At 35.8% G+C, this 72,089-nt stretch overlaps 1 protein-coding gene across 1 annotated transcript; it reads left to right on the top strand.

The window, feature by feature from the left end:
* The first annotated feature begins 33,210 nt into the window (after positions 1-33,210).
* Positions 33,211-64,880, top strand: LOC134666797 (serine protease inhibitor 3/4-like). The gene is made up of 9 exons (XM_063524094.1): positions 33,211-33,337; positions 34,139-34,227; positions 34,650-34,793; positions 35,686-35,886; positions 36,855-36,953; positions 37,158-37,295; positions 41,528-41,740; positions 49,360-49,507; positions 64,689-64,880. The coding sequence occupies exons 1-9, from the start codon at positions 33,319-33,321 to the stop codon at positions 64,874-64,876; spliced, it is 1,239 nt and encodes a 412-aa protein (XP_063380164.1). The 5' UTR covers positions 33,211-33,318; the 3' UTR covers positions 64,877-64,880.
* Positions 64,881-72,089: the final 7,209 nt, after the last annotated feature.

Genomic DNA, 72,089 nt, shown 5'->3' with positions numbered 1-72,089 from the left:
CTGTGTTAAACACTAGAAATATTTATGTTTAGATTACGATTACTTTACTTTTAATCCGAACCAACAAACCACCTTCAAATCAAGAGTGAACAGGCACCTTCTGGGCGAGCTCGCTCCATCGTAGGCCACGTCTACGCCTCGGCTAGTCTGTGGCCATGAGTAAGCCCATTCATAATAAAAATAATGGACATAAACTTTTGACCCTTTCTAGAGTTCCGTTCCCAAAGTGTAACCACGGGACCCTATTACTAAGACTCCACTGTCCGTCTGTCCTTCTGTCTGTCACCAGGCTGTACCTCATGAACCGATAGCTAGACAGTTGACAATTTTCACAGATGATGTATTTCTGTTGCCGCTATAACAAAATACAAATAAGTAAGAACCCTCGGTGGGTGATTCCGGCTCGCACTTGTCCGGTTTTTGTGCATTTTTATAGCCAGAATCATAGCAACCTTAACGATATAAGGCAAGACCTTAACGACGCTTAACTACGCATTTTTTTTTCAATTCACCCGAATTTAATTGAATATTGAAAGGTAATTGAATTGAATTGAATTGAATTGAATTGAATTGAATTGAATCATCACAAAAAACTTCATTCGTCTTAGCAAGTCGGTACGCCAGACCGAACAGCACAGAAATGATGTAATTACTCTAAAAGCCGGGCAAATATTTTTATACGGAGGAGGTTTAATAAGAACCGTTGGTAATATTTTAAACAAATCCATTACGGGATGTCTTCAGCCGTTTGCTTAGCTCTGTTTGGCTTTGCATTGACAGCTCTTAAGCTACTTAAGTGGTTGAAACATCGGTTTATTGAAAGGGTGGAAGATGAATAAAAGAACAATTTTATTCATCTTTAGGTAGTTATACACGGTGTAACATGAGGAAACCGAATAATTTTAAGAGCGTATTCCTGATCATATTTAGAGACAAAAATGTCCTATAAACTTTTTTGAAATTGGCCTAGTTTCAGAGATAATATTAAGTAAATAAAAAACAATTTTTTACTGTTACAAAGTGCTATAGGCCTTTTTGGTGGTGATGTTGCTGCAATGGGACGTAGTCTAAATATCCTTATTGATAGATGTCAAAAAGTGACGAGTAACACTTTGCAAAAAGTTGGTTTTACGAAAAAAAAATGTAAAAATAAATTTTAAGTGACATGTTTACCAATAACATTTATTTTTTATGTACAAATACCTTCAGAAAATTTAAAAAAACAAAACAAAAATTTTTTTTTGGAGAAATTTACCTAAACTCATATTACATTTTTTCCGTTTTTTGACCTCAGAAATGCGTCGTTAAAATTATTCGGTTTCCTCATGTTACACCGTGTATTGAATATCTTAAGAACGGGTCACTCACGTATTTTAAGTTCCGTCCAAGTACGTAGTTTAAGTTTTAAGTCCGTTCTTAAGATATTTAATATGTCTGTGTCTCACGGAAGTTTTGTTATTAAAATTGCTAATCTTTAGGTAGTTAGTTCAAATAATTAGTTAATTGGGTTTATTTGATTACGCATAGCAATTATTCTATTATTTATTCAGTAGGGTAACGTTACGATAGGTCGTGATGCCCGTGATTTATCTATGTTTGTGTACTATTTGTAAATATGTCCGTGGTGTCACTGAGATAGATTTTAAGGGTGTCAAATGTTGTAGGTAATATCTAGAGCCATTTACAAAATGAAAGATTTTTTGTATAAATTTTCATCTAAAGTGTAGTTAGTTTAGTATAAGGCACGAAATTTTAGCTACTTAAGTTGATAGTGACTCTGAGAGATCGGGTTTAAGTATATACTGCTGTGCTGTAGGTACTACTAACTAGCAACTCCAGCAAGATTCAGCAATAAGGTGGGACGAGTATTTAGGCCAGTCATATCGAACATTAAATTCGCAAGCTAACGGCTAGTTCTGATTTTTTAATATGTTGTTAGGATCACTACCAGCATTGCAAATCCAAGTTTGCAGCTTCGAAAGACCTGTGCTAATTTTTCACCACTCAAAAAACCGCGAAATTTTCGTACTTTTTTTGGTATTCTCAATATAAGTCCTAAACTATGCATTTTTTATCAAAAAGGTCTATGAACTAACTAAAGTTAACTAAAATTGCTACAATTTGAGACTAAAATCAATTTTGTAAGTTCAATACTTACCGAGATACCGCTCTACAAAAATGGGCAATTTTATCCAGTATAGTGAAATTTTAACATACGGGCAGTTTTCGACCCCGAAATCAGAAAAAAAAAACTTATTTTACGGGTAATTTAATAAAACGATGTTGTAGCAAATGTAATTATCTTTAATATTAAGCAAACAATGATATCTCTTGATTGTACCGTTTACTCACTAATCTTAAAATCCAAAAAGTGGGAAAACTGCGTTTTTCGCAAATTTGCTCTGTTTAGTTCTCACAATGGTTTGAGTTGAGGGTAATCTGAATTATAATTTTTGATAACTTTTAAATATTTATTAAACATATTTAAAAGTTATCAAAAATAACATTAAGTTACAGCTGTTCATTTTGAAATAATTCAGTCTGAAAAATAGGCATATCGACGTCGTCTTCAATTTCGTCTGCGATTTCAAGCATGGCGACGTTGTGACAAGAGACACCGGAGCAAAGTTTGCATAACTCTGAGCATTTAAGGCCTGCTGCTTTTATGCAGATATAGCCGCCTCCGCTACAGCCTTTCTTGTACCCGCAAAATTTCAGAAGGAAGGGAGGTGCCACTACTTCACTCGTTATTTTTATTGGAACGAGCCCCTGTTTGGTCTTTTCCCATCCCCGTTGAGTTGCATCGTTTTCCACCCCCAACCACTTCTGAATTTGGTGGTAAGTTCGGTAAGCATGGAATGTTGCACCATCTTCCGTTGGAAGCAAACGGGCCAAGTCAACCTTAGCGAAGGCGGCTGTTTTTATATTTTTTTTTTGTAGCATAAGCTAAGGAGCATGTATCTTTTGTGTAGTCCCCTCCATATAAAGCTACTAGGCATTTTGCTCCGGCATCTGCGATGGCTGGGTAGGCTGCATTAGGTTGCAGGAATACTTCAGCTATGATGATAAGCTCAACGTTCTTCTTAATGACGCTCCACAGTTTGTTCCCCACATGACAGAACAGGGCAGAGGTAGTATCACACCCAGTGAAGGCGGGGAGAAACAACTCGAATCCTGGGGGAACTTCCAAATCTCCGCGATTAAATGAGGTTGAGGAATATTGTATGGGGCCAGGGCCACCACTGCCACTTTTCTGGAAATAAACATTCTTTCACAACCGAACCCATGTAGAAGGACAACACATCCTGGCCAATGATTAGCACTGATTTAAAAGAGGTGCTCTTGTCAAGGGCCGCCTTGACGATGCCGCAGTCAGTATCCTCGACTGCCTGCTTTGTCTCAATTCCCTGGCTTTGGAGAGCAGAGCATATCAGGGCAATCAGTCGCCGCTTGTTGCTGTCGTTAGTCAATTACTTCTCCTGGGCTATTTTTATTATGCTTGACTCTTGAAAGACGATTTCGTTACACTGCAGAGAACCATAGCGCCTTGCGCGTTCGGCAGTTTTTGTGTTATTCTCTGCTCCATCCTCAGGATATCTGTCAAAGACCAGAGCAACGTTCCGTCTGAAATGATTGTAGGTGAAGCTGACGTACCCTGCAACGATATTCCTCACGGAGTTGTTACGATGCCATATCACCTTGTGCAGTAAGAAACACCCATCTACCACAACAAACATGTCGGCTCCTACTGAGATGCTTTGAGGTAGTGGAGTGAAAGCTGAGTAGAACAATGAACCCTCTTCTGTGAACAATGCCGTGGGGGGTGGAGCTAACTAAACATAGCAAATATGCGAAAAAAGCAGTTTTCCCATTTTTATGATTTGTGAGTATTAAACGGTATCTGGAACCAAAGGACTTTAAAATCCGACACATGGATATGGTGGGAAAAGCTATTGAGTAGTTGACGGATCTTCTCTAGGGGGTAATAAGGCAAGGGCCCCCGAAAACAATAAGATAAGATAAACGGTATGGTCTAGAGATGTCGTTCTTTGCTTAAATTAAAGGTAATTACATTTTCTAGAACATCGTTTTATTATTTTACCCGTAAAATGAAAATTTTCCCTGATTTCGGGGTCGAAAATTGAACAGATCTTAAAATTTGGCTATACTGAATAAAATTTCCCATTTTTGCAGAGCAGTATCTCGGTAAATATTGAACTTACAGATTTGATTCTGGTCTTAAATTGTAGCAATTTTAGTTAACTTTAGTTTCTTAATAGACGTTTTTGATAAAAAATTAATAGTTTAGGAGCTATATTGAGAATACAAAAAAAAAAAGAAAATTTCGCTGTTTTTTGAGTGGTGCAAAGTTAGCACAGGTCTTTCGAAGCTGCAAACTTGGATTTACAATGCTGGTAGTGATCCTAACAAAATATTAAAAAATCAGAACTAGCCGTTAGCTTGCGAATTTAGCAATTTTTTGTGTCAAATATGACCGGCCTAATTGCTAAAAAACGAATTTTACTTCTGGGGTTTTGCACTTATATATCAAATGACATTTCTAAGCAAATCAATATTTTTCCTATTACTATCTCATGTTCCCATAGACGTTTAGCTATCCGGTAGGCGTGTTGCTTTTCGCTACAAAGCGGAAAAATAGGTAATCCGCTACTAGCGTAACGCGTAGCTCGCGCTGGTCGTTATGCGTTAATTTATTACGTATTCTGAAAATCAGACAACTAGACGCACTTCAATTTAATCTACATTATCCTGATTCCTGAATCCGTTACCTGCACAAAAAATGCACTTGAAAACGCACCCTACGCACGGCGCGTTTGCATTTCAATCAAAGTCAATATTCATTAGCGCGGGTGTAAACACGGCTTTATAACGAATCTTAATGCCGCGTACACACCGAGCTGTCTAGGGAACGCCCAACATTTTTTAATTTGGTTAAATAATGTTTGCCTTTGGCGGTGGCAGGCTGGTGCTTATTGGTGCTTATTTACGTATACCTAGCGAACGTAGATCGGCAATGATTGAATTACTAAGTAAACTCTGGTTTTACATCCTTGAACTCCTGGAAAATATCGACCTGGATCGAATTATACGAGCAACGTTTTGAGATTTTAATAACTGATCTTAGGTACAAGATCTGTAACACCATATATTGTAACATCCCCATACTGTATCAATGCAAATTAATAATTTCTGATTTCTGATTTCTGACTGCGCGCTTCCGTGTAAGTATCTATAATTAAAAACGTACCTAATGTATCAAATTTCTGAGTGTAACAAAATAAGCATTAAATTTTTAGTAAGCTTCTTTTCTCTAATGTATGTAGCACAGATATATATTTCAATATATATCTTCAACCCCTTTTTAGGGATAAAGTGGGTGTCATGTTATATGAGGTGCTTACAAAAAAGTATATATTCGATTGTACACACTTATTTTGATACGGGATCGTCGGGATCGGGACCTAAAGAAAAATTTTATTTTATTAGAATAAGTAAGATGTTACTTAAGTTAGCAAATAATTTACTATTTTATTACATTTACTCGATGCCAATTATTTTTTTTATTATATTTGAAAACTATACATACACTTTACCAAATAGTTTTTTATTGTTTCAATAGCCAGTTGTGTCACTGAAAAATACAATACTGGCTTCCGCCGGCGACTTCGTCTGCGAAGAAATCATTAAAAACTTTTATCCCTATTTGCACCCCTTGGTAGTAGAATATTTTTTGGGAGCTTAGCATCTTTTGAGTTTTTTTTTCTTTTTAAAACTCTACCTTAAACGGTTTACACAGTGCGTAGTCTGTCAGTAATAATAAGTCAAGAAACTGTAAAGCGACCGAACGTGACTTTTAAAAACTCGTACCTACTTACAATTATTTACTTTTTTTTGTAATAAATTCGTTATTCAAATGTACTTACGGTTGTGATATGAAGGCAGTGTAGTATGAAAAATGTATAACCACAAAGTGCCCTTCAACAACTTTTCAAGTTGGGCCTAGCGCTACGCGCGGCTCGTCGCGCGTAGCGGCTGACACCGCGAGTCTACGCCGTAGCACCCACGCGTAGCAAAAGTTTACAACTTTTTATACTTTTACCATTACTGATTTAAAGTATAAGAATCTTAATCAAGTTCTACAGACTTTGTGTATTTATTTTTTTTAGAATTGAGTGTAGTTGAAAATATGGTTAGTTTTATAGTAACTATTAAAAAAAGGTCTTAACTCTCCTTGATCGGTCATAGTTATAGAAGATATTTAGTTTTTATGAACATACCTGAGCAGCAACACAGCAACTTAAAACAGCTAAGAGTCTATACCACTTATTTTAACGTAACTATAACTAACGGTTAAATAGACACCGATACAAAGCCTACCATAAAATACGTTCTACCAACCTAACACGAACTAACTTTCACAACCAACTGAGTCAGCTCCTACTCTAACTTAAATCTACCCCCAGAAATTTTAAAAGTAATCTCTAAATCGTGAACGCGTCACTAATAACGGAATCGAACGCAGTTCGAATTTGAAAATCGAACGCGCGCGATTTTAAAGTTTCAAAAAGTTAGGGTTGTCACTTGGACCGCGTGCTGCGTGGGTCGACGGCGGTGTAGCACTGAACGCGGCGGCTATCAGACACAGTAACGGTTGATACTAGGTCTAGAATAGATGTAGGCACAGTAGACAACCCTAGGGCTGTGCATGTGTGCGTTGCATTTAATTTTGTACCTGCCCTCTGTGCTTTATTCCGACTATTCATCTTAATACTTCAGTTTATATGTAGAAAAGAGTTTCAAGTTATAGTATTTTCGGATAAATCAAGTGAAGACATAAACATTCATTTTCTTTCAATGATTTTGATAGCATACGCAGTGTAAGTGTTATTAATTCGTCATAATTTCAGAGAAGTTTGACGATTAAAATAACACTTGCACTGCGTGTGTTATCAAAATCGTAGCAGACGTATCTAATCTTGATCTTACTCTAACTAATTAGCCCCATATTAACCAATCGTATAAGTAAGGTTTAGTTATATGGTTGGCTAGTCCGTCGCTGGGTAACGTGCCCTCACTAAATTTACATCTTGGGTAAAATTGATAAGAATGTTATTTAAGTAATGGTTTGGAGATTATATAAATGTCGGGTATATAAAGTCTGTCTTAAAATTTTAGCAACAGGTAATAAACTTCCAACATAGTAATCAATGCCAAAAAACACCCTGTATTTACCATGTGATTCTTTCCAAAATTCAAGATAATCTGTTTTTGGTAAAATGAAAATAAGATTTAAAGTAAAGAGATTTTCTTCTCAACAACATACCGAAACAAAATTCCTGCCTACAAAGAAAACTATTTCTATTATTGTGTCCAAAATGACATACCTGCACCAATTTTATCCAATGAGCTAAATTGGCCTTTACCTCAGCGTTTCTTTAACAGCCTTTGATCTGAATTCCATCGAATTCCAAACTTGTACCAAATGTCGTCCGAATCAAACTTTCATTATTGCCTGAAAAGAAATCACGTGCCCAACAGAACTACAAAGCATTTCAGTTGAACGGAAAGGCCGGAAGGACCAGCGTTTCAAATTTTCGTCACAATAGCACAGCTAACTTTAATATAATCCTATCTATAAAAACGAATCCTCCAAAACTAATCTTTATGTCAAGTGTATAAAGTTCAAATCCCAAGCGACAGTGGTGCCGCGATACAAGATGTCTAAACATCAGAAATAGTCGCACAAAAGGCTGATTGCGCTCAGATACGAACCATCGAGGAATTTAGTCACAACGCCATCTAGTGTCGGAAATGGGAACCGCTTACTGCCGCCATGATTGGAGCGCGCAATTGAAGTTGCAACTTTGCCGGACTTTTTGGCGCATCCGTTGGGTAAGTTGAATGATGTTCGTTACTTTGAGTGTCTTTAGTGCAATTTTATTGCAGTGTTGTGAGGCATTGTAATGGCGTTGGAAGATATTGTCGCAAAATGGTGCAGAAGATAACGAAACACAGATTTCCACTGAACATTTTAGAGCTCTTTGTTGCTTTAGGATACTGTATCGGGGTTTAAAATCGTTCGTCGAATATTATGATGAGGGTTTTCAGAGAAAATGGTACCATTTACTTTGCTCGGAAAATTATCAGCATTTGGGTTATTTAGACTCAGAATTACGAGTAGTATGAATGAGACAAAGAAAAAAAATGTCCCCAGTTTTTTATGAATTCAAATTTTGGGTGTCAGTGTCAAAACTGAAAATATTTTGTTCACAGTTTTTTTCTTTTAAAATCGATAGTCCTCATGATTTTGAGTGGAAATAATCCAAAATTTTGATCGAAAAATAGTAAATGGTACACTTTTAATTGATCATTGCCCTTATACGTCCAAAATTAAAATTAAAAAAAATGTTTATTGTTTTTCTTGTTCAATTTTAAGGCAATTATCACGCTGAAGCGAGTTTCGCTGCATTTGAAAGTATGATATCCGCATACCAGTGTCTGTTCGGAAAGAGAAGAGTCGTGGAATGTATTGGGCCCCATACATTCCACGACTTTTCTCTTTCCGCACAGACTCTATAATTAACAAACTGAAATAAATGTCATATATCGTCGGTATACTTCAAAAACATGATAACTGACAAAATGATCAAAAATGAGTTGTTTATACAGTTTTGTTCACATTTTATTGTTTTAAATATATATATGACTTTTTTTTATTTATGTTTATTATTTACAAAGTTATAGAGTGTAAAAAAGTACTAACAGACAGGAAATTAAATATAGTGTACACGTAAAAAGTAATAAGGGTATTTAAAACAACATATCTCATAAAACTGGTCATGCAAAATATATAAAGTAACGTTAACATGTTTTGCCTGAATGTATCTATAATTAAGAAGCTAGTTATAGCAACTGGTAAAATATCATAACATTATTCATTATTATTTACCTGTAGGCATTTCTTTCAATACGCGATCTATTATACAACTAGATAATATTAAATTCACTTAAAACTGATTTAAGTATGCTCGGTAAACGCTAACAAAATCAGTATCATAATTTTTTGAAGTAATTTAGTTAATAAGGAGTGTATTGTCATATGTTTCTTCAAGAAAGGAGAGAAAAGTCAAAAATTTTAATATTAGAATCACTTATAACTGTTTACCTGTAAATAATTACACGTTGCATGTAATTTATTACTTTTTATTTCTACGATAGTTTTTAGAATTTGCTTATAATGCCGTGTGAACTATTATTTTTTATCACTGTCATTTTTTTTAATTATATACAATTATTTTTTATAGGATTATAAACAAATACACAAAAATCAGTCCATTTTTTATACAGGTAAAACATGATAACTAACACATGCCATGTTTTTGTCGGCAAATATTTTATATTTTTCGGTTTAAAAATATCACTTTTGTCAATTAATAGACAATTTTAATATCCAAAAATTTTAAGTGTGAAAGTAAATTAGTCAAAACGCGTCTCTAAATTCCCTTATTTGAGGATCAAACTTTCAACTCGCGTTTTCTCGAAACTATGTTTCAGGTAGTTATCATGTTTTAGAAGTATACCGACGATATGTACTAAGAAAAAGTGACCAAGGCCTCCAGTGCCCCAGGCTGGAATCGAACCAGCTTCCTCTGCTATCGCGGCAGGTGGCTGAACCACTCGGCCACCGGGCCACAGCGGCATAGGTCAAATTTTCCAAGTATATGCACTTCTTACTGAAGGCTTGTGGCGCCCCCTGGCGCTATTATTGACGCTCTATAATTAACAATTTATAAGCGCATCTCACACTTACAATTATGCTTGTTTCTGCATTAATACTAGATGGATTAAAGTTTTCGATTGAAATCCGATACATTAACTAGTCGACAAAAAGCAGAAAGGGAATAATGAAAATCACAGGTACAGTAAAAAGTCCTTAACTCAGTCCGAGAAAGGTAGTTAAGGCAAAGCGATTCTGATAAGACTCGGTGCTTGTACTCATTTGTACGGCTCGGGACTGCCGCTTTATCTACCAGATAACCTGGGGGTCGATTCTAATGTAAAAAATTGTTGCGGTTTAATTTTTAACAAGCAGAAACTACGCTACGCTACTGTATCTTCTTCTTAGTCGGATACTCTTGTCAGAGCAGTCGTGGTCATTGAGGTCGTTGTACGGCCTTTTTTGACGTTTCCCGCCATGCTTCTCTATTTATTGCATTCCGCACGCACAGATTTAAAGGTGACCCGGTGAGAGCTTTAACTTGGTCGGTCCATCGCATTGAAGGCCGCAAACTGGGTCTTGTGCCATCCACTCTGCCCTGTACAACAAGCCTCTCCATGGCGTCATCTTCCCTGCTACTGTATACGCGTATCTGTTTCAATAGTTTTATTTCGTGAGTAACTATCGCGGTAACCGAAGACCAATCAGCTCGAGCGATTTTGAAGGTCGTACCAAAAGATGTAAACCGTAACAAATTACTCGTAGTTATTAATATAGTTTAGTTACTTTTAGTAGTACCACTGTATATATTTTATTGTACAAGCTTTAATTTAGTTTCACCGGCCCCAATTTCACATCGGTGACAGGTGCGACGAATTGTAAAATCACTGTTGCTGATGTCACAGGCATCCATGGGCTACGATTACCACTTACCATAGGGCGGGCCGTATTCCTTTTTGCCACCATCATTGTATTATTTAAAAAAACTTTATTATATCGGGAAAAAAACAGATATTTCTCCTGCGAAGTGTCTGAAAATTGTTAAAGATTTAGAAGAATTGTAGGTAATTCTTGACAGGTAATGAGTTATATGTCGGAATTTCGTGACAATTGTAGTGTTTCTTGTGACAATTGTCATAAACTTAGCAAAAGAAATATCTGTTTTTTCCGATATCATAAAGTTTTTTTAATAATACAATGATAGTGGCAAACAGGACGGCCCGCCCGATGGTAAGCGGTAACCGTGGCCCATGGATGCCTGTGACGTCAGCAACAGTGATTTTACAATTCGTCGCACCTGTCAGGTTGGTGAAACAGGGGCCTCCGTTACCTGTAATCAAATCTTGCAAGTTAAATTCGATCCACTTCCCGGTTTCCGATTGAGCTGAAATTTTGCATGATTGTATAAATCGAAATGGTACCATCGGGCTGATCTGATGATGGAGACAGGAGGTGGCCATAGGAACTCTGTGATGAAATAACGCAACCTGTGTTAGGGGTTTTTAGGATTGTCTCGATGAGTATTAGTTGTCTGTCATAAGAAAAGTACAGTCATCGAGCTTCTACCAAAAATGAAATTTTTGCCAAAAACTTATTTCATGTAAATAAATGTATGTTTGATAAAAAAAACCGTAACAATTTTTTTTTTCTGAATCGGGCTTTACCTTAACCACTGGATGGCGGGATGATTATTTTATGTAGGCAGGCTTTGTAATTAGTTTCTGATCTCAAAACTTTGTTTTTATGAAGTTGCTTGTATATGGTGTATAATGTGTATCGTGTTTAGATTGCCAATTATCTCTTTTTACTTAACTTACTTTTAGAACCTACACGATTCAAAATTATAATTAAGTAGGTAACCATTTAAGTAGGCATTTTGGAATTAAGTTGTTCGCAGAAATCGCGAAGCGTCTGGTTGACGTAAGTGGTGACCGAAGAGCTGGCGGCTTCCTTGCACAACGTATCAGCATTGCGATACAGCGTGGAAATGCCATCAGCATCCTTGGTACAATACCTCAAGGGTCTGCTCTGCTCTTAGATTTAAGATAGTTATTAATTTCGTTAAATTAGTACCCCTGTATGTATCTTGTATGTAAATAAATGATTGTTATTCAGTCGTTTTGAAATTTAGGAAAAATGAAGACAATGTCATTATGATATGTATGTATATTATGTAGATGTAAAGAAAATGAGACTTAAGGCCGAGCCACACCGGCTTGCGTGTGCTTGACGTGCGCGTGTGCGTGCGTTAAAATGTTGGAGCCGCACACGCACACGGCACGCAAGCGGTGTGCCATTTCTCATAAGGATCTGTATACTACAACTCCGCACGCGCACGTGCACGTCACGCACACGCAGCCGGTGTGCACAGGCCTTAAAGCTACATTTTAAACGAACTTTTAAAAAGGAAGAGTTTCAAACTTATAAGATTTACAAACTTTCTTCATTACAACGTACTCGTTCGTAATATGAATACGCTAATGCCACAAGTCCCTATCTTCTTATCTCAAATACACCTACCGCACGGATATCATGGTCACATTTTTATCACCTGTCATGTCATGCGTCACTTTTGCACTTGCATACTTGTTAGACCGTGACAGGCAATGGTGACAAATGATAAAGAGCCACTTGTTAGGACGTGACAGGCAATGGTGACAAATGATAAAGAGCCACTTGTTAGGACGTGACAGGCAATGGTGACAAATGATAAAGAGCCACTTGTTAGGACGTGACAGGCAATGGTGACAAATGATAAAGAGCCGGCCATCCCACTGTTTAACAGTCCGCCGGACGGTATCGGCCTGTCATTTAGAACGAAATTTTGACAGTTGCGAACAAATGACAGGCCGAGACCGTCTGGCGGACTGTTAATCAGTGGGAGGCCTTAGAAGTTGTGGACAAAAACGTGACCGTGACGATATTCATCTCACAATCAAATCACAGGCCAAATAAAGCAGGCCTTTCACACTGGACAAACAAAACTATCCCATATCTGCAAGTTGGGCCACCTGTGGTCCAACTTTGCCCGCGATTTAATCAGTTATGGTAATGAAGCGCACCGGAAACGGCTCAGCCGGTGTCCTGATGTAAATTGTTTTGTAACTTTGCCTTGGATTTTGGCCTAAAACATAACCAGTATCTTGGAAAAGTTGTAATTGAAAATGCGTATTTGACATGAAGATAAGATTGAAAATCATATGTTTGATACCGTAGAAGAGTTTTAGAGGTAGTAAAACAGTACGACAATTTTTTCGAGTTGTAGAGGTAGAATTATTTTTTTCGTGTTAAAGAGGTAAAAAATGTACCGACTAGTCGTTTAGTGAATAGCTGCTTACTTCGTCCTAATTGTTCAATGAAACATAGGTTCAAAGACATGAATGTACTTTATTAATTAAATGCACTTTCCTAAACAATACAAAATAGACATACCGCTTGGTCACATGGTAAACCGGGAAAGAGGCCCGAGCAAGGTGGGCACCCACGGGGTTGCCATATTAAAGTAAAACGTTCCATTACGTACATATTTATGTGCCTTGTATGGTACATAAGGAGGTTTATATTTCTAATCATGGAGATTTTAGGCTCTGAAGGAAAGGGGCCATTCCCTTCTTCTTCCCATTTTATTTCATGTTAACGAGGATTTCGTCTTATCGAGGTTCGAGTTAGCGAGGTTCCACAATATATATATGTAGTTATTTAAGAGTAAAATGAAAGTCTATCCCCTTTTTCAAATCAGAAACTATTAAAGTGACTCATACCATCATCAATTTATGATTATGATGTCATCATTAATATCTAGCGAAGACTCAGTATCATTAATATCGGCCGTATCATCATCCCTCTGTTTACGGGGAGCATAAATTTTAATAAAGCAGCACTCAAATGCACCCTGGGGAGTGGGATTTGCAACAACTTGTAGGGTGGTAAACATAATGGTGGTTTTATTGTTTTTTTTTACTCTTCTAGAAGTATAGCGAAGTAGGTATAGCGAAAGATAGTTATAATACTAACCGAATTTAAGTCTTTGACATAATGATCGAAACCCACCAAGTTTGTGAATGCGTCGCCCATCTCTAATAAAAATTTAATATTCTTACACTAATCCAATAAAATACCGTCAACCGGGGTAAATAGGGATGGCTGGGGTGGATAGGGACAGTACCTAAAATGTGATTTACTTAACAATTTATTAAAATATACCCACAAATTGTACCATTCGATAGAAAATAATAGTAGTTTTTGTATGATACAATTTGTGGGGGTAGTTATCAAGAAATTTTCAGGTAAATCACAGTTTTGTCCCTATTTACCCCTGCCATCCGTATTGACCCCGTTTGATTTATGAGATTTAATTTATTCCATAACAATTCTGATTTACCAATTTCGGCATAAATAAACACCAAAAACAAACATGCTCCGTGAAAACTGTAGCTCAGACGTCCTTCCCAGTTTCAGCCAAGCGAGCGATCACTCGCCACGGGTCACCAACATCGCCAATTTGGCCACCACAAAGCGGACCGTTGCTGGCCCTTCAATTTGCTATGTAAATGTATCTTTTGTCCGCCACCCGGGCACTACTCCATAAATTTGTTCTCGACTGCCCACCGTTTTGTACCTATGCAATTTTCCGTTCTCAGATGTGGGCGGCATTTTGGCGGCATTGTCGTGTTTTCTAATCGTTCTTTATCAAGAATCTTGCAATGGGAATAATAAATAAAACACTAACTACTATGCACCTACTAAATTGCGAGTAAATCGAAACCGAGTTTATCCAATAAATAAAGTTGTACCTTGTAAGATGAGAATAAACAATTCTTCATAAAAGTTCATTATATTAATTGTATTTCCATCTACTTATTGCCCGTTTTTAGTGTTCCGTACAAAACTTTGTTTACGGAACACTTATGGGATCACTTCGGTCTTGCAAATCAGTTAAATGCGATTTTCTCAGAAACCGTTTGACGTAGATACCTAAAATTTGGAACAGTTATAGCAACACCACTCATATTGTAAATAAGTCAAAACTGCTTATTTCTTATTAGTTTCTTATTTATTATCGGTGCGAATAGCCCTATTGTAAAAAGAAATTCATATATTTCATATCTCATATGTTAATTTAGATACCTACTTTTAGCTATAATTTTTGTTCATTGCCTCTCCATTCGCTCCATACAACGTCAGATTGTACTCCTATTCGGTAACATTTCTATAGAACGAGGTTAACGATGATACCGGATATATTTGCAGTGTACAGGAATTCCATAATTCTACCTTCCACGTTCCAATATTGTTTTCAAAACCAACAATATTAATGTAAAATTATTTTTTTAAGTGAACATTTTCTTCGTCTTTCCGCTTCTGTCGTCTGTATTTTCTGCCAATTGTAGTCTAATTGTCTTCAAAGCAAAGATGAGTTGAGGCTATTACAGAAACAGTGAGCTTAACTTAGGCCCAGGCACTTTGACACAATTGACACAAGGGTCAATCACTGGCTCGTGTGTAATAAAAAAATGGGTTCCATACCATTACGCAAAAAGCGGCCAAGTGCGAGTCGGACTCGCCCATGAAGGGTTCCGTAACAGCAAGTAACAATAAAATTGCGGTTTACGGTTTATGACGTATTAAAAAAGAACTACTTACCAAATCTTGTTCAAACCAATTTTCGGTGGAAGTTTGCATGGTAATGTACATCATATATTTTTTTTAGTTTTAACATTCTCTTAGTTTAGAAGTTACAGCCCCCCCTGTAACTTCTAAACTAAGACACACATTTTACCACTTTGGAAGTGTCTCTCGCGCAAACTATTCAGTTTAGAAGAAAATGATATTAGAAACCTCAATATAATTTTTGAAGACCTATCCATAGATACCCCACACGTATGGGTTTGATGAAAAAAAAATTTTTGTGGTTCAGTTCTATGTATGGGGAACCCTAAAAATTTACTAGTTTTTTTCTATTTTTGTATGAATATCTTAATGCGGTTCACAGAATACATCTACTTACCAAGTTTCAACAGTATAGTGCTTATAGTTTCGGAAAAAAGTGGCTGTGACATACGGACGGACAGACAGACAGACATGACGAATCTATAAGGGTTCCGTTTTTTTGCCATTTGGCTACGGAACCCTAAAAACGGCAAATAAATCACGTCCGTTGTATGTGAGCTCCATTTAAATATTTATTATATTTTGTGTATCGTAAATTTTGTATTTATAATATATTTTAAGAAAGAACGATTGACATACATAGGTAATATTATATTGAAGGTAAATGCTTCTTTAAATCTATTCACCAAAAAACAACGAAATATAAAAATGTACATAAGTCCAAGTGCTGTTTTAAAAATGTTATCTTAATGTCGGATGAAAATTTTTATAAAAATATTTCATACGTGTCAATAGCATGTTGCCTCATTTTCTAGGGTGAGGTTGCCTAATATTGAACACGTCGCATATGATAATATTATTTTTATTTATAAAGGACCAAGTATGTTAATAATTTCGAGAGACTTATCTGGATGAAGTTTCAAGATAAGTAGGTTAGGTAAGTATACATTATATTTACATTAATTTAAATAATCGGTAGTAAAGCTTGTATTGTTAAACCCTCGTGCCTTAAAACCCTCGCAATTTTCCAGTTTCCATTTTTTAAACCACTCGCTACGCTCGTAGTTAAATTTTCCAAAATTTTTGCAATAGACTTACTCGCACGAGAAGTTAAACAACAACTTTTCACCCTACCTACCTTATTTTTTTTTATACCTAAGGCATACAGCTAAAATTAAGGAGATTCTTTTGACGAACTTAATATATTGCTATCTGAATCTCTCTCAAAGGGTGGAACAGTAATCATTATAAATGGCATCTAGCTTACAGAGCATCATTTGCATTTTATATTATTAAATCATCTTACAAGCTATTTTATATTTAATATTATAATGTAAGTCCATCATCAGAAGCACTTACCCTAACGGCATTCGACATACGTCAGCAATGGCGGGCGGAAATGGCGGCTCTGCCAATATCCGGTGTCGGCAGTGTAGCACCCGGAATTAAAATCAAACATTTTTAAAGAAATTGGCAAAAATCACTTATGTGATGAGTATATGCATACGTGTCATATCTAATAAATTATTTATTTAAATATTTTATTTGGGGCATCAACAGCAATACAAAAAGTACATAATACATAGCACAATGAACCAAACAACAAAGCCAATAACAGATGTCCACAATAATACAGTTAATATTAGGTATGCAATAACTAAGTGGTAACAATAGAAATATGTTAAGAAAAAAGAAGGGAGAAAAATACATACATGGTAAGTAGGTAAGTAATAGTACATTACTACAGAGGCCGGGACAAAAGGGGTTGCCGGCCGAAGACATATAGACGGCCGAGCGAAGCGAGGCCGGATAGGTCTGAGCGCGGGCAACCCCATTTCCCGCCGAGGTATGTATAGTGCTTTTCTCAAACATGCAATGAAATAAATAAAATAAAAAATCCACGAAACCCAAGTTTTATTTATAGAAAAAACTAAAAGTAAACTACACCCAAAATATAACCAACACGTACCTATATCATTATCACGCGTATGTTTTACACGAGTCGTGTATTTTTACTACCCGTATATTTTCATGTATCTTTGATTTTTTCGCCTTGTATCCGTCTGACTGTCGTTTTCGTCACAAAGGTTTACATAGTCTTTCATGTTGATATCATGTTTCACATACATCGTTGCTTTATGCATGGAGTAAATAAGTATAATTTCCACAGTGTTGACGAATTTGTAGTTACATTCATTTAAAATATGCCACAAAACTGTTTCTAATAAACTGTAAGCCATTTTTCTTAGTTTCTCAAAGAATAAAATTGCCATAAGCAACCATATACATACTTCGTCTTTGACTTAGCGGCAGAGGCAGCAAGTTATTTAAAATCAATTCTGCTTACGCTGCCAATTCCAACACATACGATTACAATTAATATTAATTTCATTATTTCGTCGGAACTCATATTAAAGTCAAAAAATCAACAACGCACCATAAATCCAATAAAACAGAATGAATATTTTTCAACTTTACCTCCATAACAATTAAAAAAAATCATTACGCGTGTTTGAGTAGACCTTTTTACCGCTAACGTTTAGATGAAATATTTTAAAGATTTTTATTTGTGTAGTTAAATTTATAATTTAAAATTATAGAATGTATTATTTATTAAGTTCATGTTGATTTTATACAAATAAAACTGCAAATTATAGCAAACATTGTTTTTTGTTTTTTTTTATAGGCGTAGTGGCAGAGTGTCATTACGAACCATAAAGCAATAACTGCCTCTAGTTTTTTTTAATGGATGAATGCCACGATGCTGTGTCACAAATATCTGTGAAATGAAAATTAAAAAAGAGGACTTTGCCGGCCTAGGCCTGCAAGATGTGTATGAAATTCCATTAACGACCTTTTGTCCTAGCCGCACCTGAAACGTCATACTTCGCAGCCTATTATAAGGAACATAACATCAATATTTCATTGCATATTTGAGAAAATAAATATTAAATAAGTAAAATAGTTCCGGATTTTTCCAAAATGGCAGATTTAGAATCGAAACCGTGTTGTAATGTAATAATATTCGAGAAAAGGATTGGTACAGTCGCCATCATATATATCGGAGCGGCCAAGGTGCTCACAAATATCTGAGCACGCCTCTATTGTCAAGGCGTTAGAGTGCTTGTTCAGATATTGTGAACACCTTGGCCGCTCCGATATATCTGATGGCGACTGTACATCCGTGCCTCTTCGTTTTGCTCGACTTGGCACTAACGTGCCCCCAGATTCATCATCATCATCATCATTATTTATTCATGAACAATATTAATACATTACTACATTACTACATTTACAACGCATCAATGTTAACCTGAGCTCACCAATAAACGCCAATATTCCGGCCCTGACTCTAGCCATAGCCCCACAATGGCCAGTTAGGCCGTAAAGCAATTTCCATATTGATACCCGGCAATTGCGATACGCGTGATTCGATCATGGAATCAATGATTTGATGATTGCACACCGATTACGGGAATCAATGAGTAGGCTTAAATTAATATTCGGGATTCCGTGAGGATTTAATCTTTCAAAGATTTTTTTTATTCAGTCTGTTGAAATGAGAAAGATGTTCATGAGTTTAGAATTTGAGCGTGCATATGTAGTACATATGTATTCATAGTTCTTTCATTGTCTAACACAAAAATCATTCTGTTCTACAGGGTGTCCCAGAATTCGACGTCAAGCCGTAAACGGATGATAGACCAAGTCATAACAGTTATCATAAAAATACAAAAAAAAATCCAACTCATGTTGTTTAAAAATTATGGTCACTTTATAAATTCACTAAAACATCCACAGCCTGTAATTATTCAAGATTACACAATAATAAAAAAATTAGAATAAATTATGGAATTTGTAGTAACAAGAGTTAAAGAACCATTACAGGATGTGGATTTTTTAGTGAATTTTTAAAGTGACCATATATTTTAAAAAACATGAGTTTGTTTTTTTTTTGTATTTTTATGATAACTGTTATGACTTGGTCTATCGTCCGTTTACGGCTTGACGTCCAATTCTGGGACATCCTGTATAATAAGGGTTCCGTTTTTCCCATTTTGGCTATGGAACCCTAAATACTGAGTTAGAACTGTGGCACTCCTCAATTCTTGACGGCTCGGAAAAAGTTATAACATGCTTGTCTAACTGGCCTCACACCTGAGTGTCCGGATCCGTAGTTACCTATGCTTTTTTTTAATTAGATGAAAGTAAGGAGATAGATATTTTAAGTCCCGGGGAAGGACAAAGGATATTTTTATCTCGAAAATCATAATTCTACTTACAAAAAGTGAGGTGAATCTACTTATTATTAAACTAATTCGCATATAATTACGTGCAAACCCTTAGTTAAATTGCAAATCGTTTAAATTTGCCGCTGCAGCTAATTCAGTGTGTGATGCATGGCCCTGGCGATAAGGTAATTCGTCCCCGGCCGTCTATTACGCATTACGATAGTCATTTACATTATGTAAGGGGCTCTTGGGCCCAAAGTTAACGTTTTCATTTGTTTGTGGAACTATCTTTGGCCTGAGGTTACGTTTCGAGTAAGTATGTTTTGTAGATATACTTACTTATGCCTAGGTATTATTTACTTATATTTTTGACATGATAACGGCTTATAAATCGATGAACACCGGTAGCATGCACGAACAAGTGGCACGTTGTGGACAGATCTCCGTGGTATAGTTGTGGACAGATCTCCATGGTATAGTTGTGGACAGGTCTCCATGGTAACGTTACGCAAAATTGTCGTCCGTAAACCGACTTTACAGATAACCAGACTTTTTTATTTATAGTTTTGTGCCCTTGCAACTAAAAAAATACTGTCAGCACAGCACGGTTGCATTTGATTTTATAAGGGAAAAATTAGAGGCCAATTCGAACATCTATTAGGATAATATACCTACGAGCACGAGTGGACTGCACGCGTGCTTAATAACATCATTTAGTGTTGTGTTGTGTTGTGTGGTGTAGTTCATTTAATGTTGATGTCACAATATGAGTTTGAATTGACCTCCTGGGAAATTGATCCCATTGGTGTGAATACTGAATATGCTACCGTTTTAGCCCGTAATTGAAAACCACTATTTTTCAGTACAAGCGTCAATCATTCAATATAAACGTTAACTTTGCTCCCTTGCATAACATTAAACACGATAAAATTTCATATCATCATGCAAGAACTGCAAATGTTGAAGTAGCGCTCGCCGCTCAGATATGAAATTCTAATACAGCAAAATACTTTTTCTGCAAACATAAAAAACAATTTTAAAAGCGTCACTAAGTTAAAAGATAATGCGCAGATTACTTATTCATCATGTAAATTGTTCGAGAGTTTTTCAAATCGAAATACACGTCAAATTGCCAGCTCGGGAAAGTTTCTTTTTTTAATTTCTCCTAATTCTTTAATGCGGCGTTGGGATTAACGTTTTCTGGAGCGGTAAATTAACATGGAAATGTACTTCTTTCGTTTATCTTCTAGTTCCGCCATCTCTACTCGTCACTAAGTACTTTTTGGACCCGTTTTAAATGTAAATTTTGTTTTTGTTTCGTAATGAATTGGTTTTGATATTTTAAAATGTTTTTATGCCTTCTACTATTAAATTTAAATAAATGTCATAAACTTAGAAAAAGTGACCAAGGCCTCCAGTGTCCCAGGCTGGAATCCAACCAGCGTCCTCAGCTATCGCGGCAGGTGCCGAATGTTTTCTGAAAATAGTTTAATTTTTTCTAATACTTTTCCTCCCAGGAGGTCCCAGGTATCGCTGGGGCGATGCGGTTGAAGCGGACTTGCGCGATCTCCATGCCGATAACTGGCGGGAGATGGCGCAGGATCGAGACAACTGGCGTGCACTCGTGTCGGAGGCCAAGACTCATTTTGGGTCGTTGCGCCATTAAGTAAGTAAGTAAGTAAGTAAGTAATACTTTTCCTAATAATGCCTTCTACTATTCCCTGCTTGTAGCCCCGCTTTCTTCCTATTAGGTCTTTCTTTATAGAGTTACATAGTCAAAATGGAAAAATGGAACTCTGATACTTTCATTATATCTATAGGTCCGTCCTTATTATCATTAAAAGGACTTTAAAATCAAAACCAGAAATGCGGCATAAAGAACCTACATTGAAAAATCTCCAAATCACTTTGATTTATTCATTCAATCCGTGGAATATATGGGATTGTGCGTATGATTAATATTAAATTTGAAATATGCTTATTAATTTTATATATTACCGTTCATAGTATGACACAGATATTAAACAAGACTAACCTATGGGGAATGTATCACTGGGAAATAAGATGGGAAGATGGGACAGCAAAAAAATGTGTAATGAGCCGACCGTTTGGAAGAAAGAAACAAAAATATAATTTTTCTGCTGTGAGTGTTTACCTATTTTTCAATGCCCGTATGGTGCATTGGATTGTTGAACATTATGTCAATAAAAAATCAGCTAATTAATATTTACTTTTCCATTTATATATACTCGCCTTGTTTTTTTTGCAGTATTTAACTAGCTACTATATTATAATTTTCTTGTTATAATAATTAAAATCATTATTTGCATAACATTATACAGTCAGTCAGTCAGTGCAATAATATGTTACTCTGCGAAGGTCGCATAAATAAGTGACACGCTCTTGTGGCTCTACAAATAAGATGGTGTTAGATATTTTTGTGGCTTTCGTTGTGTAATATATTATTATTATTGAAGGTAGGACTGTACCTGTATGATTTGTCTTTACAATATCTGCTTGGCAATATTTATACAACACACAAATATATTATTATAATGAAGTCGCTAGTTAATAAGCGAAAAGCAAAATACTCCCGAAATACGAACGTATATATGTATATCGATAGTTCTGATTCAGAATTGCAGACGGCGCTTTCCGCGAGAGGGCACTTTTTGTCCTATTATGTATATTATTACGTAGGACGTCGTTACGTTTAAACCTCGTGGAAATCTCAAATATAATTTTATTCAGATTTTTGTATCATAATGTGAACAAGGACATAATGAAACGAGATAAGGAATCATGCCCTTAGCCTAAATGACGGGGGAAGTTGTTAATCAAAAAGATTATACTTTTGACGGATCGGGCGCCGCGGTCCCGCGGATTATGCTTTTAAATCTTTTATTTTATTCGCGAGTTTGACGTGCGTGAAATTTTACATAACTTTTAAGTAAAACGCATTTTTAAGTCCTTCGGAGTTTTAATTCGTTTGAATATTTATATTCTTACCTATTTTAAGGCCTCTCAGATGTAGCTAGGTAACGGGTATTTATTTGATTGTTTTAAATGTTATTTTAATACCAGTGCCTATCACGGGCTAGCTAAACTAAGCGCAGCTCTAAAATTACTGTTCGTGTCTTCAGTTTTTCAATACACTCACATATAGATATTTGAACATCAATCATCATATTATGTATTATAACTAACTTCCATTCATTACCTCAGTATTATATTTTTGCTAACCCCGCTAACCCTAGACATATTAACCACAAAAAACAAGCCAACCAATCACCCAATGGTCTATTCAAATCCTGGACAACCTAATATGACCCTTATTGACACGATATAAAGTGCAAGCATCAAATAGTAACTATAAAGAACCATTTTGTAAATCAAACGTTCATTACCATTAGTACATTCCCTGGTCATTCCGACGGCAGGGGAGTGAGTTCTATATTATTTTAAAAAAAGTCTTAAGTCTTACAAAATGTATATGGTAATAGGCTGTTTTTACTTGAAAATCGGAATTGAATGCAAAGCCCATCCTGTGGGATATTTCGTGCTCGATTATATTAATTGCACTTCTTTTATTGACTTTTCATGGATCTTGCAAAAGGAAACAGTGAATAGACTATTTATTAGGGTCCTGCATACAGTCGGGTCATGTCACTAGTAGATATATGAAAATGGGGTGGTGTTTGAGATATTGATAATACAATCTGGTAATATATTTTTATGTTTTGACGCCACCTAGTTTTAACATTTTTAAACCGTTTTTAAGGGTTTAAAATACTTTATTATGCTTTAAATCTACTTTCATGACTATAATTGCACTTATTGTTAGTCAAGTCTAATTTTATATTTTGCAGTACCTAAGGTGTTCGTTTTTATGTGCAAATAACTATGTACAGTATCTACAGCTACAGCCATTGACGTTTATGGGGGTTTGTAGTCTGTTATTCATATTCTAGACTGTGATAAGAAAAAAATATAAATTGAATATTTTTAGGCAAATAACAATTTTAAAACAATAAAATACGATTTTGTATTAAACAGTTGTATTGGGAAAAAATATTTTACCTGTTAAATATTTAAATTGCAAATGTTTGGAATAAATCTGATAAAAGCATTCTAAAGTGAGTTCCATTAGCACGAAGTCCGCCATTTGTACATTATTTTTATGTTTTGTGCAATAAAGTTTAAATAAATAGAGTGTAAAATAAAATAACTTCAAATACATATTTAAATATAAATTATTGCTTTTAGTTATAATGAATAATATATGAACTTGATTGTTTGAATAAACATGTGGACAGGGTTTAATATACTAAAAAGTTATTCATACTGTTAATTTTCATACATAAAATGCCGCCATTTCTTATACATGTTCATACATGTTTATTGTTTAATGTGACCGTCACGAACAAGAAGTCTTTTATCTTTTTTTACCTTTTTTATTTATTCTAAGTTAAGCCAAAATATCAAACATTACAAGTTGAATTACTAACCATACCACGTTCACGTCAGTCGTCCCTATCTGAACCTAACCTCCAATAAATAACCCAAAATATCTTAGCAAAAACAAATAAGTATACAAAGGCGAGCATTAAGACCCGCCATACATTTTCCATCGAGCCCAATAGAGTCTGAGATAAAGTCGCCAGTGAAGCGAAAAGATAGGACCAAGGAATTGTCAAAGAGGCCAGCTAAGGGGAACTAAGCCCCTTCGGACGCCAACGGATTTATTGTTTAGGGTTTTACAACGGACGTCCAGCAGTGTTTTGTTTTTGTGACAGTTTTGATGAAGATCTTTGGCGAGGGTTTTTAAAAGTAATCAGAGTTTATGCGCTAATAAGTAACAAATAGTTCCAATTATTAGTGAATTAGACACTATTATACTGCTATATATATTAGTATTTTTGCTATCAGACACAACATTATGACAGAGTCATTTCAAAGACGTTGATACCTTAGGTATGAATGGGAAAATACCTAACACATAAATAAACAATTTTTTTTAAGAGCAAGTACGTACCTACAAGGCTTTGACTATCTCATAAAAACAAATAAAATATGTACGGACTCCTCGATTAAAACTATAAAGTAAGTAAGTGACTTACACTAGACCGGGCCGGGTCCGGGCCGAGGCGTCCGACATATTATTTTCTATGACGGCTGATCGGTGATGAAAAAATATCACTTTTGACACTGATGAACCTGTAAGTGTCATAAGTGACGTTTCTGGTTAATGAAATGTTACTTTTAACACTGACAGAACATATTCATAACAAAAATCCACTTAAAAACCTGTTGTTACAATCAGAATACGCCTCTAGGTATCCACCCTACAATCTCCGAAGTTACCTAAGTCTACATCTGTGCACGGATAACCATACATTTCGTGCTAAAGCTGTAGTTTATTGAAATTCAAATCGTGAAGTGGACTGCGATAACGTACGGAACATGTTTTTTTTTCGGCTCCGAAGATAAAATTAAGCTGGGATTTTTTTTTAAAGAAAATTGCAGAACCACAAAAAAAAACTTATGCTCAAAAATAAATCGGATAAAACAGTATTTTGACTTAAAAAAATGGTACAAAGTCCTGATCATTTCATTTAACAAAGTGAGACAGGCGAGATTGCCATGTTATTCATATTGTATCTATGCTTTTTTACACATTATCATGCATTTTGCCGCTTTTCAAAGGGCAGTAGGCCACTTTTTTGTATTCGCTATATGCGATAGCAAGTATGCAAGGGGGAGGCCTATGTTCAGCAGTGGACGTTGTATGGCTGAAATGATGATGATGATGATGATAATATGCGATACAGATACCTTTAACCTCCAGAATGGAATCAATTTAAAACCTTTGCGAATATTTCGAAGCTTGGTCTCATATCCAGTCACAATTGGTTTCGGATTGCTAATCTTAAGAAATCAGAGGAATTGCTTACAAATGCCATATATTTAAATGCGGCAACTGCAAGTGGAGCTCGCGCCCCTATAGATTTCTGTGCCATCACACAAAATACTTTGTATGTTGTATTATTTTTCCTTAACTCTATCTCACGCTTCACAACTTTTAATTTTATTTTGGTAATGCAATGCCGACTCCAAGGTTTATACGTTTTTATGTACAGTCGCCATCAGATATATCGGAGCGGCCAAGGTGTTCACAATATCTGAACACGCACTCTCATGCCTTGACAATAGAGGCGTGTTCAGATATTTGTGAACACCTTGGCTGCTCCGATATATCTGATGGCGACTCTACACCCCTTATAGAGATTAAAACAATTAATATGTGTAATTACCATTTTTTCTCCCCAAAATTATTACAATTACTGAATCATATTTTTCGCTTATTTTGCGATTAAAGATGCAAAATCAAGTCAAATCTCGCCAATACTCAAACCCAGCGCAATCCAGTCGTGCGACTCGCGTCGCGCATCGGAGCCAATCGCCGTCCCATCAATCCAACGCTTGATCACCTGCAAAAAGTAAAGAGAGATCGCCGATAACCCGGCCGGCTAATAAGTTTGCTCGCTCTTGCATGCCGGCACCGAATTGGTCCAATTCCCTCTTTAAATTCAGGAAGATTTTTTGGTGCGCTGATTCGAAGTGGATGCCAATTATGTTTTAACAATTTGATAAGGCTTTGATCGTGTTTTGATACGACCTTGAGTCATGTCATCAGGGGCTTTACCATGATGTCCTTAAGGGGCCCACTGATTAACAGTCCGCCGGACGGTATCGGCCTGTCAGTTGTTCGGAACTGTCAATATTTTGTTCTATCTGACAGGCCGATACCGTCCGGCGGACTGTTAATCAGTGGGCCCCTTTATAATATTGCGATTTTGTTTAGGACCTAAAGTAAATCGCTAAAGGACGGAGAATTTAAACAGAATCGCAATAAGAGACAGCATACAGGCATTTTGTCAGCCCATAATCTATAAGTACTCCTGATTCCACTTCGGACCAATCAGCGTTAAAGTTTCATCCACATATTACGTCACAGTAATGGGGGGAGGGGGGAGGGTCATGCTGTAACAGTACGTATTAAAGACCTACCTTTTGCGTTTGAAAAAATGTGACAAGGGAGGGGGTTCTGGAAAATCGAAATTTTGTGTGATGTAATTAATGGACGACACCTAAGCGGCTTAAGCTCATTGGTGTACATGTCGACTCAAGGAATCAAAACAAGATGAAAACTTTATCAAATTGTTAACAGAATTTGGTTCCGCGGGTTTGGCTTTTTAGAGGAGATGGTGTTATTGGATCGCTTGAATTGAATTATAGATAGTTATGTTTTTTTTTTATTACTGTACTTAATCAGATGGTTTTGAAACTAGGTAATACCTATTTCATACCACGACGGTATCTGATACTACGAGTATCTTATTTGTAGCGCCATTCTTATGTGATGTGTTCTTACATGTCATATATTTTTGCGGTCCACGTTGTGTAACATATTATTGCAGGTGACTGTACTACCGAAACCAAGATTACAATGTACAAAAATAAAAACCGGGCAAGTGCGAGTCGGACTCGCGCACGAAGGGTTCCGTACCATAATGCAAAAAAAAAAAACAAAAAAAAGCAAAAAGAAAACGGTCACCCATCCAAGTACTGACCACTCCCGACGTTGCTTAACTTTGGTCAAAAATCACGTTTGTTGTATAGGAGCCCCATTTAAATCTTTATTTTATTCTGTTTTTAGTATTTGTTGTTATAGCGGCAACAGAAATACATCATCTGTGAAAATTTCAACTGTCTAGCTATCACGGTTCGTGAGATACAGCCTGGTGACAGACGGACGGACGGACAGCGAAGTCTTAGTAATAGGGTCCCGTTTTACCCTTTGGGTACGGAACCCTAAAAGTCTTAGTAATAGGGTCCCGTTTTACCCTTTGGGTACGGAACCCTAAAAATGGTTCAATATTTAATATGGAGAAGTTATTCCTCCAATACATTTATTACTTTTTTGAAAGCAGGGACGAGGGAGTATTTAATATAAACCACATCAAAAGAATAGACTGAATCCCCTATATTCATGGCGGGCGGAAAGTAACCAAATCTGTGGCATTGGCATATTATTATGTTTACTTTTTCCTACTTTTTGTCTATTGACATTACCACAGCCGGGCTAGCACAAGAGCGGCGTGACAGACAGTATCTCCCCCGCGAGAGAGATACTGTCGCGCCAATCATGTGCTAGCGCTCAAAATATTATATTTAGTGGTGATTACATAATTTTCCATTGTATTTTCTCGGAAGCGATCGTATTTGTCATGCTAGTTCAGTCAATCTCAGTGCGTTTTGTACCAAGACTGACTGAAATAGCAAGACACGTTCATAAGTTTCTGTGAAAATACGATGGAAAATAATTATGCACTACATCTGTATACCTACTTATTGTCAAGAATGACTGCATTCTCTTTGCATAGTTTTAGTTTTAACAAAGTAACATCGTTTTTGAACACTTTTAGTTTTAACATCGAAAGTTGCGGCAGTCCGCTCGATGCGGGTGGCGCAAGACCGGTCATTGTGGCACTCTTTGGGAGAGGCCCATATCCAGCAGTGGACGTCCTCTGGCTGATATGATGATGATCATGACCATCATTTTTGTAACAGCCCGCTAACCAAACCCCGTAAAACGATTCAAAATCAGCGTACACGTAATAAAAATAAGCAAAAACGTCAAGCGTAAACCAACACGAGGATTTCATCAGAAACCTCGTCGGTATAATAATTGAATGAATATTCAGGCTTCTTAATCAATGGAGGCATTACCGAGCTGCAGGAGCAGTCACCAGCCTGTGAAATTGGACTCGAACAGATAAGGATGGGGCGATAGGGTTAAATGGGGGCGCGAGAGGGAGGCGGGATCTGCTGGCTTTTATAAATCATTTTTCCTGGCACGGCGAAGGTTTAGGGCGGCTACGGAGGGACAGGATTTTAGTTTTTATTTAACGGAATAGGCGCAAAATTTAAAAAAAATGACTGAATTGTTGGCTGACCGACGCAAACCAGCTTTAGTTGAAGCTCCTCGTTATGGAGGGAAAGAAGTCGAGCAATTTTCGACTAAAACACGTGTGACAAAAATAATGATATAGGTATGTAATTCATTTTATAAAAATAAAATTTTAAAATTAGTTATAATAAAAGTATAAGCGCCACTTGCACCGTTCTACTAACCTGGGGTTAACCGGTTAAACCTGGAGTTACCATAGTTACCAGTACAATTTGACACCTCGTTAACGGTTTAAACCCTTAATCTCGGGTTAGTGGGATGATGCAAGTGGGCCTAAGCTAATTAATTTGGAACAATTTGACGATATTAGAATAACTTTGCTGGGTGGAGCCAGGCTTGTGTTTGGGCTTGTATTAACAATGAGTACACTTAGCGCCACCTGCACCCGGGTTAACCGGTTAAACCTTACCAAGGAGTTACCAAGGTTACCAGTACAATTTGACATTGAGTTAATGGCTTAACCGCTTAACACCTGGTTAGTGGAATGTTGCAAGTGGCCCTTATTCCTACTATACCCTGGTTCAGATAAGCTTTTCAGCCGTATTCGAACAATGAGATCTATACGTGAAGTACTAGATATTGAAACGATATGGATTGGATATGTCAGTGTCAAAAGTGACGTATTTGTTTGAAGAAACGTCAATTTTGACACTTGTTTGACACTGACATATCTAATCCATATCGTTTCTAGATCTATGAATTGACGTATCTTAAAGTTAGAATCGGGCCGTAAGATATTTTTGAAAAAATTACTCGCCACAAGAAAGTTCCGTGCGCGGCCCGCCTTAGTAGCTGAAACGCTGAATTGCGATTATTTCTCTTTGCGTTTAGTTAATCAATTATTGTAATGTTGTTGGCGGAGACGTGTGCGGGTGCTTTTGGTGTGGGAAAACACGGCGAGTCTGGCTACGAGATAAATTGACAGTGTGGCTACCACTAGTTTGTCGCACTGACATAAACGCTATCGAAAAAGTAACTTAGTGTCTATGCATCTCGCTCGTACGCGCATATTAGTGCGAGCAATATGTATAGAAAGAAAATTACGTAGATGTTAACGTATAGAGTCAGACCAAGAAGAGTCTGCAGCGCTTTTGATAGCCCACTCAGTGCATTGAATGAAATTTATCTGAGGCCAAACATGTAAATTATTTCGATGTTTATAATTTAATTTGTACTTTAATTGTAATCGTCAGATAAATTTTAAGGCGGAGTTTCATATTAAGCAAAGAAAGCAGGTGCTTTCTATAGAGTCCGGGTCGGAAACGGAACCTTTATAGGATCACTCTGTTATAGCCAATTTGGTCTGAGACTACTACACTTATCGAATAAAAAATATCACTATGAAACTACACAACGGGACTTAATCGCGTATTTAAGTTTTAAGATTTACCTCCGACGTTTCGAAGGACGGCGTTGTCCCCGTGGCCTCGGAGAAGAAAAATATCACAACTAAAGCAGTGAATGTGTTAAGGATGACTCACGTCAGACCGGGCCGTGTCCGGGTCGGAACTTCAGGGGCATCGTTTTGTATGAAGAGCATCACGTGATCGTCTCTCATGTCATAGAAAAGTAATCGCCGGAAGCTCCGGCCCGGACACGGCCCGATCTAACGTGAGTTACTTTTATGAAGTAACTTTTATACATCCTCAGTTGCAATCAAGCATACATTTTAAAAACAAGCAATATCGACCTCCAAAAAATCAACATCTGAGACGGCTCAAGGGCATCACATCGGCTTCCTGCACAAAAATAATGAAAATAATGAATATAAACTTATAAGGAAACTCTTACTCAATAAAGCACCCCGCTGCAATATAAAGCAAGTAAGTTCAAACAAAATATTCATCCGTACAGGGCGGAGACGCTCTCACAATCTATCGCGATATAATGGAGCTGTTAAGGACAATATTCCGGGAAACATATTGGATGCAGCCCGGCGAATGTGTAAGCGAGCGAAGACTCGGCCGGACTGGGGCATAGTGGGAGGAAGAAAAACTATATATAGTTTGGCAAAGTTACCATATGACTGGCCCAATATTACAGGGTTATATATTATGTTTCACTTTTATCGAACTGAAATTTGAACATTGTCATAGTGACATTAAGTCGAATTTCAACTATCTTGAAAATATAACATAGAACTCTGTAATATTGGGCCAGCGATATTTTGAGAGATTCTTGGTTTGTGAGTTTTTTGCAGTTCACCGATATTGTTGCAAAAGATGGAAATAGTTTTAACGCCACCGACAATGATTAGAAAAAAAGGTTCCACTCAAGATATGGCGCTGTTGTTGTAATCTTACCATTTTTTTACAACAGCGCCATAATTATCTTAAAATGGAATATCTTTTTTTTCTAATCATTGTCGGTGGCGTTCAAACTATTTCCATCTTTTGCAACAATATCGGTGAACTGCAAAAAACACAAATCAAGAAGCTCTCAAGCTGTCATCCTAACTAAATACATAATTATACCGTTTCCGTTCCATCTGTCGGGGATCAAAATCAACTGCGGAAAAACTTAGCCTAGTATGGGCGATTTTATACCTAATTGTTTTTAGTTTTGTTACTTTTAATAGCGGCAGAAAAAATATGCATTATTTGATATCTATCTAGGTGTTACAGCCCCGCATCTTTTCAATACCTACAGGTACCTGACCCTAAAAAATTTAACTCAGTTAAATCGCGTTATAAACGCGTGCCAACGCATGCCCCACGTGCCAACACCATCTTGTTTTAAAAGGAAACGCCTGGTTTCCATGGACCGTGGACGTTAACACTTTAGAATAATTTATTCGTTTCTGATTTGGCACTAGTTTTTTTTTCATAATCCCCTGTGCACCTCGCGCCTGAACGAGTGATAAATCCGCCGCTACATCTGGCCAGGCGCTCGGTTCAATTTTATTACCATTCTCTCCCGGCGACTTATTTGATTCGCCGTCAAAGCCTTCGAGACGATCTTGGTTACATTATCTTCTTTACACTCCCGCCTTTTCTTACCTTATCTTATCATCGCTATCCTTTGCTGATCAGTCTACTCGTTGCAACTGAGACGCAGATGCTAAGCGGATCTGTTGAGTGCGGCACGCTTTTAGTTCCGCGTATAAAATGTATTATTCTATACGTTTTATTCTGTGGAATTATTTGAATGTAGCTGTAATCGCCCCGATGTAATTGGTTCAGAAGTTCAAAAGTTAACAATCCATTTGCGCCTCATTTCTTCAATCCTAGTATGTTTTCAAAGTCAAACTTCCAAAAGGATTTTAAAGCAATATTAAGGTGTAACAAAAATAGTGGGAATCCGTTATAGGAAAAAGTAGAAGAAAATAATTTTTACGCGAAAAGTATCGTCCAAGTCGGTCATCCACACAGAGGCCATTTTTTTTTTCTACTTTTTACTAATCAAAATAATATGCCCTTAACTTAATTTTTTGTTACACCTTGTATTATTTGTACGTAAACCTGTTTAATTTACAATTTTGGATTTAAGAAGACTCGATTGGGAACACCGATCCGATCGCTGCCACCAAGTACCAACTGAGCAAGGCGGCAGGACGCATAGGTATTTCGTAATCTAGACTGTTATAGCAGTTTTACATCAACATAAAAAGGAGCTTACGTATTACACGAAAAACATATCTCATTAAGGGTAGCCGAGTAATAAAATGCACCAGAAAAGGCAATGGAAGATCCAAAGCCACGTGGCTGGTTACTGTCGGCGCAATTCGGGAAATGAATTAGAGATTAACTAGATACGATATAGTAAAGATATGTGACGTCCCATGGATAAAGGTACTTTATGGCGGTTGGCGCTTACGCTATCATTAACGCCGCTCCAATATTGCGGCGCTATGCTACGTAAGCGCCGGCCACCATACGGTACCTTTTTCCGCGGAACGTCACATATCTTCACTATTTCATATCTGGTGAATGTCTAATTCATTTCCCGAATTGCGGCGCCAGCCGCCATAAGGTACCTTTTGCAGTGGAACGTCACATATCTTTACTATTTCATATCTAGTGAATCTCTAATCCATTTCCCGAATCGAGCCGTGTAACCCGCGACTTGGAGCGAGCAAACTGACAGATGTGACAACCCAGGACAGACCGTCTTAGAACGAGGACAGACGACCCCAAATGATGAGAAGTGGCAAGGAAGAAGAAGAATATGAGTAGATATAGATGTAGTGTAGGGACGCCTGGCCGGAAGCCGGAAGCAGGCGGGCTGTCGATCGCGTGTCGCGTTCATTCAGCCCGGTTCCCTGGAGTCGGAGCTGTAGGTTACTGTCCCGTTCCCTCACCATTCTCCTCAAATCTTCTTGTTTTCCTGCAGGACAGGAGGACATCTTTGAGTTCGACGTCCTTTAGTTCGTTCTCTTTTAGTGTATCTTTACCGAATGTATTATATCGCGGTGCCGCATACATAATACATTCCACTAGTAGGTGTAAGCTAGTCTCCTCCTTACCACAGTGTGGACAGGAGGCGTCTCTGCTAATCTCCATTCCAGAATATGAGTAAGTAGGTCTGTTTTAATTCAGCAGCCAACCATTGTTCTCGAATTGTGATATTTTACATAATTCTTTACAAAGTCATCTCAATTTTACGATACTGTGCGGAAAGCTTATCGATGTAGAATTTGTTTTGTTGGACAATAAAACGGTTTTACAACTCTTACAAAATATAACGCTGGCGTGAACGAGGAAATGGATTCAGTTAGTTTTGGTAGCTATATTTTTCTTATATTCTAATCATGTTTATGTCATATACCTACCCGTATTTTTTTTATATCGGTTTTTTTTTCACCCACTACCTTAGTACCCCAGCCTCTTACCTAGAACTTAACTACAGGATGTTTTTTAAACTTTATTCTGCAAGGCGAATGTGTAATACAGTCACCAGCAATAATATGTTACACTTCGAAGGCCGCAAAAATATGTGACACGCTCTTATGGCTCTACAAATAAGATCGTGTCAGATATTTTTGCGGCCTTCGTAGAGTAACATATTATTGCAGGTGACTGTACATCATACTAAATCCTACACCGGTACCTAAATCTTTAGAAAAGTATCTAATCTTACACCGAAATCGTGTAACTATGTTTGGCTGTCCCATTGAAAACATCGACATTCATTTTTTACAAGGTTTTATTTAGTTTCACCTGACCGTTGTTACAATCAAATCTTGCAAGTTAAATTTGATCCACTTCCCGGTTTCCGATTGAGCTGAAATTTTGCATGCATGATGTATAAATCAGATTACAATGCAATATTATGGTACCATCGAGCTGGTCTGATGATGGCGACAGGAGGTGGCCATAGGAACTCTGTGATACAACGCAACCTAATTGTGTTAGGGGTTTTTAGAATTATCTCGATGAGTATTAGTTGTTTGTCGTAAGAAAAATACAGTCAGCGATAAAAGCTTGTACCAAAAATTAAATTTTTGACAAAAACTTATTTTATACCAAGAAGGTTAACCTATCAGTAAATACTTGAAAATAATTTACTTAGGTGCCTTTTCAGTTATATTAACACTGGTTTTATGTACAATTTGGGATCCGCATCGCACGAAATCGGCGTTTGCTAAGTCCATGTTACGTGGACTTGACTTGGTGAGTTTAGAACGCGTGATATGTTCTATTATGTAAGTTCTATTTCTATTATGTAAGTTATTTCTATTCAAATTTTAATTGGCCGTTTGGAATACGCATCAGGGAGCCGATTGTTGAATTTTGAACGCTCGATTTCGGCACTCGAATCTCAGTGTAAACGGCGAAATGCTATTTTTGAAATACGACCGATAGAAATGGGGAATCTAGTGGCATTGACCACTCGTTTTCAATTCTATTAGTAGATTTAAATGCCTAGTAGTGGAAATATATTGAAGAAAAATCACGAAATCGAGCGCTCGAAATTCAAAAATCGGCCCACACGGTGATGAGGTGATACTGATAGCTAGCTAAAAGTAGTCACGAGCGCGCTCGAATAATTGGTTGAAATTCCACGTTCAATTAAAAAAATATTGTGTTTACAGAAGATTTTAAAAGACAGAATAGGTAAAAACATAGTGGTATCATCGTTTGCTTTTCGGCTGCCTCTTTGCAAACTAGCAGCAGCCGCTTCAACTACCACTAGACACGAAATTATATCGATACTGGATATCTCCGCACTCAGCGAGGTACGAACATTTATTTTTGACCATATTGCTTAATAAGCATTGCTTATGCTTATTTTACATGTACCTACTTTGAATAATTCCCTATTATTTAAAGGCGTTTTTTAAGCAATCAATTATTTTTATTTATCATAGGAACGCCATGTTTAAAGAGACTCTGTAACAACAAAAACATTGTTTTTTCTAAGACTCATTATTAGACATACTGCCGTATTCGAAGTATTCGAACTTCAAGATATTCACAAGAGACGACACGGTCTAGATCCATTCTAGATACGTTATAGTTTAGATATCAACTAGTTCTCTTTTGCAGCGCAATTCGGGCAACTAATGTCACTTTTACGTTAGATAGAGTAAGATATCTATTAGATGTGAATTAGATCTCTAAGTCATATCCTGTGAAAATCATTCAAGAGCATCCCCAGAATCGCGCAAATGTCAAATTTGACAGGTCAGATCTTAAACATATCGTTTGCGTAATATCGTATCTTGGTGATGTCTCATAGATTCCACAATCCGAATCGGGCGCATAGAGATTTTTCTAGCACAAACTAGGCAACGCTAGTACCTTTTTGTTCTATTTTGAATAGAAAATAGTTTTTAAATAGGTACATATTTATTTCATAATTAAAATCATACATAAGTAAACTAAACATAAAACTAATTAAAAACTAAACTTAAATATAAATAAACTAAATAAGTATAAAACAAATTGCCTACTGAAGCCCGTCCCGGGTTGCCCCCGATGCAAAGGTGCCCATCACGCTCGCTGCGTTGCCGCGTTTGATTACTTACTTACTTACTGCCGTGGCGCAGCGACCCGAAGTGGATCTTGGCCTCTGACACTAAGGAACGCGTTTGATTGCGATTTCAAATAATAATTATATATTTTCAGACTAAAACCTGTTTCTCGAGCTTGTTTCCCTCTATATCACGCGTATTGGAGACAGATTTAACCATGCTGAATAAGATTTACGTAAACTACACAGATGAGATAGACGATCAATTTATTCTGGGCTCCCAGTCTTATGGCGTGACGGTGTCCAAGATAGGTTTCAATTATCGTAAAGATGCTGTTGCTTACGTCGATCGAGAAGTAAGTGTTTACAGCCTTTAGTTAATTATTATGTAATAATAGGACTTGCGATATACATATACACGGTGTAACATGAGGAAACCGAATAATTTTAACCACGCATTTCTGAGGTCAAAAGAAGTAAAAAATGTAAAACGAGTTTAGGTAAATTTCGCCAAAAAAAAATTTTTTTTGTTTTGTTTTTTCAGTTTTTTTAATGTATATGTACATAAAAAATAAATGTTATTGGTAAACTTGTCACTTAAAATTGATTTTTACATTTTTTTTTCGTAGAACCTGCTTTTTGCAAAGTGTTACTTGTCACTTTTTGACATCTATCAATAAGGATATTTAGACTACGTCCCATAGCAGCAACATCACCATCAAAAAGGCCTTTTACACTATGTAACAATAAAATCTAGTTTTTTTTTAATTAATAATATCTCTGAAACTAGGCGACTTACAAAAAAGTTTATAGGACAATTTTGTCTCTAAATATGATCAGGAATACGCTGTTAAAATTATTCGGTTTACTCATGTTACACCGTGTAAAGATGTAGTGCATAATTGTTTTCCGTCGTATATTTTCAGAAACATTCGTATTTGTCATGCTACTCCAGTCAACCACATAATTATGCACCACATCTGTGATCATGTACCTATGTCATCTTGCTATATTATCCACGGGTGGATTAATTATGTAGATTTTTTTTATTTAGACGTATTTATGTACTCAGTAAGTAAGACATAAAATCCCCGTAGCTAAAAGTAACTTTATTCTGTAAAATCATTAAATATACTTAAGAACTAAGAAATAAATGACCTTATAAAAAGTAATAATCTCATGTAGATAATAAATAAATATCACCAATTGTACGAGTAATAATATTATTCCTTTGATTTGAAATATGAGAAGTATGAGAACGCAGTTTAGCATTTAGTTATTTTGAAAGTAACAGTAAATGTAAACATTTTTTGTATTTTTGCAGTTCCGTTCTAAAACATACATGCGTATACAAGATGTCCTCGACTTAAACGATATCGACGAAAAGTCTTCTATATTGATTGTTAATGGATTTCATTATAAGGTAGGTCCGATTTAGACACGAGTCAAGAATATGAATGCAATATTCGATACATTGCTAACTGAGGGTTTCTTTTATTTTAACATACATACAATGTTAGTTTACAAGGTATGCATGTATCTATGGGCCTTAGTTGCCTGATAATAAATTATATTTACTTATTTATTTATTTTATTTTATTCTGTTAAAAACCTTTATTAACTTCAGGCCACCTGGGAATCCGTCTTCGATCGCTCTTCGACGAATAGCAAGCAATTTCGTAGTGGAAACAAGAATTTGAAGATAGAAATGATGCAAAAAACGACAGAAAGTTTGTTTTATAGCGATCCTAATGCTAAATTTAAGGTAAAGTCATGTAGGAACTCTCTTGTTCAATTCGACTAAACTTCCACTACTATTCTGCCCCACTACTATGCGTAACAGACGTAACAGCTATGGTAAAAGCAAGTGAAATTAAATAAACAGAGGCCTTATTTAGATTTAATCTAGTTATTTATTTCGTTTAGTATTACCACTGTATATGTGTATCTTGTACCAGTACACATGTCAATAAATGATTTTTATTATAATAAACAATTGTAAGAAATGTTGCCAATCAATGATAGCGTTACAGTTTCTATGTGGTGGGGCAGTAATGAAGATCTTTATCTCTACACCTCAATTTTAATTTAGGCTTACGTACTTTCTATGACATCTAGCATCGACTAGATGTCGACTATGAAAATAATAGTTTTTAGGGTTCCGTACCCAAAGGGTAAAACGGGACCCTATTACTAAGACTTCGCTGTCCGTCCGTCCATCCGTCCGTCTGTCACCAGGCTGTATCTCACGAACCGTGATAGCTAGACAGTTTGAATTTTCACAGATGATGTATTTCTGTTGCCGCTATAACAACAAATACTAAAAACAGAATAAAATAAAGATTTCAATGGGGCTCCCATACAACAAATGTAATTTTTGACCAAAGTTAAGCAACGTTAAGTCGGGAGTAGTCAGTACTTCGATGGGTGACCGTTTTTTTTTTGCTTTTTTTTTTGCTTTTTTTTTTGCATTATAGTACGGAACCCTTCGTTTGCGAGTCCGACTCGCACTTGCCCGGTTTTTTTGGTTACCAAAACTGATGTATGGAATGAGCACTCTTGTCTTACTATATTTCTCTATGGCTGTACTAGTATGAGCCATACCATAGCGTCTTTTGTGCGTCGGCGTCTAGTTAGCGGTATGGAAAATGTCAACGTTGCATCGCGAAGCAGCCAGCAGTTGGCTAGACGCCGACGCTGGAGAGACTCTATAGTGTGGGGTAGACCTTAGGGGTCATCCATTAATTACAGTTGGCAAACCCCTCCCCCCCTAGTGTGACGTCACATCTAGACACGCGGCAGCGTGTCAAGCCAAGTTCAAGCAAAGGAACTGGCTAGCCAGCGCCAAGTGTAATATTACACGAACCACTTGGTGCCACTTTTGACCCTTCTATAACTCAAAACATCTTTAACATAAACACATAAAACTACGTGTGTTTAATTATATCCATAAGGACATCTAGAAGCCCAAATTTCATGAAGCTAGCTCAAACGGTTATAAAGATATGAAGGTCAAAAAGTCGTAAATTTTAAGACTGACTGACAGACCTATAGTACCTAAACCTAACCTACTTCCAGATGACCTAGAAGGATGAAATTTGGAATCCAGCTCAGTTATTGTGTGAAAGCGTAGGAAAAAATCTAAAAATTAAAAAAAGTTATAAAATAGGGGGGGTCCCCATACAAAAAAACCATTTTTTATTAGAATAGAATAGAATAGAATAGAAACACTTTATTGACAAACTGTGTACAGAAGATGACATTTATACAAGAACATTGTCCCAACAGTTACCCGACATGGGCGTGCAATGTTTACTTACATCTACTTAATACCTATATTTACATGTAAATTATGTCTTAAACTAATTAGTTAGGTACTACCTAGAACTAATAGTTAGATTTTGCGACTTGAAAGCTAGGTGTTATACAATATTATCTCTATCATATTCAAGATATTCTTTAATGTTGTAAAATGCTCTCTGTATTAGCCAGTATTTTAATTTATATCTAAACTGATTGCCCTCTAGACATTTAAGTTCATCGGGGAGATTATTAAATATATCAATTGCATTTATATATGTACTGTTTTTAAAGATTGAGGTTTTGACTCTAGGACGAACTAAATCATGCTTATATTGGTTACGCAAGTTACTTTTAATTTCCGATTTCTTAACAAAATATTCAACGTTATTCTTTACAAAACTACATAGTTCTAAAATATAAATTCCAGTTAGCGTAAGAAATTCTTTCTCCTTGAAGTAGGCTCTATGTGATAGCGATTCTTTAATATTAATATGGTAAATGGTTCGTAGACATCTCTTTTGTAGGATAAAAGTAGACTGGACATCTGTAGAATTTCCCCAGTAGATAATTCCGTAGGTAAGCAACGGATAGATATTCCCATAATATGCATTTCTAGTGATTTCTTCCGAGCATGTTTCAGATAGTATAGATAAAGCGTAGCATTGACTAGATATGCTTTTATTGATTTTTTCTATATGGGATTTCCAGTTTAGATGTGGGTCAATGTTTACTCCTAAAAATCTAATGCTGTCTATTGTATTGTGTATTCTAGTGTATTGTGACTGACATATAAGTACCTAAACCTAACCTACTTCCAGATGACCTAGAAGGATGAAATTTGGAATCCAGCTCAGTTATTGTGTGAAAGCGTAGGAAAAAATCTAAAAATTAAAAAAAGTTATAAAATAGGGGGGGTCCCCATACAAAAAAACCATTTTTTATTGTGACTGACATATAAGTACCTAAACCTAACCTACTTCCAGATGACCTAGAAGGATGAAATTTGGAATCCAGCTCGGTTATTGTGTGTAAGCGTAGGAAAAAAACTAAAAACAAAAAAAGTTAATAAATAGAGGGGGTTCCCATACAAATTTCTTTTTTATTGTGACTGACATATAGTACCTAAACCTAACCTACTTCCAGATGACCTAGAAGGATGAAATTTGGAATCCAGCTCGGTAATTGCGTGTAAGCGTAGGAAAAAATCTAAAAATTAAAAAAAGTTATAAAATAGGGGGGGTCCCCATACAAAAAAAACCATTTTTTATTGTGACTGACATATAAGTACCTAAACCTAACCTACTTCCAGATGACCTAGAAGGATGAAATTTGGAATCCAGCTCGGTTATTGTGTGTAAGCGTAGGAAAAAATCTAAAAACAAAAAAAAGTTAATAAATAGAGGGGGTTCCCATACAAATTTCTTTTTTATTGTGACTGACATATAGTACCTAAACCTAACCTACTTCCAGATGACCTAGAAGGATGAAATTTGGAATCCAGCTCGGTAATTGCGTGTAAGCGTAGGAAAAAATCTAAAAATAAAAAAAGTTAAAAATAGGGGGGGTCCCCATACAAAAAACCTGTAATACGCGCTAAACAACCGGCCAACGGTGTGTCGTTGGCGGCGCGCGGCACCACATAATTAATACAAAGAACAGAAGTAAAAAACATGCAGCGGAAACACAAGAAAAAACATTAAATCTCAATACCTGCCTAGTTTTCTTTACAAAAAGTATTGATATCCCATCAAAAACATAAATGTAAAAAAGGAGAGCCAAGTTCAATACAAAAATTATGCTTGGCTGTGGGGTTCGCCGCAAAAAGAATGGAGATTTAAATGAGTGCCAAGTTCTATGCAAAATCCAAATATGTATTTATAGGAACAAAATAACATTATAAACAAGTATTAAACTCTATTTCTTTGCTTTATTGGATACCTATAACAATTGCTGTTATTTAAAAAAAATGTGAGATCTTAAAGTAGGTTAGATTTGGCTTGGCCAGTTTTTATCAGAATTACAAAATGTATATGTTGAATAACTTTATAAAATGACTGATGTAATGAAAACTGGCCAAGTCAAATCTAACCTGCTTTAAGATCTCGCATTTTTTTAAATAACAGCAACTGTTATAAATATCCAATAAAGCAAAGAAATAGAGTTTAATACTTGTTTATAATGTTATTTTGTTCCTATAAATACATATTTGGATTTTGCATAGAACTTGGCACTCATTTAAATCTCCATTCTTTTTGCGGCGAACCCCACAGCCAAGCATAATTTTTGTATTGAACTTGGCTCTCCTTTTTTACATTTATGTTTTTGATGGGATTTTTTCTACGAAATCGCCAAATCGAATTAAGTAAGTACCTAAGTATTATTAATATTTTATCAAAATATTTTTGACGATATAAATATTAGTAATTTTATAACCCAAAACTGCTTAGGAAAGAAAATTAAACGATTAAAAACTATTTTCGTTTTAAAAACTTGTTATTTAAATGTACAGCGAACTAAATAATTTAAATAATTTTTCGGTTACTGATGAAGTTAAAGTGACGTCACAAAGTTTGTGTCTCCCCCCTCCCCCATGTCACAATATGTCACATTTTCTTGACCCCCTCCCTCCCCCTAAACGTGTGACGTAATTAATGGATGACCCCTTATATCACAAAATACTTGTATTCATTTCAGGCTATTGCCTTACATCTATCTCAATATGATGTGGTCATGACGTTTGTGTTGCCGTACCGCAATTCGAGCATTATCCAGCTTCTAAACACTATGTCAGCAAATCCAGACTTTATTGATATATTGAACAAGAGAATGGAATGGAAAGTCGTTAACATAGCTCTTCCGAAATTCAAAGTGAAGTCGTGCTTGGATTGGACGCCTTATTTGAAGCAGGTGACTTAGTGCCACTTACACCATTCACTAACCTGGGGTTAACCGGTTAAACCTGGAGTTACCATGGTTCTTAGTACAATTTAACACTGGGTTAACGGTTCAACCGGTTAATCCCAGGTTCGTGGGATGGTGCAAGTGGCACTTAGTAATCTTAGGGCTTAGGGCCACTAGCACTACTTACTAACCTGGGGTTAACCGGTTAAACCTGGAGTTACCATGGTTCTTAGTACAATTTAACACTGGGTTAACGGTTTAACCGGTTAACCCCAAGTTCGTGGGATGGTGCAAGTGGCACTTAGTAATCTTAGGGCTTAGGGCCACTAGCACTACTTACTAACCTGGGGTTAACCGGGAGTTGCCATGGTTACTAGTACAATTTGACACTGGTTTAACGGTTTAACCGGTTAACCCCGGGTTAGTGGGATGGTGCCAGTGGTGCTAAGGTATCGAAATCAACGGTAATAAAATTGGATAAGACGCAGTATTAGAACCATACAAAGTCAAATATAGCTATACCGTACCTACCTCACCTTCAATAATCAAATGCATAAATACTTAACTTCCACATTGCATTGAGACCCATTAATAACCAACCAACCATTATGTGCAAAAAAATAAAAAAAATCATCACACTTGCTCATACAACGTGGTATTTTACGCAGGTTAAAGTATGTGGTAAAATAACAAAAAAATCCTAGGCAGGTAGTGGAGGTGAGGAACAAGAATCCCTTACTTAATGTTTTTTTTTATTATGTTACTATGTCACATGAACTTTTTATGTATGATTTTAAAAGTTAAATTTTAATGAATTAATAGCTGATTCAATATTTTTTAAACAATTTTAACTCATGGCTGTATAACAGTAAATTAAATGGGGGACGACATTTGTCATTAATAAGATCAAAACTCACTTACAACTTAATAATCACACAAGTATTAACTTAAATCTTGTTATAAATAAGTTTCCGCAAAGCTCTGTTACAACTTATCATAAATGGGTTTTTAAGTATTGTATGGAATGAGCAATCTAAGAGAACATGGAGTAAAATTACCGTATGCGTGGCAGAGGGGGTAGCGCGACTATTCTCAGTCTGGACGATGTCTTGTCTGTGGATTTAACAGAATTATGAATAACGTGATAAATTCTGGATTTAAGTTCTCGAAAATTTTAACATGTGGTTTGCTACCCCTCACTAGCGTCTCCCGAGCGTCGGCGTCTAGTTAACTCTATGGCTGTTGCTCGACGCAGCGTTGGCCTACTCAGCGACGCCATTTTCCATAGCGCTGACTAGACGTCGATGTTCAAAAGACCCAAGTTTAGGGTGGCCCTTAAAATTAAATTAAAATTCATTTATTTCGAGTAACGAGGACTCATAATCACAATAATATACATACAATTAAATTAAAATTACATTAAACAAAATAAATAACATTAAGATACACAACACAACAATAGTACATTACTACAAAGGCCGGGACGAAAGGGGTTGCCGGCGGAAGACATATAGACGGCCGAGCGAAGCGAGGCCGGATAGGTCTGAGCGCGGGCGTATGTATAGTGCTTTTCTCAAACATGCAATGAAATAAATAAAATAAAAAATCCACTAAACCCAAGTTTTATTTATAGAAAAAACTAAAAGTAAACTACACCCAAAATATAATATAACCAACACGTACCTTTATCATTATCACGCGTATGTTTTACACGAGTCGTGTATTTTTACTACCCGTATATTTTCATGTATCTTTGATTTTTTCGCCCTGTATCCGTCTGACTGTCGTTTTCGTCACATACGGTTACATAGTCTTTCATGTTGATATCATGTTTCACATACACCGTTGCTTTATGCATGGAGGAAATAAGTATAATTTCCACAGTGTTGACGAATTTGCAGTAACATTCATTTAAAATATGCCACAAAACTGTTTCTAATAAACTGTAAGCCATTTTTCTTAGTTTCTCGCCATTTTTTATACTTCGTCTTTGACTTGGCGGCAGAGGCAGCAAGTTATTTAAATTTAATTCTGCTTACGCTGCCAATTCCAACACCTACGATTACAATTAATATTAATTTTATTATTTCGTTGGAACTCATATTAAAGTAAAAAAATCAACAACGCACCATAAATCCAATAAAACAGAATTAATTTTTTTCAACTTTACCTCCATAACAATTTAATAGTACATTACTACAGAGGCCGGGACAAAAGGGGTTGCCGGCCGAAGACATATAGACGGCCGAGCGAAGCGAGGCCGGATAGGTCTGAGCGCGGGCAACCCCATTTCCCGCCGAGGTATGTATAGTGCTTTTCTCAAACATGCAATGAAATAAATAAAATAAAAAATCCACGAAACCCAAGTTTTATTTATAGAAAAAACTAAAAGTAAACTACACCCAAAATATAACCAACACGTACCTATATCATTATCACGCGTATGTTTTACACGAGTCATGTATTTTTACTACCCGTATATTTTCATATATCTTTGATTTTTTCGCCTTGTATCCGTCTGACTGTCGTTTTCGTCACATACGTTTACATAGTCTTTCATGTTGATATCATGTTCCACATACATCTTTGCTTTATGCATGGAGTAAATAAGTATAATTTCCAAAGTGTTGACGAATTTGTAGTTACATTCATTTAAAATATGCCACAAAACAGTTTCTAATAAACTGTAAGCCATTTTTCTTCGTTTCTCAAATAATAAAATTGCCATAAGCAACCATATACATACTTCGTCTTTGACTTGGCGGTAGAGGCAGCAAGTTATTTAAAATCAATTCTGCTTACGCTACGATTACAATTAATATTAATTTCATTATTTCGTCGGAACTCATATTAAAGTACAAAAATCAACAACGCACCATAAATCCAATAAAACAGAATTAAAATTTTTCATCTTTACCTCCATAACAATTTAAAAAAAATAACTACGCGTGTTTGAGTAGACCTTTTTACCGCTAACGTTTAGATGAAATATTTTAAATGTTTTTATTTGTGTAGTTAAATTTATAATTTAAAACTATAGAATTTGGTTAATAATGTATTATTTATTAAGTTCATGTTGATTTCATACAAATAAAACTGCAAATTATAGCAAACATTGGTTTTTGTTTTTTTTTTTATTGGCGTAGTGGCAGAGTGTCATTACGAACCATAAAGCAAATACTGCCTCTAGTTTTTTTTAATGGATGAATGCCACGATGCTGTGTCACAAATATCTATGAAATGAAAATTAAAAAAGAGGACTTTGCCGGCCTAGGCCTGTTGTATGAAATTCCATTAACGACCTTTTGTCCTAGCCGCACCTGAAACGTCATACTTCGCAGCCTATTATAAGGAACATAACATCAATATTTCATTGCATGTTTGAGAAAAAAAAATAACTACGCGTGTTTGAGTAGACCTTTTTACCGCTAACGTTTAGATGAAATATTTTAAATGTTTTTATTTGTGTAGTTAGATTTATAATTTAAAATTATAGAATTTGATTAATAATGTATTATTTATTAAGTTCATGTTGATTTTATACAATTAAAACTGCAAATTATAGCAAACATTGTTTTTTGTTTTTTTTGTTATAGGCGTAGTGGCAGAGTGTCATTACGAACCATAAAGCAAAAACTGCCTCTAGTTTTTTTAATGGATGAATGCCACGATGCTGTGTCACAAATATCTGTGAAATGAAAATTTTAAAAAAAGGACTTTGCCGGCCTAGGCCTGCAAGATTTGTATGAAATTCCATTAAAGACCTTTTGTCCTAGCCGCACCTGAAACGTCATACTTCGCAGCCTATTATAAGGAACATAACATCAATATTTCATTGCATGTTTGAGAAAAAAATATTTTAAAAGCCTTAGCCTTAAGCCTTAGCCTAATTACTTCACTATGCTCTCGTCAGTGGCGGCGCGTCCATAAAAGCCGATTCTCACCGGCTTGCCTGTTTTTCGATGTTTGAGCAGAGTTCGGCTGCCCTAAGCAGAAAACAAGTAACTCAGTTTTGACAAATTTTTGAGGAGAGCAAAAAAACGTAATTTGTCTGTTTTGTTAGGTATTTGGTCTAAAATATAACATTTTTTTATACCATTATGTTAAGGGCGATAAAATTAAGCTTATACAGACTTTATTTTTTTATATTCTTGTATATAAAACTTTGTACAGGCATAAAATGTTTTCTGTGTAGTTTACTGCCCGAAAATCTCAGAACCATTCTACACAAATTCAAGTATCTCGTGTTTAGCTTTGAAATAGCAAGCACTTTAGCTTCTTAAATACTAAACATATTTGGCTCTCCGCTCAATAACTTTTCAAATTTTCATGTAATTCTGAAGGAAATGGTATCAAATGAAAGCTAATGATATAAGCTACCGATAACTCATTTTTGTTTCTTTCTGGTTTGTCGACTTCAAAATTTCTGTTACATAATAAAACGCTTGAAAGAATTATATTTTTTTTATATATATTTTAAACTCATTTTCTCTTGGAAATTATACTTTTTTTTATTAGTAATTGATGTTTCCATCCTCAGACCTTCTGACACATGGTTATTGGTAGCTATTTCATCGATTTTATTTATTGCCAGCGATTATTTTGTGATGCAATATCCCATTCCTTCAACAAACCCTCTGTCTTCGTGGGTGGGTGGTTTCAAACTTCTAAATTAACGTAAAAAAAGATACGGTTGTTTATGTCAAAATACGTAAGTATTCGACAGTCTCAAATGAATCAAAATTTAAAACTGGTAGGTAGTAGGTAGCTTAAGGAAGTCCCTTTGACCTAGAACTATGAAATGTGGCAAGTAATATTGTCTTACACTATAAGTATGGGAATAATCTGAAAACTATAAAGTACCTACTAAAAAAGAAATAATTTAAATTTGTAAGGTGGGCAAGTTCGACTTGCGCTTGCATTTTTTATAGTCCTATTTGACATATGTCTTTGATAGGAATGAGGCTGGTGCATGATATGGTGAGAGCTGGTGAGTCCATAAAAATCAATATTTGGGGACAATCTTTCACCTGTTGACCTAGCCCCAAATTAAGCAAAGTTTGTACTATGAGTACTAGGTGACGATGCCGACGATATACATACTTGCATAGATAAATACTTAGGTGTACGAGGGTTGCACTGAAAATGTCGGGAATAGAGAATACTGTCGCATCTAGACAGTCAATCTTTATTTTAATGCATACTTAATCTCAAACTGACCACGCATATAAATTTTCTTTTGAAAGTAATCATTCTGTAATGCACACGGCTCATAATCCCAAAGTCCTTTTTGTATGGCGATTTTGGAGCCTTAGTGGTTTTGTATGAAATTCGTGGAGTAGCCAACGGAATTGAAGTTTTTTTTACATATATATATATATATAATATTTTTTTACTGTTGTCATATGAATATTTAGGAATGTCGAAATCTGCCGATATGCAACTTTTTTGGCAGTCTTTTTAATTAACAGCACAAATGCGATTTTAATTTTTGACGTCGCTTTGGAATGACATGCTTCTTTAAGATCATCTATGGGATAAAATGAAAGTGACTTTCATATTTAATTTTAACCGCAAACGAGCGTACGATGAACTCTAGTTCATAAAAAAATAACAGAAGCCCATTGTAACTTTTATTTGTTCGCTGAGGGCATATTGAAAACCGTTTAAAAATTTGATCGGAAAAATCACTTTGCCAAAAATTCAAATAATGTTCGACATACAATTTTCAAATTGCCAGTAATTCTTAAATACAAATGACAACCAAATGAAATATACCTTAAAAGTTTTATAAAGAGTTACATTTTTATAAATTATATGCCTCTTTCTATTATGTTATTTCTAAGTGTCCCATTCCCGAATATTTCAGTGCGACCCTCGTACATAGTTACTTTATTTACTATTTAACTTTACTTATGTAACTAAGTAAAAATCGAATTAAGTCCTTCAAGCCAGTTTTCCCTATTTCTTATAAAGCTATATCGATTCTTGGCTATGTTACCTATTAATATGGTAAGTAATTGGTGGTTCTCTTTAGTGGCTAGAGTTAAACCAAAAACTGCAGAGATTTTGACAGCACACGCAGTGCAGGTGTTATTTTAAACGTCAAACTTCTATGAAATTATGATATAAATAACACTGGCACTGAGTGTGCTCTCAACATCTCTACAGACTTTTCTTGGTCTAACTCTACTAATAGCCTCCTCGAAATTGATCTCAGATGATTCACTACACCACATAATATATTTCTTTATAAAAATTCAATTTCTGGATTAAAATAAATATTTCCCTTTTGGTCAATTGAATCCAGTCAGTTATTGTTTGTTTCTATTTTTTTCCAAAACCTTTGGCATGGATACGGCATGATTATGATTTCCTCTTTCTTTGGCGTAGGCGTCTATCTCATGCATTCTAGTGTTCTGTTTTCATTAATGTAGACACTACAGATAATTTTAATTGTTTTAACAACACTTTTTCTTTATACTTAAATCTCACAGACTCTTCACGTGTTAGCGTTTGACACGAATATTGCTAAGCAAATTTGTTCTCTATGTACTCGTCAGTATATGTTTAAACAAGGTACCTTCTGTATAACTATGTAACTAATTTCTTACCTAAATTGCAGATTGTGTTGGGAGATACTTGTTTTACCATTGTAATAAACTGATTCGCAGTTACGAACATCTACGCTAAACTCAAGTATCTCGGTCATCTATATGAATTACAAGTATCTCTGTTTAGTTACTTGAATTTAGCGTAGAAATGGGACATATACTTGAATTCAGCGTAGAATACAGGGTCAAAAAAAGATACTTGGATTTTAAAAACATGAATATTTTAAAAACTACGCATTATTTTACATTTATTTTTTTGGTGAAAGATGCGCCTAAAATTGTAGATTCCGAAAATCCAAAAAACCCGTTTTTGAAAATTTCCGAGATACTTGTTTTCTGCTTAGGGCAGCCGAGTTGTAAAGGAAATGTGTAAGCCAAATTAGCCCGGGCTTGATATGTTTGACCCGCCACCACTTAACAATTTCGCCCATTATTGCACAATGTACTTACAGTAGGGTGGCATCCTCTCATTTTGTTACACTTGTTCTGTTGTCTAAATATGCCAAGTTTTGTAATCTTATCTCAACTACAAGGGGGTGCTCAAACACTTTGAAATTTTTCAAAGTTGTATGACATCCAAAAAAAATCAAGTTATTATTTTTATGAGTTTTATGTAAGTAGTAGTTTTCACATTATTTGAAAGTGTGTTTTAAAAGTTATTTGGTGAAAAACCATTTTTATTTAAATTTTTTATGATTTTTAGATGAAATTCTTAAAATCTTACTTTTGAAAAATTATAAAAAATAGAAATAAAAATGTTTTTTTACTTAAAAACTTATAAATCACATGTGCAAATAATGTGAAAACAGATACTTAAATAAAATTCTGGATAATAAATACTTGTTTTTTTTTTGGTTTTCCTACAACATACAAAATTTTCAAAGTGGTTGAGCATCCCTTGTAGTTGTGATAAAATTTCGAAACTTGGTGTATTTTATCAGCATAATAAGTGTAACAAAATAAGGGGGTGCCCCGTCGGAAAATTAAAAAAATGTTTTTTGAACCTTACAGATCGGTCTCAATCTGACAACTCACATGGAAAACACTGGCCTGAATGGTATCTTGAAAGATGAAGATAATGGACCCAACATGTACGTTAGTAAGGCGAAGCAAAAATTATTCGTAGAAATCGACGAGAGTCCTAGGCGTAATAAGCCAGGTAAGCATTTAAAGATAATCAATTTAACTGATTTTGTCTGATTGAAATCGACGAGAGTCCTAGGCGTAATAAGCCAGGTAAGCGTTTAAAGATAATCAATTTAACTGATTTTGTCTGATGTGACTGGCCATATGCCTATTACATAGTATTAAGCTTAATTTTCAATATAAAACTTACATGTTAACGGTGAAGGAAAGCTTCCGGGAGCTTTCTTGCCGGTCGTGTGTTTACGTTCACGATTTTGATTGAATTTCTAAACAAAGGTAACTAAAAGCACTTATTTTCATAGTCTAGTCCTTATCACATGTATCCACGATTAAATTAATAGCTAATTGACTTAGTAAAAACAAAATAACGACAAGGGTTTGTTTACGAAAACATTTGACAGTAAGAGAGGTCATTGACATTGACGGGTGTTGGCGCGGTGACGTCTAGGTATCGTTTTAAACCGCAAAATTCAAAAAGCGTGAGGTAGATAACAAGTTACAATAATTAAATAATTAACTTCTATTATATGTTTAATACATTATTATAAAAATAAACATGAAATATTTCGGTACGGATGCAATATTTGGAATCATAAAGGGAAAAATGTTAACTCAAATATACTTTTGGTTGTTTATTATTGAGAATGTGTGCGTAGGTATCGTTGAAAAATAACTTCATCAGCATTAATCGATTATGAGCGATAATATGTAGGACATACGGCTTAAGTAAACAAAATAGGAATTAAAATCTTTCTCGTATGGGTTCAGTCGCCATTTTTATGATCTTATTGTTCGGGAACGGTTCCGTTGGTTTTGGCAGATTATGAGCTTTAATGAGTAGGACATATAGCTTAGTAAACAAACAAGGATTTAGGATCTTTACTTCTAAGAGGATCGTGTCGCTACTTTTATGACTGCGGTGATAGCCTCAACCTTGCTAGCATTAAACGATTATGAGTATTAATATGCAGGGAATAAGCATTTTCTGATAGTAAACAAACGGGGATATATGACTTTACTACTTGAAACTTAGAAACGTTTGTCGCCATTTGGATATTATATAAGGCTGAGCAGGCGTTGCTAGAAGACTTATTCATTCTCCGATCTTGGGCTAACAGTGTCTCTGGCTTTGGGTGTACTTAATACGGTTTTCTATACTGTGTTTCTGGGTTCAGCTTTGGGGGTACAAGACCGTTACAAAGCATGGATTCAGAATGGCAGTTGGTTAAAGGATTTTCTTATTTTGCGTGGGGTTCTTTTGTAAAAGTAAACTTAGATATTCTCATACCTTTCTAAAAGAGTCTTTTTGCTATTTTTAAAGCCAGATCATTGCTTGGACTGACAGTTTGTCCGACTAATCGCTCTCCACCTTGCGGTGTTAAAGGGGAACGGTTAGGAGTCTTTTTGTTACCAAGATAAGGGTTAACTTGGCACTATCTCTTTAACAACATAGATAGTGAAAATATCTCTCCCTTCCTGGCCTCCAATGCCCAACTGCTAGACTAGAATGAGGGCGTCACGTGCGCGCCATTTGAGGGTAACCTCTGCTCATTTGAAACCTACAGTATTTGGAGACCTTGTATATTAAATATATTTATTTATACCATTCATAGACACTATAGGGACCTGTGTTATCCATGTTGCCACCCTGCCTTTGTGCAAATCGCCATGGAGGGACACAATCACACCGGCCTGTAGGTTGCCTTCTCGGTTTCGCCTGCCGAACTTGACAGTTTCTCGTAGGGTCATACACTTGTGTATATTACAAAGCATTAGGTCAATGGTAAGTGCGATCTGTGCTTTGAATATACTAGATTAGGGCCAATGTGTAGGTATAGGGTAGAATCACACACTAAAATATAGGGTTTCTTTTAAGGTTGGTATATATTTCTCTTTTAAGGGCTTCAAATCAAATATGGTATCGATATTTTAAATTATGCGGTATAAGGTGGTTAATAATCTAAATCTCCTACTTATTTGGGTAAAAGGTATTATTTTAATTTTATCTATCACAATTCTGGTCTTCTGGAGTAGAAATGAAGTACTGGGTATTGTAATCAAGGTTCTAAGGTATATACAAATCAAATTCTTTAATATCAAGCAGGGTTTAGGAACACAGACTTTTCTGAGATAGAAAATCGAAGAATGGTTTGTTTTAGGGAACCTCTGGCAGGCAGAAGTAATCCAGAGAGTATTTCGAGCTAAATATATCTACTCGTCTTGATATTCTTAGTCTTATAAGCTTCAATTTTAACAAATAAACTTAGTACTTCGTTTATACCCCTAAAAATCAGATTACTGCTTATACTCTTAGTTCTGGGAAATTGGATTATTAAAGGATTCGTATCCATAGCTTTTGAATGTAAAAAAGATTAACTTTGATGATTGATGGATACTTTGACACTTCTTTTCATCATCATCTAGGTGCGCTTAGGTTGCGGAAGTGTTGGTCATAGCCCTTCCGGCTAAAATGGTAGGCTAGGTGATTCGATTGTTTTTGTAATCGGATTAAGAGCTTTCCGACCTGCATCGGCCGTTTGGATGCAGCACGTGTGATTAATCACACATCGTTTAGAAGATGATAGTTAATTTTAATTATCCTTGAAATGCTAGGGTGTAAATGAGCTTAACTCAGGAGTGCTGCTCCGACGTTATCCCGAAAGCTTAATAGGCGTAGCAGGATTTTATCAACAAATATTTTTTATATTTATTTTATCATATATGCGGCATACTTCAATATCATTCTAGTTTTGGTTCTTCTAATGACACTTACATTACGCTATAAAACTCGTAGAATTGTCTATTTTTATAATAAAATAAAAAGGTTACAATTATTCCTTAGTACGTAATAAATTATATTAGTATTTTAAATATTCTTTCAATAAAATTTAGATAGGTCATTATAACGTCTACAACCAGTCTCCAAAAATAAGCATCACTCATTAAAGGATCTAGGTTTCCGCGGTCCACTTCGAGGGGTCCTAACTGTTAGCTAGACGATTACGAGGCCAAATTTTAGGGGTAGTTATTAAGGGGATTTATTTAGTTATTAAGGGGGTATATTTATACGGGGGAGGGTACATTTTTGGTGCAAGTGACGCAGGATGTAGTTTACCTGGATTACTACGGTTTTTCTAGAAATATCTATGTATAAGTAGCCTTTATGGCTTTTGTTGCCATGAAAACGGAGTGAGTATGCTTATTTTTGGGTAGTTCTGTGGTGTCTTAAATAATATTCGTGAAACGTTAATTTTATTATTCAATAGTTATTATTTACACGTAGGAAGGTCTTAAATATAAGTCATGAAACATTAAGTTTATCATTCCATAGTTAATATGTACACATAGAAAATAAAAGTCGAGTAGCTTATAAAATATAATGGTCTAATATTTTATTATTATTTTATTGTAGTAGTAAGGATTACTATCCGAAGTCGAAAACAACGTAGTTATTTCAGTTAGCTTATTTATTACAACACTATGTAAAAGGCTACAGTAGTTACGCACAAGCCTAGGCAGGGGTATGCACTTATGCAGCCAACGAACACTAATCTTCTCCAAAAAAAAAAAATCTAAAGCGATAGGTAATTAGTATCTCCGACGTCATAATTCTACGTCGACACATCGTTCGCGAGTTCTATCTCGGAGGTGGCGCCATCTCTTGACGAGTTTGGTACTACATTTTTACTCGTTCTCTGCTCGCCGTGTTAGGGATTCCTTTTCATATTCCTCAGCTAAAGATGTGTGTTATCACAACTATAAATCCATCTTCTTGTGTCATTGATACCTGAAAAAAATAAAGTAACAAAATTCAAATAGGTACATGTATAGCAACAGAAAACAATTATTTGATTCTCTTGCATTTTAGATTCGTTAAGGAATTAGTTTCGTCGCAGGTACCAATAACAATAATGAGATAAATAAATAAATAAAGATATTCAGGGCAGTCCTTCACATTCAGGAGAAATGTGCTGTTTTAGATACCACGTGGCGTAGTACACACTTGTAGGAATAAACACATACTTATAAAATAAACAAATAATGTCCATGATTCGTGGTAGACGCGTCTGGCCCGTCTGGCAGCATTTGTAGGCAGGGGTACTATAGATTGTGTTAGCACGCCGTTGCAAATAGACTTAAGATAATATTACCTAAGTATCTAGTTGTGTAAGAAGTTATGCTTTAGTCGAAAGTTATGGGGGCGTGTAACAGTTCATTTACACGGAAAAATACCAAGGTACAGGGGGCGATTTCTCCGATTTTCTTATTTCCCACTTTAAAAGTCGGCAAAGTTTTGCGAACTATTAGAGATTTAGTGGAGCATACACATGTTAGAAAATTTATCTACATACTATTCGATACGGAACCCTAAACGTCACAATATTTACCTAGATAAGAGCTAAAGTATGTGTAATGACTATTTATTGTTTTGTCATTATAGTCTAAAGCCTCAGTGAGCTACCTTGTGTGCTCCTCACTCATTCTCGAAGCTACTCAAGAAATTTCATTAAAATTGATAAGGATAGGTTATGTGCTAAGCACCTGGGTTAGCAGTCTACATACATAAGCATATTTGTACTATAAAGTGGGTATATCATCGTTGCTTAGGATTACAGTACTGTTCTACTGACGTTACTTCTAAATTGTGTTCTAATTGCAGTCAAATAATAGTATACAGTTGTTTAAACTACCTAACATGAAGAAAAACGGGGGGGTTCAATTTTTTCTGTAGTTCTCTGTGTGCAGACAGCAGCCATATTTGCAGCAAAATTCTTGAGATGAAGCCAGCAAGCAGGAGTCTTCATGTATCAGCAGTGTCTTGGTAGGCTGAAATAAGTTAGGCAAATACATTAGTAAATTCAGGTAAAACAAGTAGCATAAGTAGCATTAGATTTTCTTCTCTTTAGAGTCAGTTTTAGCTGGGCAATACGTCAACATTTTTCTTAAGACATCCATTCGCGGGGGCGCGTTATTATTTTTAATGCATGTAGTCTGGGTTTGTCAGGTACATAATCATAATATTTATTCGTCGCAATCTATAGTATTATTACAGGTATTTTAAGTTTAAACGAGTACAGCATTACATGCGCTCTCCCAAATTTCAACAATATTATCGTCAATATAATAACATAGTAAAAATAGGCATAAATACATCCATGGAAGGAGGATTTAAAATACAAAAGTAAGCAGTACTTCATATTTTTCAAAAATTCCAAAAAAGTTTGAGAATTGTTGCCTTGCGGGACATATTTCTATAGTTAGGTAACAAATAAGCTAGATTAAGTCAACAGATTTAGAATAGGGCATGTAGACTAAGCACAGTTTTCAACTCATCACTCTTTCATCAAGAATTCTCCACTCAAGCATTTGAAATAATAGTGTCCATCATGAATCATGAGTTGGTTAGTTTATAACGAGTTATGTATTTATATAATTAGATGAAATACCTGTCATAAATGGAAGCAGTCAGTAGATGTACAGTGAAGGCACCTTGACACTCCGGGGCAAAGTCAGCTTCCGGGTAACACTGAAACAGGAATTATGGAAAAGTTAGCTAAGGTAGGGTATATTTAAGAAAATCTACTTATAAGTCCCATTAACAGTGTTTATTATTTACTACAGGTAGGGTCTTCACAGTTAAGAAAACAGAAAAAATAAAAATTTCAACTTTTTTTTTTGTAGAACAAATGGAAAAATTTCAACTTATTTATTTTCTAAGTAGGATTAAGTCTAGGAAAGCTTTTATACTTACTAGGATAGTGTCGAAGCACTCGGAGGGGCCTTTGTGGGCAACAGTGAGAATTTGTCAATGTCACCGGTTAGCGGCAGTCATCGAAGTTGGTTGTGTTTGCTGAAAAATTAAACATACATTGTAAGTAATATAACTCACAGTTTAGGGGTCCAAGCACATGTAAAATACAATACAATACTCTTTATTGTACATCTCACATGCACGTCTTACATGTACTGGTCCGGGTTCACAGGTTCTGCTTTTTCATAGCTACCACACTTTGTAGACAAATGTCAAAACCTGCACTCATTATTTATACATAACAGTAAGGTTTATTGCAACAATAGGAATAATTATGGCAGGTCCAGGTTTAAGTTCACATATTTTTGTTTAAGTTACCGACATCTACGGGGTCATTTTCAAGAGGAAAATACATAGTCATCATCAGTTGTCATGAACATGTAAGTAAACAGGTTTATTTTAGCTGACGTTATTATATAGCTATGATTTTTATAATATATTGTATTTCCAAGTTTGAGAAAGTTTTATTTCAGGAAAAATAATTTTAGCCGAACCATCTTTTAGAGCGACAACATTTAAAATTCCAAGTACAGTAAGGGTAAGCCTACGGGTATTTATATGGTAACAGGGTAGTTATACTTACTGTTAAGAGTCAGGAAAGAGTCTTCAAAATCAGCAAATGGAGTTTTCCACATCATAATTTCAACTTATTTCTCTTCGATAACAGTTTTCATATATTAGGCACCGAAGAATCATTTTAATGTAGTTGTCAGCTTACTGAAACATCAAATATAGCTATTAAATCGTATTGTAATACAAATAGTGTAGTGGAGGTCTAATCGTATGTTTTAGGTCAGACAGTGTAAAATGAGAATCAACATGTTATTTTTTTAAATACTTTACTTTGATCTCTTTCGGTTTTCCAATAAGAAATGCGTTTATGTTACTGACTAAAGAGTAAAAAGAAGGAAACGCAATCCATTAGGCATTAGCATTATAAGTAGAACGTTGAAAGTAAAGAAACTAATGCTAGCCATTTACAGATATAATCAGTCAGAAAAACAAATTTAATGATAGGTAGGTCAAATTACGAACAATTCTTTTCTGATTGCTGATTTGCAAGTGTATTTAACAGGGTCTTGATGGCAGTAACTTGTCTAAAGAAGAAGCAAGAACATAATCTTACCTTGTTTGTAGAAACGATTCCCAACTTTAGATTTATTTCACTGACACTGTCACACTCGCATTGTCGATACTTAGGCACGTAAAATAAATAAGTACACTGGATCATAAATACGGACACTAGGTTTCCTGACCATTTAGTTTTATGAAATAAGTAGAAGCAAATTCGTGCGATGGTCTGAATTCCATTTTCTTCATCTTGTAGGTTCTTTGATAGATGGAAATCATTATGGACGCTTTCTGAGACATTCTTTTACCGTACTATCTTTAAATTTAGCTCAGCGATATAATTTTTGTCTTGATATTTGTTAAAGCATCTTTTTTGCAGAAAAAAATACAACCTACAACGGAACTTAGGAGATTGACAGTTGGTAAAATTGCCATAGACAAAATTTCAGATCGCCAAATGTAGAAGTTGTAGAACATTCAGTCTAGAATAGCTTATGGTTTGGATCAATCAATAGATCGATTATTTAGTTTTTCACATTGTAAAAATGCGTTTTATCATTCAAATCATTCTACATAAAAATAAAAACTTAAATGATAATATTATGTAAGGGCTTTATTTCAATTTTGCATTATTCACGTTAATTATTGGACACTTGCTGAGTTCACTAAAATTCATTCATAGGTAAACAAATGAACCCGACCAAATTGCTTAGGTTGTGTTTCGAGTATTGTAGGGGCCTTTAGAAAGTGTTTTTGAATTTCGTCGCATTGCGTAAGCACGCGGAAGTCCGTTTGTAAAAATGAATTTATTTACACGATCGTAAGGGTGGCGCTACTGTCATTAGGTGACAGAGCGGGATGGTCATATGTATCTTTCAGTAGGAGTAGCAGCGAAAGCGCTATTATTGTTTGTCCTTGTCACAGTCTTGTGCAGTTGCGTATGTTTTGTCTCTCACTGACGCAAGCGTATACGACATCTATAGGATACTACCATCTAAGGCGGAAGATCATAGATATCGGAAGATAATAGATAACGATCGTAATGGTGTTGCTACTCACAAAAACATTTATTGAAGAGTTATTGTTAAATTTATTCGTATATCATTAGACATTAGAAATAGATAAAAGGATTAGTTCTAAAAATCCATAAAATAAAATACAATTCATCATAATGTGCGAGGTTAAGTTATTTGTAATGAAAAACAGTTTTTTCACGCATACATTTTCAAGTTTGCCGCTTTTGCTAGTGACGAACGCGGTTTGCCAAGTATAGCTTAAGAAAATACGTCTTTGTAAGTTTTGACAGTTCTCGGAACTTGTGAACATGGAGTAGTTGTTTTTGTTTTAAGTACTTCTAATCGTTAAAATAAGACTGTAGATTGGTTTTAATAATGGAAATCCTTATGTGAGACAAATAAGAATCATAGTGAGGTTTAGTGAAGTGCATATTAACAAACTAGGGCCATGTTTCTAGTCATATCGTGTTAAAATAAAATATGTCAGGAATCGTAAACAAAACAACTTGTTTTGGACGAAATTATAGTATGAGGCAGTGATAAAATAAAATGGATAGTGTTTTGAACGAAAATAAATGTAGACTCTACCCCGGAAAAGGTTCATAAATGAGTGCAAACGCGTATTCGAGTGAAAATTGGGTTATTTTATGTGCATTTTGTAGCCGCAAGTAACGAGTGCATTTTGTAAACAAACCAATAATCATGTGTTTTCCTGTAGTAAATCTATATTAAAATAGTGAAATAGTGTAGTGAGTGAAGTTTGTCAAGTGTAAAAGTGGTGGGAATAGTTCTGATTATCAAGGAATGTGCATTTAACATGTAAGTACTAAATTTTCTCAAGCCTGGAACATTTTTAGGTTATCTTAGTATAATGAAATATGTTATCACTTGTTCACAATATATAGGATTAAAATATAATCTTTCTAACGTTCCAAAATTTTAATATAATGCTCTTTTGATTTTTCTATCTACTTTATTCTCGATTAATAGCGTTTATCAAAGAATTTCGTGAAGTTTGGTTGTATATACATGTGTAGATATTTGCGTACCGTTTTAGCTTTATATCTTATAATGGAAAAAAATTATTCATTATATTTATAAGACAAGACATTTAAAAAATAAAATAATTTCAAAAGGTGATTGCTAAATTTGTCTAGCCAGTTAACACTCTAATAGCTTAGTGGTCTTGACTGTGGGCTAAAGTACGAGATTTAGATGTTAGAGGTCCTGGGTTCGAATCCCGCATGGTGAAAGTGTTTTAATTTTTCATTTTTTTTTGTGAATTGGTTTTAATAAATTAGACAATTTTGCAATTTTATTTGGATCATTTTATGGCTTTATTTTATTTAATATTTTTTTATTTAGTGGTCTATCTTTGTTAGTGTCTTTTCTAAGTTGTTTCGGATATTATGTAGCTTAGTAGTAGAAACTGAAGATGGAGTTATGAATAAAAGATTTACGGTCAGTAGATTAACACACATTAAGATTAAGAACACCTACTTAGTTCCTAAGAAATATAGATGTCTAATATTATTATGTTTTGGGTTTTATGCTAAGTATGATCAAATTAGTGAGTTAACGTGCGTTTGAATACAGAGTAGAGTGAAATTTTGGGATAATTAACTACTTTAGTCACATCGCTCGCTGGAAACCGGATATTCGTGACAAGACGATTGTGCTACCAATTTGTAGAAGATAAGAAGAGGATTTTTTTAGCTGCTAGGGAGATCGCGAGTAACAACAATCACTGCTACCTTTTACGACCTATTTAAGAACTGCCGACTGGAATTTCAAGACGCAAGAGGAATTTCAACACACAATATTCCGGATAGAAGAAAGAAGAGGAAGTTATGAACGATCAATACACAATTTATGTAAATTTAAAACTTAATCATCATCATATCAGTTTTTTTTTGACACTTTCTGTGGAGCATAGGCCTCTCTTTAAGTATGACAATTTCAAAACGGTTTTTATTATATTCTAATATTTTTAATATGAGGTACATAGTTAAGATCAAATAAAATTAAGCCCAATGTTTCGTAAAGGGAAATTATTCTTGTATATTTTGTAAATATTTTTATTTGGTGTAATGTAATAATGAGGCATGTCAATGATCTTTAGGTTACTTAATGACGTTATTTGAGTACGTTTTGCAGTGTTTATGGTAGGTTGCTGGTACTACATCAGGCGACGAGGTCGGTCAGCGCATACGTGGCAGCGTACTATCAACGCCAAGCTGGGGGTAGTTGGACTGACTTAAAGGGGATCTCGGGAGCGGTTCTGGCGATATTTGGTCAAAATAAAAAGCAAACAAAATTCCTGAAGTTAATGTTGCCAGATTTTTTTTTTAAAATCAATTCAGGTTCAAAATATTAAAGGGTAGGCTCAGGATAAGTGCCAAAAGATTTTTTTATTATCATATAGGGATAAAATTAAAAGGTTCAAAATTGAATCAAAACGGGATAAGGGTTGTTTTTTTTAGTTTAAATATAATAACATGTACACTTAAAATTATTTTTATTTTATTTGGATTACTTATCAGAGTTTTGGCTGTCTGTTCAGATCGAAGCGGACCGGAGTCTGAGGAAGGAAGTATGAAGACTTGAGTGCTCAAGCTTAAAGTTATGAGTATGTTAGAATTTTTGTGTGAGATGTATATAAGACGATGGATGCCTAGTAGAGGAATGGATTTATATGTTGTTAAGAATGGATCGGTGCAGATAGACAAAGGCTAGAGGGTAATCCAGACTAGATTTGTCGGATTTTGCTGGGAAACAAAAAGGGGGGGAGGGGAATACACAAATAGCCAGAAAATTTTTATCAGTAGGTTAGAATCCATTGGATTAAGGCCCGTTCCAGATGGGTATTATTTTGTGGCTATATACTCTACAAGGTAATAAACCCCTTACGAATTCTACACACCTTGTCTTGGATGAGATATATTCGACATTCGACATATTATCATGGGCCGTGAGCGTCTAGAAGGACGAGGCCCTACTCAAGATTTAATTAAATATATATATATATTTTTTTCATCACTATACGTAATTATCATTTTTCTATTAGTTAATCAAATGGTTCTTAGGTTTAGGTCAAAATAATTTTGGTGTACCATATTGAGGTACCTAATTGTGTCAATTTTAAGTTTGTTTAATGAAAAAAAAAAAACACACCCAAACAAACTTAAAGGTCGGTATATTTTATTCAAGTATAAGACACGCACCAAGAAAACATGGCTGAGAGTGATAGGGCAATGAAATTTGGTTTGAATTCTGGCAATGGAGCTTGAAAGCTTCGTACTTATAGAAATTAAAGGTCTCTTCGTTTCGCTTGGGAGGTTTTTGCTGCCTCATCTTATGCTCTTCTACGGAAGTGTGCGGCGTAAAGGGTAGAGACAAGAGTAATACTCGGTGCACCGGGGTAAGCTGGCAAGGACGAGTTAACTATTAACTTATCAGATTCACAACCTGATATTCTTGGTGAAGCGAGGTGGCTGGGGAAAAAGCGGTCATGGTTCATTGACAGAGTTCTGATGGCCTAATTTCAAAGCTGAGTCGCTAACAGTCATTTAGTATTGGAAAACACACCACACATTTAAAAAGGGAGGGAAATTATCCGACTTATCTAGGGGAAATTGAAGTTTTTTATAAATTCCTGAAGTAATTCATAAAACACTTAAATTGGGGGCGGATGTGACTGGCCATATGCCTATTACATAGTATTAAGCTTAATTTTCAATATAAAACTTACATGTTAACGGTGAAGGAAAGCTTCCGGGAGCTTTCTTGCCGGTCGTGTGTTTACGTTCACGATTTTGATTGAATTTCTAAACAAAGGTAACTAAAAGCACTTATTTTCATAGTCTAGTCCTTATCACATGTATCCACGATTAAATTAATAGCTAATTGACTTAGTAAAAACAAAATAACGACAAGGGTTTGTTTACGAAAACATTTGACAGTAAGAGAGGTCATTGACATTGACGGGTGTTGGCGCGGTGACGTCTAGGTATCGTTTTAAACCGCAAAATTCAAAAAGCGTGAGGTAGATAACAAGTTACAATAATTAAATAATTAACTTCTATTATATGTTTAATACATTATTATAAAAATAAACATGAAATATTTCGGTACGGATGCAATATTTGGAATCATAAAGGGAAAAATGTTAACTCAAATATACTTTTGGTTGTTTATTATTGAGAATGTGTGCGTAGGTATCGTTGAAAAATAACTTCATCAGCATTAATCGATTATGAGCGATAATATGTAGGACATACGGCTTAAGTAAACAAAATAGGAATTAAAATCTTTCTCGTATGGGTTCAGTCGCCATTTTTATGATCTTATTGTTCGGGAACGGTTCCGTTGGTTTTGGCAGATTATGAGCTTTAATGAGTAGGACATATAGCTTAGTAAACAAACAAGGATTTAGGATCTTTACTTCTAAGAGGATCGTGTCGCTACTTTTATGACTGCGGTGATAGCCTCAACCTTGCTAGCATTAAACGATTATGAGTATTAATATGCAGGGAATAAGCATTTTCTGATAGTAAACAAACGGGGATATATGACTTTACTACTTGAAACTTAGAAACGTTTGTCGCCATTTGGATATTATATAAGGCTGAGCAGGCGTTGCTAGAAGACTTATTCATTCTCCGATCTTGGGCTAACAGTGTCTCTGGCTTTGGGTGTACTTAATACGGTTTTCTATACTGTGTTTCTGGGTTCAGCTTTGGGGGTACAAGACCGTTACAAAGCATGGATTCAGAATGGCAGTTGGTTAAAGGATTTTCTTATTTTGCGTGGGGTTCTTTTGTAAAAGTAAACTTAGATATTCTCATACCTTTCTAAAAGAGTCTTTTTGCTATTTTTAAAGCCAGATCATTGCTTGGACTGACAGTTTGTCCGACTAATCGCTCTCCACCTTGCGGTGTTAAAGGGGAACGGTTAGGAGTCTTTTTGTTACCAAGATAAGGGTTAACTTGGCACTATCTCTTTAACAACATAGATAGTGAAAATATCTCTCCCTTCCTGGCCTCCAATGCCCAACTGCTAGACTAGAATGAGGGCGTCACGTGCGCGCCATTTGAGGGTAACCTCTGCTCATTTGAAACCTACAGTATTTGGAGACCTTGTATATTAAATATATTTATTTATACCATTCATAGACACTATAGGGACCTGTGTTATCCATGTTGCCACCCTGCCTTTGTGCAAATCGCCATGGAGGGACACAATCACACCGGCCTGTAGGTTGCCTTCTCGGTTTCGCCTGCCGAACTTGACAGTTTCTCGTAGGGTCATACACTTGTGTATATTACAAAGCATTAGGTCAATGGTAAGTGCGATCTGTGCTTTGAATATACTAGATTAGGGCCAATGTGTAGGTATAGGGTAGAATCACACACTAAAATATAGGGTTTCTTTTAAGGTTGGTATATATTTCTCTTTTAAGGGCTTCAAATCAAATATGGTATCGATATTTTAAATTATGCGGTATAAGGTGGTTAATAATCTAAATCTCCTACTTATTTGGGTAAAAGGTATTATTTTAATTTTATCTATCACAATTCTGGTCTTCTGGAGTAGAAATGAAGTACTGGGTATTGTAATCAAGGTTCTAAGGTATATACAAATCAAATTCTTTAATATCAAGCAGGGTTTAGGAACACAGACTTTTCTGAGATAGAAAATCGAAGAATGGTTTGTTTTAGGGAACCTCTGGCAGGCAGAAGTAATCCAGAGAGTATTTCGAGCTAAATATATCTACTCGTCTTGATATTCTTAGTCTTATAAGCTTCAATTTTAACAAATAAACTTAGTACTTCGTTTATACCCCTAAAAATCAGATTACTGCTTATACTCTTAGTTCTGGGAAATTGGATTATTAAAGGATTCGTATCCATAGCTTTTGAATGTAAAAAAGATTAACTTTGATGATTGATGGATACTTTGACACTTCTTTTCATCATCATCTAGGTGCGCTTAGGTTGCGGAAGTGTTGGTCATAGCCCTTCCGGCTAAAATGGTAGGCTAGGTGATTCGATTGTTTTTGTAATCGGATTAAGAGCTTTCCGACCTGCATCGGCCGTTTGGATGCAGCACGTGTGATTAATCACACATCGTTTAGAAGATGATAGTTAATTTTAATTATCCTTGAAATGCTAGGGTGTAAATGAGCTTAACTCAGGAGTGCTGCTCCGACGTTATCCCGAAAGCTTAATAGGCGTAGCAGGATTTTATCAACAAATATTTTTTATATTTATTTTATCATATATGCGGCATACTTCAATATCATTCTAGTTTTGGTTCTTCTAATGACACTTACATTACGCTATAAAACTCGTAGAATTGTCTATTTTTATAATAAAATAAAAAGGTTACAATTATTCCTTAGTACGTAATAAATTATATTAGTATTTTAAATATTCTTTCAATAAAATTTAGATAGGTCATTATAACGTCTACAACCAGTCTCCAAAAATAAGCATCACTCATTAAAGGATCTAGGTTTCCGCGGTCCACTTCGAGGGGTCCTAACTGTTAGCTAGACGATTACGAGGCCAAATTTTAGGGGTAGTTATTAAGGGGATTTATTTAGTTATTAAGGGGGTATATTTATACGGGGGAGGGTACACTGACTGAAATCGACGAGAGTCCTAGGCGTAATAAGCCAGGTAAGCATTTAAAGATAATCAATTTAACTGATTTTGTCTGATTGAAATCGACGAGAGTCCTAGGCGTAATAAGCCAGGTAAGGATTTAAAGATAATCAATTTAACTGATTTTGCCTGATTGAAATCGACGAGAGTCCTAGGCGTAATAAGCCAGGTAAGTATTTAAAGATAATCAATTTGACTGATTTTGTCTGATTGAAATCGACGAGAGTCCTAGGCGTAATAAGCCAGGTAAGTATTTAAAGATAATCAATTTAACTGATTTTGTCTGATTGAAATCGACGAGAGTCCTAGGCGTAATAAGCCAGGTAAGCATTTAAAGATAATCAATTTAACTGATTTTGTCTGATTGAAATCGACAAGAGTCCTAGGCGTAATAAGCCAGGTAAGCATTTAAAGATAATCAATTTAACTGATTTTGCCTGATTGAAATTTAAGCATATTAGGGCCACTTGAACCATCCCATTTACCCAGGGTTAACCCGTTAAACCCTTAACCTAGTGTCAAATTGTACTGGTGACCATGGTAACTCCAGGTTTAACCGGTTAAACCCGGTGCAAAGATACCTAGTGTAGATAGGAGACGTGATTCACCACCACGTTGTAATTTCAGCGGGCCTTGTCGAAACGCCGCAAGTCAGACCTGAATTATATCAGCCAGAAGAATCTCCCGTACATCTAGAAGATTTTACAGTTGACGGTCCGTTCTTCTTCTCTGTCACTATGAGCATCTATCAAACGAAGAGGAAACGGTTAAAAAAATATCAATTGCTTAACGGAATTTACTATGGCCCGGAGTGACATATAAATACAGCCGTTCTAACAAGAAATATAAATCTGACATTCATTTTAATTTTTTTTAACGAAAAAAAAATTAAGAATGAAAACGAAGAAATAAGAAATGTAAGAGTGACATTCCATTTCAAACTGAAGCTGCAATACTGTTCATTTTAGTATGGAAATTGACAATGACAGCGACGCGTTTCCATAGTAAAATGAACAGTATTGCAGGTGCAGTTGGAAATGGAATGTCACTTTAAGACTTTTACGGTAGATGTCGCTAGAGCCTCCCTAAGGCTTATTTATGGTGGAAGTATTTGCTGTATTGGGTATGGTCTTGGTAGCTTAGATGGCAGGCACTGGGCAAGCGATTCAGTGGTCGTGGGTTCAAGTCCCACCCAAGACAGTGATTTTATCCACTTTTAATTTGTTTTTGAGGTTATTAAAACGGTTAAACAAATAGATCTAAAAAGTATTAGTAAAAAGTAATTTAAAAAAATCTGCATAACATTAACAACAAAAACCAAACAAGTTGTTCTAACTTAAAGAAAAGCAATTAAAATGTAATTAATTGTGTGGACGGTAACCTTCGCGACTCAGGTTCGCACTTGGATGGTTTTCTAGGATATTGTACCTCAATAGGAACTAGAACTACCCTTACTGTAGAACTTTGCAAAAACAAAACTGAATAACTGCTGTATTCGAACTTCAAGATATTCACAAGAGACGACACGTTCTAGATCCGTTCTAGATACGTTATAGTTTAGATATCAACTAGTTCTCTTTTGCAGCGCAATTCGGGCAACCAATGTCACTTTTACGTTAGATAGAGTAAGATATCTATTAGATGTGAATTAGATCTCTAAGTCATATCCTGTGGAAATCGTTCAAGAGTATCTCCAGAATCGCGCAAATATCAAATTTGACAGGTTAGATCTTAAACATATCGTTATCGTATCTTGGTGATTTCTAAAAGATGTCTAATAGATGTCTATTTCATAATCCGAATCGGGCCCTAAGACTCCAGCAATTTTCGAGCAACACCGGAAACGGAGTCCGCATTCGCAATATTTCCCCTCTGCCGAAGCACATTCCCAACTGGGCTTGAGTTAGACCGAGAAGAGTCTGTAGAGATTTTGATAGCCCACACAGAACAAGTGTTATTTTAAACGTCAAACTTCTATGAAATTTGGCGTATAAATAACACTTGCACTGCGTGGGGTATCAAAATCGCTGCAAACTTTTCTTGGTCTAACTCTAACTACTAGCACGCTGCGTGTTGTGACTCATCCGTACACAAAAAAACCGGGCAAGTGCGAGTCGGACTCGCGCACGAAGGGTTCCGTACCATAATGCAAAAAAAAAAAGCAAAAAAAAACGGTCACCCATCCAAGTACTGACCACTCCCGACGTTGCTTAACTTTGGTCAAAAATCACGTTTGTTGTATGGGAGCCCCATTTAAATCTTTATTTTATTCTGTTTTTAGTATTTGTTGTTATAGCGGCAACAGAAATACATCATCTGTGAAAATTTCAACTGTCCAGCTATCACGGTTCGTGAGATACAGCCTGGTGACAGACGGACGGACGGACGGACGGACGGACAGCGAAGTCTTAGTAATAGGGTCCCGTTTTACCCTTTGGGTACGGAACCCTAAAAAGATCGAGGTGTGGAAGATTTTTCTTGACGTCTGTCATTTTCATACCTCGCAATCGAGTTAGCAAAACCGTAGCAGTTGCACATTAAGGTTGACGCATATATACGTATTTACTAAGTCAAATACAAAAACTATGTTTTAAATTAATTATTTAAGATCTGTTTGCGTGTGATTACGCTCAATAAGGTATTTACAAACTTGTGCTATACACACATCATTACGTTATAAGTAGGTAGAATTTATTTTGTATTTCAAATTAAGAGTAAACGAATTGAGATCAAATAAACAAAAATTTAAAGAAGTAATTTAATAATTTACTTTCCTGAAACACAAATTTAACTTTAAAATTTAAAAAATAGTGATGTGGGCGTCAAGCCGGATGTTTTATGTATTTATTGATTTTATGTTTGTACACTTTTACATTTTACAGTTTTATGTTTTTACAATTTTTATCTTTTTACAATTTTATCTTTTGATTGAATTAAATTAATTTTATTATTTATTTCCAATGCAATTAATTATTCCAAATCATTTAATGTTATATACAATGAATTTATTTTATATTCTAATTCAGTTAATAATTATTTACAGTAATTTTAATTGTTAATTAGTATTTCATGAATTTTACCTTTTAACCTATTTACATAAATTGATTTAACCTATTGAAATAAATGAATTAATATAAACAATGAACTATGTACAATAAAATCGAATATCAAATGTTAATGTTACATATTTTGTATGTTGAAGCGGACAAACAGATCCCTTGTTATTAGTAGATAGTTTAGCGCGCAGCGACTGCATACGTCACGGCCGTACCGGTTCTCGGCCGGCCGCCCTGCGCCCGCGCAGTCTCTCGCAGGCCACTCTAGTCAGTCCATCAGCCGCTTTGACGCGAAGTGCATGTCGCTGTGCCGCGCATTTGCACTACAATTGCATTTCATTGCATTTAGCTCGCGCCTTATAGTTTTTAAGTGCCTATCGCTTTACCATTTCTCCTTCTGTAAATATCTATTCTGTGCTTTCGCTTATGCATGTGTGTGCTCAGGAATAAAGCTACAAAACATACTGCTTGTTTGCTTTCTACGCCCGAAGCTAGCACCTAGATCAAGTAAGTGATTAGATCAGAGCTATACTGCGTTGTTACGCATTCCACAGTGACTATGTTATCATGAGTCATGATGATGATTCATGACATATGAACGCTAACCTTTACATTCAACTGTCATTTGCTACGGTTTTGCTAGCTCGATTGCGAGGTATGGTCATTTTCTATGTAAATATTTGTGTCGTCATTGACTTCACAATAGGTACTTGTATTTTATTTAAGTAATTGGATCTGTATTTTTTTTATAACGCGATTATATTTCATTAGTTTACCTTTTTTCCGACGTTTCCGCCAGATTGCACTAGGTTGTACAGTCACCTGCAATAGTATGTTACACAACGAAGGCCGCAAAAATATCTGACACGAATTTATTTGTAGAGCCATAAGAGCGTGTCACATATTTTTGCGGCCTTCGTTGTGTAACATATTATTGCAGGTGACTGTACACATACCTACTCTTAAAAAAAAAACTATGTAAATGTCATCGCAACCTCTGTTCAACACATTGGGCCCGATTCGGATTTTGAAATACACATCTATTAGATATCTTTTAGACATCACCAAGATACGATAACGATATGTTTAAGATCTAACCTGTCAAGTTTGACATTTGCGCGATTCTGGAGATACTGTTGAACGATTTCCACAGGATATGACATAGAGATCTAATTCACATCTAATAGATATCTTACTCTATCTAACGTAAAAGTGACATTGGTTGCCCGAATTGCGCTGCAAAAGAGAACTAGTTGATATCTAAACTATAACGTATCTAGAATGGATCTAGTACGTGTCGTCTCTTGTGAATATCTTGAAGTTCGAATATGGCAGATTTTTTGTGTGCAGTAGGGTGACGAAGGGTTAATCAGACACACGACACCCAATCATTTCTATTACAACTTTAATTGACAGAATGGACTAGTAAAGTGACATTGGACAATAATGGCTAATTACATGCGCGTGGCAGAAGCGTGCCTGGTGACAATTACGCAGGGCAGCAAGGGGTAAGAAGGTCACTCTTTAAAAGTTACAAATTACATTCATATTTATTAGCTTTTTGATTATAGGGGCGAATTATTATCTAGATATGTACGAAATGTACGGTCTAAATAACTTATATCTTATAGGTAACTTTAAGATTTTGCTTTGTACCATTTACTTTTATTTTATCTTAAAAATATAAGTTTTCCTCTTTATCGCACTTGCTCGCTCTAAACGGGAGATAAAAATATGCAGATAACGAAATTTAGATTTTAGTTGAAGACCCTTAAAAGTTGTGTTTTGTTGCTGGTGCTTGTGCATGCATGTGCTTCTTAATTGCTAACTGCCGTATTCGAACTTCAAGATATCCACAAGAGACGACACGTACTAGATCCATTCTAGATACGTTATACTTTAGATATCAACTAGTTCTCCTTTGCAGCGCAATTCGGGCAACCAATGTCATTTTTACGTTAGATAGAGTAATATATCTATTAGATGTGAATTAGATCTCTAAGTCATATCCTGTGGAAATCGTTCAAGAGTATCTCCAGAATGGCGCAAATGTCAAATTTGACAGGTTAGATCTTAAACATATCGTTATTGTATCTAGGTGATGTCTAATAGATGTCTATTTCATAATCCGAATTGGGTCCTAAGTCCATCTTTTGTCCCTACCATCACCCACACTGTTAACTGCTTTGTAACAAGGTCCACCGATGTACAGTTAGAAGTGTTGCTCTTTGTACAGTCCACTGTAAAAATATGGGTGTACAAATCATCGCAAAAATATATTCCATCATTCTCTTGCCCTTGTCCCATTCACTTGGGGTCGGCGCAGCATGTCTTTCTCTTCCACACCTCTCTGTCGCCCGTCATCGCCATCATCTCCATTAGAGCCTACAATAAGAGAACGCGGAATCGAGAATTGTTTGCCTTGCCTATGGTTCCTAATAACAATGTATCCAATAATGCGCCTATCTTTAGAATGTGTCGTTTATATAATAACTTGGATATTGATTTAGATATTTTGAACATGTCTTTACCTAAGTTCAATAATGTTTTGTTGTCCCAAAATTGTAAGTAAATACTTATTATCTTATCGTGCTATAACTATTTATTGTACTATATTCTTTTATTATCCTTAATAACAGAAGATTTTTTAGTCAAAATTGGTATTTAGCTTAATAATTATTATTCCATGATAATGTTGTGTACAATTATAATCGTAATGTAAGTAATGTATAAGTTGCTTATGTAAGAAATATGTTACAATGTTGTTTGCCTGCATTATGTTATTGTACCTATTAAAATAAAATAAAATAAAATCTCTCACACAGTCCGTCCACCTTTTCCTCGGTTTTCCTTTCCTCGTACTTCCCTCCACATTCATTCAGTGAATTAATAACTATGGTACATATTTTTGAGTAAGTTGTCTACATCCATAATTTTACAGTTGACTGTACCATATTTTAAGCAAAATAATCAACATCAAAATCTGTTAATTTTAAAATTATTCTCCCATCCTAACACAAAAACTACATCCACAATTATAGCCCCGAGACATAAATTCTATTATCCTCTACACTAAATAACAATGATCCCTTAGATATTATTCAGGGGCGCCACTCTATATGCATGGCAATTTAGTCTTTACAATATTCAAATCGCAGTAACAACGAAGGGCAATTATCAAGGCGCTACGCTACATCGCTCCCGGCGTTCGTAAGTATGCAGATGAGGTGGTGATATTGTGATTGTTTATTTGACGACATTTGTGTTTTGTTTTTAATATAAAAAAGAATAATTTTATTAAATAAATCATTTATTTAAAAACAAGATATATACAGTGGTATTACTAAAGGAAATTAATAACTAGCTTAAATCTAAAATAGGCCTTTGAGGAATTGTACCAAGGATGCTGGCGGCATTTCCTCGCTGTATCGCAATGCTGATACGTTTTGCGATGTAGCCGCCAGCTCTTCAGTGACCAGTTACGTCAACCAGACGCTTCGATTGCTGCGAACAACTTATGCGCGCTAGGACCCCATGGACCTAGAGTAATGAATAAGCCATGGTAACACTTTAGTCTATACACATAAAGCATACATTACATTGCAGGTCACTTTATGATCGAGATTAAGGATAATTACATTCCATTTCCAACGACAGCTGCACTACTGTCAATTTTACTATGGAAATTGACAATGACAGCGACGAGTTCAGTACCGGTAGTGCAGCTGCGGTTAGAAATGGAATGTTACCATAAGACTAACACGAATCTTGCGATAAATGCAGCCGCGCAGCGGCAGCGTTGAACGCATGCGTTAGCGGAATGTATGAATTAAAAATAAAACATACATACATATAATCACGCCTATTTCCCGGAGGGGTAGGCAGAGATCACGGATTTCCACTTGCTACGATCCTGACATACCTCTTTCGCTTCCTTCACTTTCATAACATTCCTCATACACGCTCGCCTGTTTAGGGTGCTCTTGACCTGGCCTTCCTTCAGGATTTCCCCAATCTGATCAGAGAAAGTCCAGTTCCAACTCCAACTTCCACTTCTCCCTTACACACTCCCTTAAAAAAAAACTTATTTAAAGACAAGCTTTTATTTAAATGCGCTAAAAATAAATATTTTTTTTCCTTTAACAATTTAACTATATAAAGTTTTAACGTCATTACAAAATTGATATGATATAAAAGCATGTCGCGAGAGTACTCGTATTTACTTCGTATGAAAATTATGCGCTTACAGTTTGCGTTTACCGCGTAAAACAATATACCTATCATACGTACCTATCATTAGATTATTTAATGTAAGCGTTGAAACTGGCCTGAATGGCTTCGAGAATAGGATGGTACGGCCGTGCCTTTTTGTTTTACTCGACTTGGCGGAGGCACTACCGTGCATCCAGATTTTTACTGAATTTCATTGATTCCATGCTTTCAACGCTGCATTTGTACCGCGTAAAACAACCTACACATACGTATTTAGCATGCGTCCACATAAGCTCAACATCAAGAAAATTTTCGAGGATAAACTTTGTATCGATCTCACTCGGCTTGAACCTGGAGCACCTATAGGCAGAGCCCATTAATTAGGCAGGCCAGCCTACCGCACCTACATCATGCCTAGCATAGCCTAGTCCTACGGTGCGCAGAAAAATCGAGCCCCGCGCGCACTCTGACAGGAGGTCATTTGTTAATTCGTTGAAATATGGTGGCAGGCGACGGCTATTCATTATAAGGCCGCTCGTTTACGCCACACGTGTGCTGTACGGTTCGCAGCTGACTGTGGATGCTTTTGAGTGATGTTGTTTGGAAAACTTTCTCGGTTTGAACGGATTGTATAACCTTTTTGCGACTCATTCTTATAGTCCGACAAGAAATTGTAGAAACTAAACGAGGGCGCCACATACTACGTAACTGTCATTTTTTTGACGTAAAATGCTTAAACATATGGCAACTATTTAGTACG

This window comes from Cydia fagiglandana, chromosome 8 (genome assembly GCF_963556715.1).
Source record: "Cydia fagiglandana chromosome 8, ilCydFagi1.1, whole genome shotgun sequence".
Classification (NCBI taxonomy): Eukaryota; Metazoa; Arthropoda; class Insecta; order Lepidoptera; family Tortricidae; genus Cydia; species Cydia fagiglandana.
The sequence above is the reverse complement of the archived record's forward strand: the minus strand, read 5'-3'. Positions and strand labels throughout refer to the sequence as shown.

Excerpts from the sequence above, each read along its gene's own strand:
- LOC134666797 (XM_063524094.1), top strand. Across the intron at positions 36,954-37,157 it reads TTAATGGATTTCATTATAAG|GCCACCTGGGAATCCGTCTT; the intron begins GTAGGTCCGATT and ends TATTAACTTCAG. Across the intron at positions 37,296-41,527 it reads ATCCTAATGCTAAATTTAAG|GCTATTGCCTTACATCTATC; the intron begins GTAAAGTCATGT and ends TATTCATTTCAG.